We start from the raw sequence: 71,514 nt of genomic DNA on the forward strand, positions 1-71,514 counted from the left end.
CTCTGCCCTCAGCCAGCCAGCAACTCTGCCAGGAGAAGGGGAATGGCCGTAAGAAACTTCCACAGCTTGATAAGTCCAGACACATTTGCCTCTTCACGCTATTTTTAAACATCAGAATTTTGCAACAGGTATTGAGGCCGAGGCCAGTTAGGCCAGCATGAGTCCATAGACGTGCTCTGGATGCCTCTCCCCACTTATTCCCCAAAGTCTTATGAAAGACAACCAGAGAACTAGGGACCAGTAGAATCCTATTGATCTTTTTCTGGCCACAAAGGGTTTCATTTTCAGACCTTGCAGCTCTGCCGGAGTTAGTCAGGGTAGTGATAACCGCTAATATATGGCACGGAACCACACAAAAAGAAAAATGGAAACATATTCTCCCTGCCTTGTCAAGTGGGAAATGGACTACACGCTCAGAACCAGAGTCATGAAGTTTTCTAGGAAATAAGCACCCAGCAAACACTTTGCAAAGAAAGGTTAAATCAAGTAATCATCCAGAGGTAATTCCCAAACTATGTTCTGTAACCTCATTCCTAGAGTTTCTACAGCAGGGGTCGGCAACCTTTCAGGAGTGGTGGGCCGAGTCTTCATTTATTCACTCTAATATAAAGTTTCGCGTGCCAGTAATACATTTTAACGTTTTTAGAAGGTCTCTTTCTATAAGTCTATAATATATAACTAAACTATTGTTGTATGTAAAGTAAATAAGGTTTATAAAATGTTTAAGAAGCTTCATTTAAAATTAAATTAAAACGCAGAGCCCCCCGGACCGGTGGCCAGGACCCGGGAAGTGTGAGTGCCACTGAAAATCAGCTCCCGTGCTGCCTTCGGCACGCGTGCCATAGGTTGCCTACCCCTGTTCTACAGTGAGGTCTTCATTTTTCTACAGTTGTGTTAAAGGTCTAGGTTTCAGCCACTGACAAGTAAGAGAACAAAGTGGGTGATACTCACTGGATCACCTTAACTCTTCTGCACAGTAACTAGGTTAAAATTCAACAGTCAAGAGGCTAGGCTGAGCCAAATTCTCTACAGGTGTAACTCTATTGCAGTCGATATATTCATTCCTGCAGAAGATTTGGCCAATTATGCTCAGACTTTAAGCTCAAGAGAGTTAATGCCAGTTTGCTCACCAAAGCCCAATTCTTCCATTTTAGCCAACACTTAATTCTCCTCGTCTTTCCTGCACCCCCACTCCCTGCTCTCCGCCTATGGCGAACATTTTTGGTGATCCATTGTCAGTTTCTAGAACAATTGCATATTTATGCATAATAGCATTTCTTGGATCCAATGAGATGAAGCGGAAAGCCTTCTTTGAGTAATCACAATAAGGACCCACTCAAAAGGCTCCTACCTATGGGCACCTACATAATGCTACCTAAGACCCCACTGTCCTTGAAGCAGAAGGATATAGCATAGCACACATAATTTGCCTATGCTATCATAGTTACAGCGCTCTCATCTATATTTATCAAGTCCTAACTAAAGCTTCTCTCTGAGCTGATTATCAAACCAGATGGCTATTTTGGTGGAGTTGTGGGTTTTTTGGTTTCTGCAGGTGTAGGTTTTGTAAACCATATCCACCAATGAGAGTTCACGATCTATTAGGGCAGTGATGGAAACACTGTCATCATACTTAGTTAAAATTAAACTGCTCAAAACAGTGGAGAATATCAAATTGTATGAAACATTAGCGGGGTGACCTGGCTGTCCTGAGATCTTTTGTGTCTCTGATTTCTAACACTGGGACCCAGCCCCTTGTCATTTGGCGGATCCCCCAAGAGCCGTGAAGGGCCTCTTTCTGCTGCTTTCTTTTCCTGGGGACGTAGGCAAAGTCCTGTCCTGCACGCCCGTGGAAGAATAGCATGTGTATGTGCAAAAAGTCTTGATTATTGGTTAGTCTACCTGACAGATGAGCAGAATTTGGGAGGACGACATCAGTTTGGACTGATAGAAAATATTTCCAGAGAAAATATTATAAAAAAAAATCTGGACTTCCATTTATTTTTCTATCTATTTTTAATACTACCAGAAAGTGGAGACTGAGGATGACAAATCAGGAGCCTGAATTGATACAAACATTTATTTCACTGTGTCTGCCAAGAAAGCTAAGCAAACTGTGCTTGTCTGTGGTAAATAAAACACACAAAGGGCACTGCATATATCGAGCAAATCAAACATTACATTTTCTCATCACAATTTTTGCTGAATGTTTTATGTAACTGCAAACCAAGTTATTTTTGCCTTATGTGAAGGATGCAGGGACATCACCATGAGATGAATGAATAGGTCAACAATCTATGAATAAACAAACAGTAGTAGTCAGACAGTGGTTTTCGTCACAGGTTTTTTTTTAAGTAATTTGATTCCATAGCTATCTGTAGAATATTGCAATAATTCTTCTGTAAATACAATCAAACATACCGTTTGTCGAGACATACTCCTGCATGAGCAAAAACAAAGATTGTACCAAGTGCAAGTGCTGTATGAAGGAGTCAGATGCATGGGAAGTTTTCAAAACAATTAGATGACATTTTATGCGTTACCTGGGCTGCAGCTTGGTCATCATTCCCTGACAATGTGACGGCTCCATTATCTGTTCAGATTTTATACAGCAACATCAGTGCCCGCAGCACTCCTCTGCATAGCGGACATGTGTCAGACATACTACACCCAGCTACCCACATTTTGCGCAGCTCCCTTTGTGATGTGCTATGCAAATTATTTCATGAGCTAGTTTGCATATTTACAAATAATTTGTATAGAAACAAACGTTAGCTTTAAACAGTAGTGTGGATTTATTGATGGTGAAAGACAACCCTGCCACAGCGCTGGTAAAGGAAGACCCCTGTTGAGCTCCACTGCAGAAGAGAAGCAGAGCAAGATTCCCACACCCTGCCCTGTCAGCATGCTTTAGCCTGGGAATTAATCCACAGCAACAGGCCCTCCAGCTTCAAGCGATCTCCATGGCCCATGTGGTTCTTGGGCTTTCTGGTGAGTCTGACAATTACTAACAAGCAGGCTTTGCACTCTGTATTGTGAAAGCTGGAGCAGAGAGACCCATCAAACTCATGTCATATTACATGCAAACACCTACTGAGCTAGGCTAGATTAATACCAATGATCTACAGATGAAAAGCTCTGCAGACAATGTCCTGAGGCATCCACAAAGTGTCAAGGGCAGTTCCTACACCTACACGCACACACAATTATTGCCAACCACCTCAGTAAAAATCATAAGACAAATCCCTTAAAATCATGTGAATTGCTGAAAAATCATGAGATTTAAAATAATTAGTGTTTTGGGGACTGATCCTGATTTCTAAACTCCACAGAAGTTGAACACATCCCTCCCCCAAGGGCCAGACTGACTGCACGTCTCACAGCAAAAAACCTGAAAAGAAACACAAACAGGAGCACACACCAATGAGAGGGGAAGCACCTTCCCCCACTCTTCCTCCCTATGTGGACATCCCAATTCCCCTCGTGCAGCCCCTGGGCTGTCTCAAGCTTCCTGAGGGAGTTTCCCCAAGTTTTGACCCCATTCCATGGCCAAAGTGCAGCAGAGTGCAACAGCCCCCATGCCAGCATGGCCCAGCATTCCCCTCTAGCCCCTTATCCCGCCAGCAGCCCCACATCCCCCCCGCCCCAGCAAGCCCCATATTCCCTCCCATAGGCCTGAGGCAACTCCCTCATCCCTCAAGCAACCCCCACATTCCCTCCCCCCCGCAGGCCTGAGGCAACCCCCTCATTCCTCCCAGCAAACTCCCCCTCATTCTGCCCCAGCACCCCGCTCTCCTTGGTGGGATGTGGCCCACCCAAAGCGCCTACCTCCCCTGTTCGCCCACAGGGCCTCGGCGAGCAGACACTGTGGTGCAGCAACCTTTAGTGGCCAACGAGGGGAAACCAGCCGGCATGGCCGAGCCGCTGGTCAAAAGCCCCCACCCCCAAATGCTACCGGGAAGTGTTAGTCACAGCTGGTCCCCAGCTCCAGGTAGGGTTGCCAACTTTCTAATCGCACAAAACTGACCACCCTAGCCCCGCCCTTTCCTTGAGGTCCCGCCCCCTGCTCCCAGACATGCTTTCTCCTTTGGTGGCTCGCTCTCCCCCACCCTCACTCACTTTCACTGGGCTGGGTCAAGGGGTTGGGGTGCTAGAGGGGGTGATGGATCTAACTGGGGGGTGCAGGCTCTGGAGTGGGGCCAGAAATGAGGGGTTCAGGGTGTAGGAAGGGGCTCTGGGCTGGGTCAGGGGGTTGGGGTGTGGGAGGGGGTCAGAACTCTGGCTGAGAGTGTGGGCTCTGGGGTGGCCACCCAAACAGCCTTTCCATCTTGGGTAAGCTTCTTCCTCCCGGCCCTTGGCCAAACCCTCTCCAGAGCAGTGTAGTTAAAGGATAACTGATAGCTGTTCAAGAGCGAGGCAATTCAGTGTTACAGGTCCCCGAACAACCATCTCTCTCTCTCTGTATATGGTTACGGCTGCAGAATTTCACTGGTTAAACCACTTTGGAAGCTACAAAACTTTCTCCCATACCAAGAGGCATAGGTGCTGGAACTAGGGGTGCTGGTGCACCCCCTGGCTTGAAGTGGTTTCCACCGGGTTTACAGTTTGGTTCAATGGCTCTCATCAGCACTCCCACGATACAAATTATTCCAGCACCCCTGCCACTGCCCAGTATGACAGTAAAAACACTGTTGCAGTAGTTAAACATGACACGAAATGACATTTTTAAAGGGAATTTTATTACAAAGGGAAGGGCTCAGCTTATCAAGTACAGGCATTGTGTGTACAACCCAATAGTAGACTTTATTTATTTAAAAACATTGCAAGCTTCTGTGTATTCAGAAAGCCGGCCTGTTCAACACAGCCCTTGTGCCAAACCCTCAGAACAAAATGACACAGGAAATAAATGGACCAGCTAAAATCTGCTTTGTAGCATGGCCTTTCACTAGAGTTAATGAATGACACCGATGGCTGGTGTTTAAGCTTTGAATGAAAATAAGGTTGGTTTCAGTAAGATATATGATTTGGTCTATGAAGCTCAGATACCAAACCTGCCTAGCAGATAAGCTCCCAGTTCCAGTCTAACACTTTTAAATGGAAGAAAATCAGCGTTTGCTAGCATATATCCTTGGGATTATCCACAGGGTAATTCTGGAAGTGAGTATACCCTCCCAGATAGTGTGTGTGGGGGGGGTGCTATTGAAGTGTCCCACAATTAAAATGGTGAAGTGAGACTGTGTGTGTCAAATGGAAAACTGCATACAATTCAGCCTTAAAATGACTGGCGCTTTAATTTCTGTAGTTCATAGAACCCTTCTAGTTAAGCCATCACATGGCCAGTTTTGCTGGCCCTTTTCCCGCCAAATTAGCCCTGCAATGATGTGATAAATTTAAGATTTTGAAATAATCAGATTGCTGAAGAAATGAAGACGATGTCAGCGGGACAAAGGGGGCCATTCTCCCCTTGAGCCATGTGCTAACATTAATGGAAATCATGTGCTCAGGCAGCAGACAGTTGGCTGTTGAGGTTGACTGTTCACTGTACAATCAATTAGGACAGTGACCGCTTGGCACAAAGAAAGCTCACATTGATAATTCTCCATGATGAGATGGGAAGTGCAGAAAACAGGCCTGAGTCTTCAGATGGGCCCAGAGTTACTATCCCGCCGCATGCTGTGTTGTGCTTTGTTTGAGACAATGTACCCTGACGTCGTTAGATGTGTCTACCCATTGTGACACTGAGTCTAGTGCTGATTTCCAAATGTAAGCTTGCTCCGGAGAACACAGGGTTAAAAACACACGTTAATTGGGAGGTTTACATTAAAAATGCAATAGTTTCCCCCCAACATAAAAAAGAACCATATAAAAATATTTTTTTAAAAAATCAACAAATGATGTTTTAACAAAAGTGCTTAAGTTCGAACTCGCCCCACACCCTTCCCGTCTTGGCAATGCTGTTAGCAATTGAAATTAAAAGCGTATTTGGCAATGTGACCTGCGTAGTGTATGGGCGCCCACCCTGTGTGTGTATGTATGTCAATATGTGGTAGTGTCGTATGAACTCCCTTTGTACCATTGGCCTATAAAAGGACAGGATGTGGTAGCCATTTCTGGTGCATAATCACATGGACTTAACAAACGCCAAATGCATTTATGGGCAATGCCAAGAAAATGTTTTTGTCGACGGATACAGAGAATTCCACAATTGCCCCCACCCACCTGCTTCCCCTCCAAGAAATCCAGATCCCTGCAGAAGTTTGGCCTAGTTCCTTCCATTGCTGTGTTCATTAAGTGCGCTTGCTGATCAGACCACCCAACATGGGCTACAGAACGCAGCAGAATGAAGAGACGCTCCATAGCCATTCAATAGCGACTGGTGGGAAGTACAATGAAACCTGTATGACGGACATCACCCCAGTGTCTTGAGACAACCTACTTCTGTGATCACCGAAGCCGCCCAATCACTTTTGTCCAAGCTTCAGTTCAAAACCTTGGCTCCGATTCTGATGTCAGAAAAACTGCTCGCCGCCTTAATCTCCAGGATACTGGATTTTTCTTTTCCAGGAGGCTTGAGTAGTTGGTTAAAGCAGGTTTCACTGTATTTAACTAAGTCTGGCCCTAATGCAAGACACCTGGATTGGTGACAAAGGAAGTCCTTACAAGACCTAAGATACGAATGCGGGAACTTGAATACACGTCTCATCAGCAGACAGTGTGTGTGGGGTTAATGCACTGCGAATGAATGGGAGCATATTCCCAACTGGTAGTTCTGTGTTGGACACGTACAAACTAGAGTCATTCAAAGCCCAACAACATCAAATAAAAAAAAAAAAGACACACCCTGAACTACCAAGTCTATGTGGTTAGTTGACTGACTAGGAAGGTGTTCTAGCAGGAAGCCACTAAAGATCAGGCTAATTCTCTACTGGATTCCAAAATGGTGGCTGTGGATCCCGCGGTACGGAATACTGATCCTGGTGCTTAACTTAGACCCCAACGCTTCTTCTTTTTCGTCTGCCAACAAATACTTGTTCACCTAAAAGAGAGAGGGAGACAGAGAGCGAGTGTGTGAAATGCTGTGTATCGAAAAGGCAAAGTGAGTTTTTCATTAGTCACAGGAGATTGGTGGTTCTGGTGACAACTCAGTATTCACCTACCTTTCACTTTCAGACAAATAGTTACCCTTTGTTGTTGGTAAGAATATGCCCTCCAGGTGACATTCACCCCAGTGCAGAGGGCATGTGCAACATTTAAGTCCTTATGGCAGGGTTTAGGTAGTGGTTATTTATGTAGATTTCCATCAGGTTGCTCATCACCATGGTATCTGAGCGCCCAGGGCTGCGTGCAGCCTGTCTGTCTGGGTCTTAGTTTCACCTTTTGTGAACACGCGCATTATCCTACACTACATCTACTGTATGGCGAGAGGTAGTTTTGGCCCATACAGACCTCCCCCCTTGTTCCTGGCCATACCAATCCAGGGGTTAGAATTCAGCAATGGAAAGGCCTTTCATGTCTGTAGGATTCCTTCACGAGTGAGTTACTTTGGAGTGTTAATATAAAGGAATGATGCAAAAAGGTGCTCCCTAAAATTCAGCCATCAGTGGCTGGACCAGGGAAGCTTCTCAGTGCAGCAAAAGGACATGGTGGGGCGGACAAGCTGAAAATGACGGCTCTGTGCCAGCTCTGCATAGCGCCCCTCAGAGGAGGGTTGGGAGCATGTGAGAGGGAGCAGTATGGCCACTGGGACTGTGGTTATGTGCATCCCCTAGTGGCTGCTTATCCCTATATACGGAAGGACTCCGTGTCTGCTGCCTCTGTTATAGCCCAGGGATGGGCTCCCTGACACAGGACAGGAGTGGGTTTTGTTTTATTTGCTCTGCATAGTTTGCCCCCAGCCATTTACTCTGGCTTTGTGTAGGTGAGAGGGGTGGATGCCACCTCTCAGCTTCTCCACCAGGCAGAGAGGTCAAGCGACTCGCCTGAGGGTGCAGAGAAAGTCAGCGCTGGAGCCGGGATTCAAACCCAGGCTCCTGTCCCTTACTCAAGCCACCAGAAGACACTTTGCTCTCTCACTACCCACGAGACGTGCAGAGCTCCCATCTTGCTCTGGGAGGACGTTCATACCTTTCTCTCCTTTCTCCCCCTTCGGGCCCCTGGGTCCTTGGGGTCCTGGAGGCCCCATTGGTCCAGTCTCACCTGGAAGAACAAGAGGAACGTGTTTGCATTTCATCATGATTATTCTGCAGGTCAATCCCCAGTTGCTTGCAGCAAGAAGTGGGCTGGGACGAGAGGGACAAGGGCGAGGATGACACTAGGGATCAGATACTGAAGGTGGCATATGTAATGCTCAACTAGAAGGATGCATGTTTCAGGGAAACCTCGCTTCACAGAGCCTGTGTTGCTAGCTGGTTGCCAGAGGTTACGGGAACTGACTGCAAGGAGGCAGCAGGATTGCAGGTCTTACCTTTGGGCCCTGGGTAGCCCATCTCTCCCTTCGGACCAGGTGGCCCTGGGATGGTACCATATGCTGTAGAGGAAAATGAATAAGAGCATCAGTGGGATGTGCCAGCAAACAGGCCCTTACTCTTATTTCAGTAACACTGAACAGCATTGAAATGAGACTCAGATCAAGGCTTTCTGGAACATTTACCTAGTTTAAATAGTATTGGACGGGCTGTTTGGGGTTTTTTTTTTATGGTTTTGTACGTTCAAGAGACACTGAGCCAGACTCTGAGCTCATTTCCCCTGATGTTGCTCTAGAATAATCCCACTGGCTTCAGCCGAGCTTCTCCGGATCCACACTGATGCCATCGAGAGCAGAGCCTGGGCCACTCTCACATCACTGAGGTGGAAAACTGAGTAGGGAGGTCTTAGCTAAATATACATAGATGCAGCTGGAATCTGCAGAGCTGGTGCAGGCTTGCCCTTAAGGCTGTTGTAAAGGGTTTTACAAAACGTGATGGACAAATGTGGCTGTCCTGATTCAAGGCTGGATTGTTCCTGACCCTGTGCTGGTCAGCAAGGGAGGTAGAGGAGGGAACAAGTCTTCCTGTTAGGGGGGGAGGGATAGCTCAGTGGTTTGAGCATGGGCCTGCTAAACCCAGGCTTGTGAGTTCAATCCTTGAGGGGGACCACTTAGGGATCTGGGGCACAATCATTACTTGGTCCTACTAGTGAAGGTAGGGGGCTGGACTCAACTCAATGACCTTTCAGGATCCCTTCCAGTTCTATGAGATAGGTATATTTCCTCCCTTTGCTTGTGGCACAGGTGACAGAGAATTTTGGTTCCTACTCTTGCAGTATGCAAGGGCCAGGGGATGCTGCCAATTAGAGAAGCACTGGGAACCCCACCCTCGCTGAGCGCACCAGCCAGCAGAGCTGGGCCAGCATGGGGAGAGGGCGAGAACACATGATGCTCTGGGATGACCAAGGAGGGACCAAAGTGTCTCTTACTTCTGAAGAAGTCCACGAGGTCCTCGGTGACGTTGCCATAGTTTGCAAACACCCTGCTGATCCCAGGCGGCCCTGGGGGACCTGGCGGACCTTGTGCAGCGTAAGTGACCATGTCCCGGAGGAGGCCTCGGCCTGGGGAATTAAACGCAGGGTTTAAAATAGCACGACACAAAGGAGAAAACCCCCTTCAGCCAGACGAGCACTGTGCCTAGGATGATTTGAACGGCAGGTTCCTGGCCTGTTAACATATCTCCAGCCCTGCAGGGTGAATTCCATGGAATAACCCTGAGATCCTGTTAGAGACGCTCTCTTCCGACAGGAGAAGATGAATCTTAGAAGGTCAGCGCTGCATGGGATTTCACTGTTGTGGAGCCGGCGCTATTGTTTGTACTAAACGTCTTGGAGGAGTGCCGTTTTATTTTCCCTTCTAAATTGCCAGAGAACGGCCCCTGTGCGGGGGACCAACACAAGAGCCCAGCTACTCTGCGAGCCCTAGTTTGAGGATTTAAGAGGGACTTATGTGGTGCATTGGTTTTGCACTGGCACCTCTGCACAGGGGTCAATTTCACCCCAAGACAGAGGGAGGCAAATCCCCCAGAGCCGTGCATTTCAGTGTCTTATCTGAGCAGGTTATTTTCATTTCCCCGGGCAGGTGAGCGCTGTCCCTTGCCTAGTGCTAGAAATAATGAATATCAATTAATTTTGGCTGATGTTTAATTGGCAGAGAATTCAAACATCAGTCTGCACCCAGTGTTTGTGGCTCTGCAGTCATTTGCTCCCATTGGCCCAGGAGAAGAAGTAGCACCGTCACTGAGTCTGATTTTCTCCTCCAGCACAGCAAACCTCGCCGTGGACTCATGGGTTGGCAGGTTCATCAGGTCAGTGCTTTGCACTGCTGGTGGCAGGGATCAGTAGATCTGGGCCTTGCTCCCAGTGGTGATGGGCTCAGGAGAGAGCTGCATCCAGCAGTGCACAGGGGGGTAGGAAGGGAAAGTGGTGGACGGTGGTAGATGGGCTTTGCAGGCACCGGGGGGAGGGAGCTGAGGTTTCACCATGCAGCGGGAGAAGGCTTCCCACTCACTCTGTATGCTCTCCGACACCCGGAGTGCCAGCTCATTGTAATCCAGTGATCCGGTGAATGACTCGCTGTAGGAGCCGCTCGAACTCATCGATCTCCTCTGTGTTCTTTCTGCTCCCAGGGATCCGCTGTACGATCCGCCTGCACCCACTGAGCCACCGTACGACCCATCGCTGCCCAGGGCGCCACCGTATGACCCATCGCTTCCCATGGCGCCACCGTATGACCCATCGCTGCCACCGTATGATCCTCCTGCACCCTGGGATCCTCCATAGGACCCAGCCATGAGGCCGCTATCTCCTTTTGGCCCGGGTGGGCCCATAGGCCCTGGGGGCCCGGGAGGCCCCGAGATGAACCTTCGAACATCATCACCTGCAAAACACAACAGGCGCTGATGGTGCTAGCAGACAGACACACAGATGCCACACGCCCCCTGCTTCCCAAGGACAGAGTCCATGGGGCATTGGCACTGGTGGCCGACAGCCTGGGAACGCTGGGCAGTGGCGGAGGGTCTGCAACCTGATTTGTCTGCAGAATGCAGCCTGCGGCAACGCACTTCACTTTACATCTGCAAACTGCCCCAGGAGGCTGGCTGGTAGCCTGAGCCCCAGATGGGGAAACTGAGGCACAGAGCCCAAAGATGGAGGCTCCCCAGATTAAAAGACACTTTTTCAAAGGTTGCCCTCAGCGACTTGCCAGCACAGGACAGAAGCAAGGCTGGGTTCAGGGTGTACTTGCTGCTGGCTCAGTCCACTAGACCCATACCCACTTCCATTGCTCGTTAGGAAAATGCCTTCCCCATAAAAAATGACAGTAAAAAACGTATAACAAGTCCACCTTTAAATATAACAGTAGTGAACACTCATCGCCTCGCCAATGCCTTGCATCTCGGGATCACCAGAGGCTGTATTAGGCCCCAGTCTGGTGCAGAATAGATAAGGTGCAAAAGGTGAAATTCAGCCCGGGGCAGAGGTCTGGCGCAGGGACAAGGCACCATTTAAGTCCCACTTCAGCCTTTGGGGGACTTAAATGGTACCTAGTCCTTGCAGTGAATTTCACCCAGAGCGAATCCTACTAGGTCATAGATCAGACTTGCCGACTATAACATTGACCAGAGCCAACAGTAAGCAGAGTGGGTGGGTGGTGAGATTGCCATCGGATACCGAGTCTCCTTACTGGTTAGATATTGGATCAGCTCGCTCCTAAATGTGTCGCTCAGCACGTTGTCAGTGTAGGAGAAGTGGCCAGTTCCTGACAGACCTGGTGGCCCTGGTGGCCCTGGAGGTCCTGGGGGTCCCGGTGGTCCAGAGACGGAAGCGTATCCCACACCTTGGGAGAGTAGGGATGGGGAGAAATAATATTTTTGTGAACGGAAGGTGACCTGGCAATTACACTAGTTTTGGAATCTTGATTGTTTCAAGATTCCAACCCCAAATTCCACCTCTCTTTGTGCCCTGAAACGCAGACGTGGATGAGATTTGCAAGCTGCCTGGGGATTCAGTCCCATTTAATGGGCATGACGCATCCAAATCTCCTGGGCAGCTAACTCGCAGCCTAAATCTCCCTGCCGTCGCTGAATGCCATTTCCTCTGCAGGCCCACACCCTTCCCAGCAGCTGTTGAGAAGAGCAAACTCCTTACTTTGCAGGTAAGAGGTGACATCCTCTAGGCTGAACGTGGAGAAAGAGCTGCCTGGCATTCCGGGGATTCCTGGGGCGCCTGGAATTCCAGGGGGTCCCTGTGGCCCTGGAGGTCCAACAATGCCACTAAATTCAGAGCCTGGAAGTACAATGGAAGAGAAAGAGTCATTGCAAGGCTCCCACCCCATTGCACCCAAAGCGTCGCTCCCCTGGCAGTAACATCTCTGCTGAGGAAAGGGCTTCACTCCCGCACTTCTATTTGCAGTAGGAGTGTGTGGGGAATCCAAGAGAAAGTGCTGTGAATGGCCTGCAGCGGGAACTGCCAGCGCAGACGCACACTGCACTGATGACACTGGGACGACGACTGGGCGCAGAGGCCTGTGCTGTGGTCGGTCCATCCCGGTGCAGAACAAGGGACCAGATTTGTATTTGCTTTGTCCAGTAGCATTAGAGGCTCCACTCGTCACTCCATAGTTTGATGAGGGTTGGGGGCAATCTCTGTCTGTGTTTCCAGTCCTCACATGGAACAGACACCTCCTGAGCTCTCAGACAGAGGTGGGGTTCCGGTCAGAACCCCCTGACCTGCCGTTCTCCACAGCATCAGATGGAGCAAGAGCCCAAAGGAGACACTCATGGGTTTGACTGGGTACAAGCCATACACAGTATATTAGGGATTCCTTGAGTTTGATGGAACTGTGACATTCATTCAGTGCAACAGCATGTCTGTAAGCAGAGTAGAACTGCTCATCAGAGGTTAGAGAGGGTTAACCATGACGACGGGTGATACTGGAAATCCAACAGACTCTCCTATAGATGATGGTTGGATGGGAGGAGTTTAGTAATAACCTCCTCCCCCAGAAAAGTGTGCTTTTCCCTCAGCTGTTGGTTGTAGGAATCTATCAGAGTATATCAGCCTATAAAAGAATATCACTGACTAACTACCTGGCGTGTGGATAACAGGGTCTGACAGCTAGGGCTTACCTTGGAGTAAAGCTATTAGCTCACTGTAAGATGTGCCGGGTAATCCTGGAGAACCTGGGGGCCCCGGGAGCCCAATACTGAGTCCATTATCTAGGAAATTAAAAATATTTAGATGTGAGGATAACAGCGACATTGGCAGGCTAAACATCACATGTGCCACTGAAACATGATCACTATCGCAGTGGGACAAACAGAGCTGGGTGGCTAATTTACAACCAATAATTCCTGTAGGGTGAAATTCACCTCCATGCAGAAGGTCAATCAAAGGCTAAGGCCTATGTACCACTTACGATCCATTCAAATCAGGCCTCAGCTGATGCATAGGTCTTGTGCTGCCCCTCGTCACCAGATGGGAATTTCACCCATTGTGAATCTAGCCTCTTTCTCTGCTCCTGGAATAGCCTCATATTTACTCACCAAGTATCTCTCTAAATCTCTTAGTCTATGGACTGATCGTGCATATTCAACCTGTGTGGGTTAGCTGTGATTGAGCCAATGAATCACATGGTATTACTCCCCTGTTCCCTGATTGGATAAGCACGTCATGCTTTCAGCGCAAATTGGTGGATTTAAAATTTGGTTTCTGCAAATACCGGTAGTTCGCAGCTTTGAAATTTGCTTTGCCAAAATGTTTCTGCCAGTAAAACTTGGCCACACGGGTTGAACTGCTCCTAGAGGGCATTAGCATCCTCTCGGGTGGGGTTTCAACTAAACAACCATTTGCCAACTAGAATGACAAAAAGTAGCTTTTCCCCCTGGAACGGTGTGGTTAATAGGGTCCAATCATTCAGGGCCTGATTGTAAGAGGTGCAGAACAGGGAACTGAACCAGGTGTCCTGAGTCCTAACCTAACCACTGGATCATCCTTCTTTTCTAAGTTTCTCTAAGGAGACCTCTGTGCTGGCCGTCACTATATATACACCAGCAATACATGCCTTGACTTAGGGCCTGATACAAAGCCACTGAAGTCAATGGGTGCCTTGCCATTGACTTCTATGGCTTTTTGAACAGGCCCTTGGAGAGAATAGAGAGAACCACACACTAAAAAGGATCATTACTTGTTATGTAGCTTATAACCCGGCTGGTCAACTCGTCATAGTTCAGTGACAGAGACAAGCCATCTCCTCCGGGTCCAGGCGGGCCTGGAGGCCCCTGAGGTCCAACTAGATACTGACGAACTTCTTCTCCTGAAAGGAAAAAGGAAAATGAGTCTTTTGTGCTGCTGGTTGTCCCCAAAGGGTGGGAAGGAATCAGCTGCTAGCATTCACAGTCTGACAGCAGGGCTGCCTAGCCAGGGGCTTGCACTGAAAGATGGACGCTCAAACCTGCCGGCAGGATGCTCCCACACATCCCAGCCCCCCATGCACATGTCCCTGGTATTGTATTGGGAGGTGAGTAGCTCACAGAGTCTGGACCTCCTTCGAGGTGGGGATCCCCAGGCAGGGCCGCCCGGGGGGGGGAGCAAGTGGGGCAATTTGCCCCGGGCCCCGCAGGAGCCCCGCGAGCCCTGGTCTGGTGGCGGTCCAGGTCTTCGGCCGGCATTTCGGCGGCGGGGGGGCCCTTCAGTGCTGCCGAAGACGTGGCGCGACTGAAGGGCCCCCCGCCGCCGAAATGCCACCGAAGACCCGGACCGCCGCCGGGTGAGTACAAGCGCCGCAGCTCCCCCGCTTTGCCCCAGGCCCCCTGAATCCTCTGGGCGGCCCTGTCCCCAGGAGAAAGACATACCAGCTCTGTTCTCTTTGAGCTGCTGCAGGGATCTGCTCTGCTTGTATTTAGCAGGCTGAGCGATTTCTTCAGAATCCGCCCATACCAAGCTCCTGCCTACAATTCACAATGAGTTCACGTTCTCATTGTATTTCCTTTGCTGTCGGTTTCTAGCAGGGCAATCTCAGCTCAGACGCAGCGCCCGCTCCTGCTTTTCAATTGGATTTTCCAGCTGGCTTGACTCAAGCACAGAGAGGTCAAGTGATTTTCCCCCAGGGAGTCAGTTGCTCAGCCAGGAGTAGCGCTGTCTGCAATCCCTAGCTGTCACCGTGATTTAAACCTCCTGCACATCTCTGCCATGGGATTCCCCTCCGCGCTGAGGCCTGATGTGATTACATGATGAGCGCTCTCATAATAGAGATTATAGCTCTTTACTCTCAGACAGGAGCCAAGACTATCCAGAGTTAAATCATCCCAAACCAAGGGATAGAAACCCTTCATTTTAGGTTAGGAAGAAAAGGGCTAGGAAGAAAATTTCCCTGGGGATAGGTTTCGCCATCGCAGCCTGCTGCAGGGTTTCTTCCTCTGACGCCGCTGGTCTGGTGACAGCGACAGGCCACTGGTCTGACCCAATTCCTATGTTCCTAAGCAAGCCCAGACAGTACCGAGCAGCAATGGACTCTGCAGTCGGGACACTCACTCTGTAGCATGGCCAGGACGTCTTCGTAAGTCAGGTATCTTGAGGAGGAGGATGAAGAACTTGACATCTCCATACTGTAACCGGAGCCTGTGAGAATGGAAATGTTTCATGTCACGTAGGATGAAGACCGACATAAAGAGAGGCAGCTCGAAAGGAAATTGTTTGGTGTGCCAGGCGGTGACAAAGAAACGGACTCACACTGGATCAGGGGGGTGCAGCTTAAAAAGGAACTTAGTGGCTCTGTGGGAAAGACTTTCCACTCATGCGCAGGGTGAGGAATCCAGGGCTGGATCACAGCGTGGTCAGCCGGTAAGTATCATCCATGGGACAACAGAAATGAAACGAATGGCCTGCCACTTGGGAAAACATGAGCCTCGCTCTCTTGACCTAGAACTGATTCTCTATAGACAGCCAGAAGCCCAGGAGCTTCTGTCTCTTTGTAGATCCCTAGTGTTTGAAGGACAAGACAATGGCAGACAGTCTGATCCCAGCAAGCAGACGGCAATACTGTCACGTACGTGCTGCCCATAGCGACAATGGCAGATTACACTCCCATCTGACTCTCCAGGAGTTTAGGGGGTTGAGGGTCTAGCATTCAAACTGAGACTATCTAAAAGGCAAGACCTGGCTAAACCTATTGTAAAAATGAGACGAGACACGGGACTCCATTTTGCCCCCTTCATTCATGTGGAGCCGCACACCATTCTTTGTGTCGCCCCACTGGACTGATTACAGAGTCGGACATTTTATAATCACGTTGGAGCATTGCTCCATAGACACCAGGAGCCGCTCCCGCGCAGGGCTCACCGGCAGGTCACATTCTGATCTCAGTTACGAGAACAGGATTTGGTGTATAGAGCTTAGGTAAACGGGAACGTGGGGCTTACTCCTCATGGAGCTCATAACACGCCTGGCCAGCTCGGCGTAGTCCAAGGATTGTCCGTCAATGGTGGTGATGATTCCTGGTGGCCCGGGAGGTCCTGGTGGGCCCTGAGGTCCAATCAGATAACGCCCGATGGTGTCACCTAATGAGGAAAAAAGGTGACAGCCAAATCAGCAGCGTGAGAACGGGGTGACACGAGGAGAGACTGTATGGCAGGGTCTGAAGGGAGCCTGGTCATGTGGATCCTCCCGGGTTGCGTATTACAGACCATCTGAGGATGATCACACAACACTGCTTCACTCACCGGACTCCCTTCTCCTCGGCCCATGGAAGTGTAACACTCTCTGCCTGCCGGGGAGGGTTTAGGCAGGATCCTTGCAGTAGGGGGGGCCCGTATCAGAGGGGCTAGTGCTCACTGGTGCAGGGTGAAAGCATGGCCCTTGGTGCACCCATGCCGGGTTGGCTGCCACACGTGGGAAAATTATGAAGGGCTCAAGAGTGGAGGAAGGCTGGAAGCCATCCAGGGAGGATGGGAGAGGGTGGGTCTGAGGGAACCCAAACCTTTGGTGGATCTGGGTCCTGGTTAGCTTCCCCCTCCCCTGCCGGCCCATGCTGGAGATGGAGGCACTGAATAATGTCACCTCCGCAATGGCCCATGGATCTTGGGTGGTGGGACTGCCAGGAGCAGCTGAGTGACCAGCCCTTGTCAAAGCCCGACGTCCCTGGTTGCACTTACTCTGCAAGTACTCCGCAACGTACTGCTGAATCTCCTGCAGTGAGCCTCCAGCTGGGCCTGGGGGACCGCGAGGGCCGGGAGGACCTGGTGGACCCTGGCTGTATCTTGAGTTTGAAGATCCGCCTGAAGAAATAAAATAGGCCAATGGCTTTTAGTATCAAGAGAACAGACCAAGGACTGGTAAGGTCAGAGCAGGCACTGATCCCTTCCCCTGGGTGTGGGAAGAGCCATGCTCGTATGGTCAGGGCTGGGAGGGACCCCTAGTAAATCATCTAATCAGGCTGACAGAGGCACACAACACTGGAGCTCCAGGCTTTGCATTGGCTCCCAGGTCTCTTCCAAGTGCGACTCTGGGTATTGGCTGTTATTATATGTAAAACCTTAAATCTATCTGAGCTATTTCTCTGGCTCATCACCACATCATCTGAACATCTCACGGACCTTAATGCATTTCTCCTCACAACACCCCTATATGGCAGGGCAGGCCTCTGATCCCCATTGTACAGAGGGGAAACTGAGGCACAGAGAGCAACTTGTCCAAGGTCATGCAAGAAGCCTGTGGTGGAGCAGTAACTGGACCCCAGGTCTCTCAAGTTCTAGGCTCATGCCCTCACCACTGGACCAGGCTTCCGTTCCAAGCCCTTCCAAAATGCCCTTCTCTGAGCCACCTCTCCCACATCCTGTAACATCCCCATCAGCTGGTAGGATCCTGCTGTCTGTCACCAGCATGAAAATCCTGGGCAGAGCATTTCCTATGATGAGCTCCGAGCTCTGGAATTTGCTCCCTCTTGCAATCTGCCAGCGCCCCGCTGTGGGAACCTTGAATCGGATTTATGGTTGATTTAGGCCACTGGTCGTTTAGTCAGAAGGTGGAGGACGGGAACGGTGGGGAATAATCTGTGTTGTGGTTTAACGTTGGCAATAGATACTGGGCCGAATTCATCCCTGGTGGGACTCTGCCAACGCATCCCCTCTGCGACGGAGCTACAAGGGGCCCATGGCATATAAAGGAACTGGGCCCAAGTCTCCGCTCACACTGGTGTGAATGATGAGTTAAGGGAGTGACACTGGTCTGAGTGAGATCCGAATAAGACGCTTGGATCTCAGTGAGTCAGGCAGTCGAGGCAATGGCGTCCCGAAGGACTGGGCGGTTCCTGCGATGCAGAAAACGGAAAGGTGCGGTTCTGAAATTGTCCATTTTGGGACAGATGCTCAGGAGTGCCGAAGGGGCTTAGGAGCACAAGTGTCATTGACTTTCAGTGGGACCAGCACTCCTAAATCCTTTTGAAATTCTTCCCCATTAATGTCAGCATTTCCTGCTATACAGATAGAGTCTGATCCCCAAGCAGGCTCCCCTTACCTGTTGAAGACCCTCCTGGGATGCCGGGAGCCCCTGGCACGCCTGCATCACCTGGAAACAAGGGAGAGAGCCACAGGTAGCCTGGGTCGGACAGCACGGGATTTACTCACCCCTTGGGTAGTTTATAATGGCTGATGTGCTGCATGTCCCCTTCCAGCCCCTGCACTGATTCAATCTGAGATGGGGTCATCCCACACCCAGAGGCATGATCATGGAGACTGGAGTGAAGGGACAGGGCACAAGCAGCCTTGGCCAACCCTGCAGCGAGGCGAGTAAGGGCCAGCAGCAATGGCAGATCCTGTGCTCAGGGCAGTGCAGTCCTGCTCCCTTGGTGCACCCAAAGAGGGCGGCAGGGCCATGCTTTCACCCTGCACCAGTCCAGGAGGAGCAGGCTGCCTCAGTGAGAGGCCTGGGTGTGAAAGGGCTGCAGGTTCAGGGCATGAGGAGGAAGAAGGGTTTTCTTTTCACAAACCTTTGTCTCCTTTGGGTCCTCGAGGCCCTGCGGGTCCGGGAGGTCCCTGGATGGCGACTCCAGCACCTGCCCAACCAGAATGCCAGGAAAAGGAGTCAGAAGTGCACAGGCAGAAAAGCCTTGGAGGAGATCCTGGCCACACTGAAGTCAATGGGAGTTCTGCCATCGACTTCAGCCGGGCCGGGATTTCACCGCCTGGCTCCAGAGCAATGCAGAGAAGAAAGGCGTGTGCGCAGACTGACCTGAAGCAGAGATTCCTGGGAGGCCAGGCTGACCTGGGTCACCTAGATGAAACACACAGAGAGAGCCAGTCACACATTCCTGCTGTTATAGTATCCCCCCACCTGACAGCAGTGCTGTACGCTGGAATCCTATTTACCTGTGAATCCCCGTGGGCCCGGTGAACCTGTGAACAGGAAAACAGAGGCGCTGTTAGACTGTTCACACCCACAGGCCCTGATCGAGTACGCAGAACACAATCACAGCATCTGATGATCAGGTCTGAACAGGGTATTTTAACCCCGCCAAGGGAGGGAATTTCCCCCCCCCCGCCACAACAGCCAGCTTCCTACAGAGCACGGGTTTATGTTTACCACTCCCACATCCATGCACGCGACTAAGCACATCTGAGCCCCAGGAGACCCTGCAGGGCAGCAAAGCTATGGGGGAGGATGAGCGCCACCTGTGACCATGTCAGTGACAGGCCCTGAAGGAATGGAATCGCTCTGTGGCTAAGGCAGAACAGAGATGGGTCTGGACAAGAACAATGAAACCCAAGCCGCATCGGAGGCCATGCTTTGCAAATGGATCTGGTCCCTTTGATGGCAGAACCGAAGCTCCGGCTCCGAACACCCCTGAATCTTACGGGCACTTGAAATCTAGATCGGAACGTCATGGCTTGTCATTGCCCTGGCTCCTGAACTGGAATCTAGTTAGCTGCCGCAGAGCCAAGGGAGACTCCTATTTATTATTTGTACTCAACAAGGACAAGTGCAGAGTCCTGCACTTAGGACGGAAGAATCCCATGCACTGTTACAGACTAGGGACCGAGTGGCTAGGCAGCAGTTCTGCAGAAAAGGACCTAGGGGTTACAGTGGACGAGAAGATGGATATGAGTCGACAGTGTGCCCTTGTTGCCAAGAAGGCTAATGGCATTTTGGGCTGTATAAGTAGGGGCATTGCCAGCAGATCGAGGGACGTGATCATTTCCCCCTATTAGGCCATAGATGAGACCTCATCTGGAGTACTGTGACCAGTTTTGGGCCCCACACTACAAGAAGGATGTGGAAAAATTGGAAAGAGCCCAGCGGAGGGCAACAAAAATGATTAGGGGTCTGGAGCACATGACTTATGAGGAGAGGCTGAGGGAACTGGGCTTATTTAGTCTGCAGAAGAGAAGAATGAGGGGGGATTTGATATCTGCTTTCAACAACCTGAAGGGGGGTTCCAAAGAGGATGGATCTAGACTGTTCTCAGTGGTGGCAGATGACAGAACAAGGAGTAATGGTCTCAAGTTGCAGTGGGGGAGGTTTAGGTTGGATATTAGGAAAAACTTTTTCACTAGGAGGGTGGTGAAGCACTGGAATGGGTGACCTAGGGACATGGTGGAATCTCCTTCCTTAGAGGTTTTTAAGGTCAGGCTTGACAAAGCCCTGGCTGGGATGATTTAGTTGGGGATTGGTCCTCCTTTGAGCAGGGGGTTGGACTAGATGACCTCCTGAGGTCCCTTCCAACCCTGATATTCTATTCTGTTCTATTCTATTCTGTGGTAGCTCCTTGGAGCACCATCATGGCCCAGAGCCCCATTGTGCTAGGCACTGTACACACACAGAACAAAAGGACAGTTTCTGCCCTACAGATCTTCTGCATTGCTTATCAGTATGAGGGTTTGGCGCTGAGGCACTTTACCAGTGACTTGAAAAGCCAGCTCTTGAGGAAGCCTCTTGATCAGTAGGAGCTGAGAGAATGGACTCACCTTGGTCTCCCTTTGGCCCTGGTGGGCCTGGTGGACCTGGTGGGCCTGCGAAGAATGTTTCTGTAATGAAGAGAAGAGGGTTGTTTAATGTACACAAGCAGACACAGCCATGGAGTGGAGGAGCAGGACATGTCCCCCTGTCTACATCCTCCTGAAGCCAGGGATCGCCGGGGGTTCATTTGAACCGCAGAGGGACAGAGAGGTTTCAGAAGGATCCAACACAAGAATCAAGTGAAAGTTCCTACCTGAGTTGGGCACGAAGGAGCCTGGTGGGCCTGGCGGGCCTGGCGGGCCTGGTAATCCTTCTCCTAAGCCGGGGAGATAGAACAATACTCAGAAGGGAGGGCAAAGGCCAATGAATACAGCAGTCCGCATAGCAGAGTCGCTGGACTGCCAAACCTGGGGCCAGTTCCTTATTTCTCACTGCACCTCTATCCCGCATTAGTCAGTCATGCCCTGCTGTAATACTGGAGGATCACAGCACAATACAAGTATCAGGGGGTAGCCGTGTTAGTCTGTATCTACAAAAACAACAAGGAGTCTGGTGGCAGCTTAAAGACTAACAGATTTATTTGGGCATAAGCTTTCGTGGGTAAAAACCTCACTTCTTCAGATGCATAGCATAGCATCTGTTGTTTTAGCACGGTACAGTTAGGGTGAAACTCCATTTACAGGATGGTGCAGGAAAAATCCCAGAGGGCCTCAGTGCATTCAAATGGCCTTTTCACTCCTCATCCAGTGAAGCTTTACATATAGAGGAGTTTTCATTCCATAAGAAACAGGGCCCATGCTGCTCAGCTCCTGGGGCCGCAGCAATCACCATCTACCTGCTAGTTTTTAAGTGCTGCATCAAGGCTAGACCGCTGGGCAGTTGAGGACTGAAGATGCTACAGCGGCAAAGCAGAGCTGGCACCCTTTCGCCTTTCAGGGTGCAGACATGACTTTCCTGGCCAAAGATTCCCCACCATCCTTCCCCCAGAGGTCAGGGCCACCAGCAGGTCCAGGGTGTGGGGGGATTTTGCTAGACAGTTCCTTTCCCGTTATCGTAAAACTCCCCTTCTAGTGAAGTGTATCTGTATGAACACACGGGGTTAAACCCTGGCCCCGTGGAAGTCAATGGCAAAACTCCCATCCACTTCCATGGGGCCAAGATTTCTCCCACAGAGTTTCAGAATTACTCATCTGGGGGCACGTGACAAATCGACTGTAAGCCGCCCCCCCCATCCATGTATGGGGGGGAACAAGGTTTTACCTGCTGGGCCGCGAGGTCCAGGTGGTCCCTGGATGGAAGTGCCTGACAAAAGAAAAGAATCAGACGCATTCAAGAATATTTGCATAGCAAAATGAACAAGTTGAAAGCATGCTGCAGACTTTATTCCACCCTATGGCCCCTGTGATCTCTCCTATATACTGCACCGTATGTAATACTCTATTATAATATACATACCTGGGGGTCCTGGAGGGCCGGGGAGGCCTGCTCGTCCCAGTAAATCTGACGAAACTGAAAAAAAAAGGAAATATTTTTGCTCTGGAAATATTGTTGCTATGTTGCTCATGAAAGCTATTGGAGTCAGGGGTGGATTAAGGCAAGATCCTTGGTACAAGGCCTCATGGGTCAAAGGGGACCCGGACATACCTATGATTCTGAAAGGACAGGGTAGGGCCTCCCTTGCTAGTCTCTTGGGGACCATGAGAACAGGCAGCAAGAACTGGGGCAGGTGAGGTTGGGATGGACAAGGCCACCAAGGTAGGAAACAGTAAGGAATCTCTCTGGACAGTGAGGACTTGTGAGAAAGACCAGGGAGGCTGAAGATGCTGGGCTAGGATGACGAGACTTTTCAGGAGGAGGAAGAATTTTTAAAGGAGGGCCTGAATTTTTTGGTGAGTGGGGAAGAAGGCCAATTTTTGATGACTCTGGGCCCTGGATAGTCTTAATGAGAGATAGACTTCAGCCTCAAAGCTGAGATGTGAATCCCAAGTTCGCGGGTGTTCCGATCCAGGATTTGGGTTCGGCCCATTATAGAGCTATGGAGCAGTCACAAAGTTCTGTTCCAGATCTGAATTACTCCAAATGTAGTGTTTGTATATGGGGAGTGGATTGGGACCGCTTTTAGTCTTAATCCATCCTTGATCAACATCCCAGACATATTTACAAAAGCTTTTCAGAGCATAGAATAATCCAAGGTATAATAAATAATTGTAATAATAATTGGTTGCAACATGCACAGTGTATTACATAAAACAAATAGATTTTCCCCAGGGGATACTGCTGTTAACTCAATTCTGTTTCTGTCACTTCTGCCTTGAAATTAACATTTCCTCCTCCCAGGGCCGGCTCTAGGCACCAGCGTTCCAAGCATGTGCTTGGGGCAGCACTTTTCAAGGAGCGGCACTTGGTTTTTTTTTTTTGCTTGGGGCAGCAAAAAACCTGGAGCTGGCCCTGCCTCCTCCACATCCATTTATCGTGTCACTTTAGGCTGGTTACTTCTTTGCAGCGGGCTTAGCATTAGTTTTGTTGTGAGCACAGGGCAGCTGCATGGTCTTGTGGCCTAGTGACCAGAGCAGTGCAGTAAGACTCAAAAAGACCTGAGTTACAGTCCTGGCTCTGGCCTGCTAGACCACTGAGCAGACAATGTCAATGCCCTGTGCCTCAGTTCTGTAAAATGGGGAGAATGATACTGCCCTCCTTTGTAACGTGTTCTGAGCTCTACCAGTAACAAGTGCTAGATACTATTATTGTCATCGTCTAGATACCATGAGCCTCAGCTAAACCACATGCCCACTCCGTCTACAACATATTGAGCTAGAGGTATCTCGAGTTGAAGGACGCTCCCCTGGGCTGGTCTCACCCAATAACTCTTCATGCTGCCAATAAAGAACAGAAGCAGCATCTCTTCTTACTTTGAGATAATGAAGTTGCAACTTCTGATTTGATGGTTTCCATAACGGTTTCACCGGTGAGCCCTCTCTCGCCACGTGGACCTTCATCAAGAACAGAGAGAGTGTGGGTTATTTAGCCAATAGAGGACGAGCTCTACCTTTTGGGGGACCTGCAAGGCTGCAAGCTAATGTACCAGCTTCTGATCTCCTCTGACATGGCTTCAGATTTTGCTTTCTGTGACAATAAATTGGGTGACACAGATTCAATCCTTGATGGACATTCATCCAAATCTGCCAATTCCTGCATCATCTGCCATTATTATCAAGCTCAGTTCAGGGTCCATCTCTAACTCCCACCTTTTTACATAGCAGGACCCCTAGATCAGGACCATAGGCCAGATCCTCAAAGATATTTAGGCACTTAACTCCCACTGAAATCAGTTCCAATGGGAGTTAGGCACCTAAATACCTTGGGGGCCCATATAACAGAAAGGCAGCTTTGATTGGAATGTGCTCTACTAGAGCTAACGCCTGGATAAAATAATAATAGATGTATCTATGGCTGTAGCTTTCACACAGAAGATATTTGGGTACTCCCCACCCACTCCTCTATGGGGGTGGGGGAGGAGGGGAGAGACATGAAAATTGGGAATGTCTTAAAAGATTAATTAAAACTATGAACGCAGACGAATGAGCCAAAATGAAAAGATCTGCAGACAAAAGAGGAAGAGATGGTGCAAGAAGCTGAGAAATAAGGAGGGGGACTGAAAGATGTTATGAAAAAGAAAAGAAACGAATGAATGCAGTTCATTCAGAGGCAGGCAGTGTACAGTACCTTGCAGTCCGGGGAGACCAGCTGGCCCAACAGGACCTGGTTTCAAAGGACAAACAAAAAACGACTGCGTTAGATTTCCATGGCTGTATTTAACAGTATCAGGGGACAATCAATAGGCCTTTGAAAAGAGCTGAGAACATCAAATAATACATTTGTCCACGCAAGTAAATTAAATCAGGATACAGGCATGAATTTATCAGCACGCCGGTGGATACAGGACGTTCTGGAGAGGTGGTTTTTAGTTCAATACCTGGCAAATAAAGCACATGCTCCATTTAGACTGGTGAAATAACCAGGCAGGTACGGGGTATAATACAAAGACAATGGGCCTGATCTACTCTGCCTTGTCCCTTCCCTTGCTGAAGTTTAGGAATAACAGCACTGAAGCCAAAGGTGTTACCCCAGTGTAAGAGGCAGACAGGTGCGAGAGGAATCAGCACATCGGAGCTTTGCACTGTGACTCCGTTGTACTGGAGGGCGGTGACTGCATTAGGACGGTTCAGAAGAGGTTGAGGCTGGGGGCTTAGCATGAAGCCTGGGGCTCTTAGTGTTAGGGTCTGGAGCAGGCACCGCTAAAAATCTCGTCAGCTGTTCTTGCGAGATTTCTGCAGTCTTGATGACAACCCCACCCAATTCAGGACTGGAAGATAAGCCCCTTCTGTGTCTGGATCTGAAAACAAAACTATGAGGTATGTGTGTGTGTGTGTGGGGGGGGGGTTCAGATCCAGGGTATTCCCCCCCCCCCCTTTCTTGAAATGCAAAGGGGCTTGGATTTGAGATCCCAGGTTTGACCCATTGCTAGACTGTGTGCATTAGATCAAAATGTAATGGCAGGTTCCAGGCCACAACCTCACTTTCTCCTGTTCTTCCAAAGCCTCCCTCCTACCTGTCCCTCTTGTATCCGTCTCCCACTCCCATCTTCACTCCTTAACACTGCTCCAGAAAGGAAGAGTGTGGACCCCACCCAGCATTGGGAGAGCGGGGGGGGGGACCCTAGCCATGTCCCCAACCTGGCTGACCATACTCCTGTAGGCCCATGAAGCACCCCCATGGATGTTCACTGGGCCCCCACCTACTGCTCAGAAGCAGCATTTTCCAATTCTGCTTTTTGTCCCCTTTCTCACCTGTAAGATGAACCAGCATTTTACCCTGAGATTGTTAAGTTCCTGGCAGGGCAGGGACCTTGTCTTTCTCTGTGGTTCATACAACCCCAAGCACAGTGCTCAGTAAATACACAATGAACAGCGATGCAGGCTGCACCTGTAACGAAGGAGCAGGGTTTCCTTACCTGGGACACCAGGTGGGCCTGGTGGTCCGACGGCTCCTGGTGGCCCTGGAGGGCCAGGGAGAGCAATAGTCGATGAACCCTCTGCAACACAAAAATGAGGCAGTTGGCAAACAGAGAAGAGGAGTAAATCTGCCACAAATATAATTTGTAACGAACGCTCTGACCAGTTTGATTGTCTACATTGCCACAACCGATTTAAATGATGCAAACACAAAAAGACCCTGATCCATTGTAGGCACAAGGTAACCATGAAAATAGAAGGGATAATAGAAATTGGAGAAAATCATCAAAAACTGGGGCTGTTCAAAATCATACCTACCAGCAGTTATAACTCGGCCGGGAGCACCAGGTTCACCTAGATAGAGAGGGACAAAAGAAGAGGGATCAATTAATAGAGCAACAAAACATTTTGAATAAGTTTTTGATGGCATATTGGCTTCTGTTCTCATTCCCCTCAATCTTTTGTTAGAGAAATTATAAGGATAGGAGATAATGGGGGAAGAAAGAGACAGAGAAGAGAGAACTCAGCTAACCCCAAAAGATTCTTTAATCAAATGTCCAAATGCTACATTTGTCAGAATGCATAACGGGCCGAGTTCTGATCCTACATACAAGTGTGCAGCTTGCACTGAAGTCACTGGGGCTTGTGATCCTGTATCTGGGGGCAGAGTTGGGTCCAATAGGTACATTTCAGAGGGAGAGCTACGCTGATGACTTCTCTGGAGAACACCCTGTTTCTACGGGCTTCAGGAGACTTTTGTTAACTCCATTAATCTTTTTTGAAACCACTAGGTGCCACTGTTGATCCAGGCACTGGTCAGGAGACAAGAAAATCCTCACTAATGCAAAGTACCTAGAGAATAAATGAAAGCCTGGTTTGAATCCCAACTTACCTTTAGCCCCTGGTCGACCCGGGTTGCCTGGGAGTCCTGGTACGAAGAAACAATTCAAAATTGTGAATGTAAATATTTTTTTTCCAGATAATTCCCAGAATTGTAATTGTGGGTTAGTGAGAAAAAGCCCCACCCAGTCACTTGATCCAACCATTCATTCTCCTACATTTATAGCAGGTGCTTTTAAAAAGATTTTAAAAATCTGTTGATTGCACCTCCTTTGCTTTATCAGAGGACCCTTGATACCATTGCAAGATGGTGCACTGAGGAGTGTCGCATCGCTGCTGGAAATCCCCAGATTTCTAGTGGTGGCTAACAGGATGGTTCAATCATGCACAAGGACCTGGAATGCCTTCCTAGTAACGCAGGGTGGGATTTTCAGAAGCCTAGTGGGACATGGTGCTGCTAAATAGCTTGTGAAAATCCCATCCGCAGTAACTATCTCAACACCCACTTTGATTCAGAAACCGGTGAGTCACCATATTAGAATCCCTATTTTGACCCGATGAGGGTGAAGATTCCAAGGAGTTCCTGAACTAGCATCCAGCAGAAATATATTTTCTATCATATGGGTGTTGTTTATTTACTCAGGACATCTCAGCCCAGGTGCTTCTCCAAGTCACTTACCCATAGCACTGCCCAAAGTTTTCCCTAGCTCACAGGGTTTTGCTTTACTCAGTGGGACATACTCCCTCCTTGAGATTGCATGGCCTTTTCTAGCGCCTATCATCGCCTCACCAGCTGATTAGCATTAGCTCATTTTCCCAATGTTTTACAAAAAGGAAAGTAAGTGAGCTTAGTTCTGGTGAAAATTTCTAGGCTGACAGCCCTGGAGGTTGAAATCCTTCATTTATTCACAGGACATCTACATTATGAGGAAAGGAAATGCAAAGTTCTTCCCCTTAGCACCCCACCAATGTGACTTAACCCTGTTCTAGAGGTGCAGCCTCTAAAATTCAGACAGTAACCCATACCATGATAATTCACCCCTTGGCTGGAAATACAAACAGTGGGGCTAGCTAGAGACATCTGTGGTGGTAGCTTTGGTGATGGGGACATCTGGTGACACGGAATTAGACTGAAACAATGAACAGATTTCACAAAGACCATTGGGCAGTCACCAAATGATATCAAGGCTTGGTCACTACAAAACTGAAATGGAAGTGGATCCTAGCATTTGGGAGAGGACACCCCAACCTTCTGATGTGTCCTTGTCTTGCCTAGGGTTCCATATGTGGAACGCTGTGCGGCTGAGACAGCTACCAGACTAGTGAGGAGGTAATGTGGATTTAAACTGTACTAAAGAAAAACTGTCTCTCATGAAGGCCCATTCCTCATTACTACAGCACATTTCAAACTGGGCTTTCCTAGCATTTAAGAAAATATCTGTGTTAACCTAAAAAATCTGGTCAGCTGAGCTGCCCTAACTCCATAAACGAGACTTGGTCATGTGTGAATATATGCTGTCAGTCTCATATCTCGGCTATTTTAGTGGTCCTTACACCTGTGTCTCATGTAAGGATAACAGGCTCACAAATGTGAGGCTAATAGGAAAGTCAAGGTGCTACAATATGTTGGTGATAAGTCAGAATATGGCTAAATGACTTACCTGGGGGTCCCTGCGGTCCTGTGAGACCTGGAAAAATAAAGGCAAAAATCCTAAGAGATTCGGAAAAATGTCTTTGGGGAAAAAAATAATTTTGTTTATAATTATGGGCAGCTGTGCAAATCAGCCTCCATATATGTGTGTGTAATCTGCAGATTGCAAAGGGCCCAACATCCACATATCTTCGCATTTCATCACAACGTCCCAGCATAGAACTGGCATAGACCCATGTAGCGTTGGCAAGCAGGCAATCCCTCCAGATGGGATGTGTAACTCAATGGCCTTGTCTAACAATAGTCATTTTTCCCTTTCTGCTTTTACCTGGCAGTCCTGCATCTCCAGTGGGTCCAGGCGGTCCTCGCATTCCTTGCATTCCCATGAGACCTTGTTCCCCTAGGGATGGTTACCAAGACAACATAAACATACTCAGCTTCATGTAGCCCAATAACCATTTACAGTCTAGAGACTGCTGATGTGAAAAGAGCCAACGTTTCCATTGTGGGCCCCACCCACAAGTCAGTGGGCATGCTGGCACATTAAGCAGGCATTTTCATGCCTAAATGCCCAATTTAAGCATACAGAGTTAGCAGCTGGCAGCCAAGTTTGAAGTGCCGTCATGTCCTTATTTCAAATGTGAGCTATAAGGCCACTCCTGTGACGCAGCACGAGTCAGGTGATCTCCAGGAGATCGCATCAGGTGTATCTAGTCACTCGGGCTTTTGCTTGAAATGGGGAGGTGACTGTGCGACCATAAGGAAAATACACACGCATTCTTCAACAAGAAAACTTCAAAAACAGACTCCAACGTGAAGCTGCAGAACTGGAATTAATTTGCAAACTAGATACCATCAGAGTAGGCCTGAATACAGACTGGGAGTGGTTGGGTCATTACAAAACCTAAACTTAAGTTCCCCAATACTAATTTCTCCCTACTGTTACTCACACCTTCTTGTCAACTGTCTGTAATGGGCCACTCTCTTACCACTTCAAAAGTTATTTTTCCTCCCTTGGTATCCTGCTGTTAATTGATTTATCTTGTTAGACTGACCTAACACTTGCTAAAGCACCCCCATCCTTTCATGTATTTATACCTGCTCCTGTATTTTTTACTTCATACATCTGATGAAGTGGGTTCTAGCCCACGAAAGCTTATGACCAAATAAATGTGTTAGTCTCTAAGGTGCCACAAGGACTCCTCGGGTTTTTTTGCTGATACAGACTAACACGGCTACCACTGAAACCTGACACATTTATCTGGTGCTCATGCTACAGAATGCATATGATAGTTCATTCTTAACTTCACTCTAGTGCCTTGGACACACACGGCCCATCTCAGGTGAGGCCAGGATGATGGAGAACTGGGGCACAAGGATATTTAGCCTCCCGTAAACATCTCTCGGTTCAGTGTTAGATGTTTGATGGCACACTCTTGTACTACTATGTTGAGAGGCCAGGGCCCCAAGTCCATCACTCCATTGACTCTGCTACTACGTCAGTCACCATCTCAAGTTGCAGGTAAGTCACAATGTAGTTGATCTTTTGTCTCTGATGAGGGGTAATGGGTGAGAAAAAGGAAAAAATAGTCACCTACCTCTTGGGCCTTGGTGTCCATCGGGGCCAGCTGGACCTACCCAAAGATAAGAGCTCATTAGGGATTGCTGGAATGGTCCCACAGTATACCCTGTATGGTGGATATTCCCTGTGTGGTATAGCTGAACACAAGACTATGGCATTCTATTATATTATGTCTGAATAAGACCTTGACTGGGATCATTGATGGTTCAGTAACTTTCACCAAAAGCTTAAAGGCAAGGACCACTTTTATGCAAATATAATCTAACCAAAGAGATTTGTGGGGAAGACCTGGCAATACATACAGTACAATTCCACTGCACAGTTATCTCCATTCCAGTCCTCACAGAAATGGACTCTCCGCGGGTGGAAACAACACCTATGTGTGTTCTCTAGAAACGTTGCGTCAGTTCTTTGTTATTTACCTACGGATCCTTTAGCTCCTGGCTCCCCTGAAGGACCAGGCAACCCTCTTGAGCCTGGCTCGCCTGCAATCAAATTAAATTAAAGTGAATAAAAATAATGTTGGTGAGGATAGATTTCATGACGCTCAACAACATGTGCAGCTTTGTAAGCTAAAGATAGTATTGACAGGACATTCAGGCCTCGTGATTCATGGTGCCGCGTGATCACCTCTGGGAACTGGGAGGGAGTTTTCCAAAATGTACAAATTAACTGAGTGCATTCCAGGTGAGGGGGAATCTCTCTGAAGTAATAGGTATGGATCCCTACCCAGGGATACCTGATTATATGAATCAAGAATATGATCAGATATGGCAAACCTTATGTTCTAATGAACAAAAATAATGTCAACAATAGCAATATTTTTACATCTTTAAAAATAAGCAGAGCAAGTTTGGATGGGCAGACTATATTCCTGCATGCACATTTTTATAATAATCCACTTCATATTTTAAAGCCAGTATTAATTCCAGGACCCCAGACAAGAAATGTTTATATACTGACCTGTCAGACCACGAGGTCCTTTCTCTCCATGGTCACCTAAAGCAAACACAAGGGGAAATATAACTTCATGTAATTCATAGATTCATAGAGTTATAGATTCCAAGGCCAGAAGGGACCATTGTGATCATCTAGTCTGACCTCCTGTATAATACAGGCCATAGAACTTCCCCAGAATAATTCCTAGAGCAGATCTTTTAGAAAAAATATCAATCTTGATTTAAAAATTGTCAGTGATGGAGAATCCACCCTTGGTAAATTGTTCCAATGGTTAATTACTTTCACCATTCAACATTCATGCCTTATTTCCAGTCTGAATTTGTCTATCTTCAACTTCCAGGCATTGAATCTTGTGATATCTTTCTCTGCTAGACTGAATTGCCCATTGTTAAATATTTTTCTCTCATGTAGATACTTATAGACTGTGATCAAGTCACCCCTTAACCTTCTTTTTGTTCAGATAAAGAGATTGAGCTCTTTGAGTCTATCGCTATGAGGCAGGTTTTCTAATGCTTTAATCAGTCTCGTGGTTCTTCTCTGGACCATGTCCAATTTATCAACATCCTTCATGAATTGTGGGGACGAGAACTGTTTCACTGAAAAATTTTACTATCAAAGAAAAGGGAAACCTGACGACAAAAGCATCAAATAACCAAAGCCAATGAGGTATGTAATTGATCCCAACCTGACATTGGGGGAACCAGGAGAAAATATCCTGAGTAATCTAACAGGAAGAAAGTACTGACAAAAGTAATGTAATTGATTAGCATACCTTTGGGTCCGGGTGCTCCCAAAGCTCCTTTCTCACCTAAAAGATATAAAGGCAATGGCTTAAAGAATAAATATTGTGGGGGGGGGAGGGAAGGTCTTCCTCCATCATTCCTCTCTAGAGACAGAACATGACCCATCTCTTCTTTTGATGCTTCATCTAATCTAATCTAATCCATCAGGCTCCTACCTATCTATGGTATTTCCAGGGTACCTATCACCATCACTGAGTTCATTCTTTTTCCTCCTATCTTTCTCCTATTATCCTCGGGGCCCAGGGTCAGAACCTTTCTCAGGTATGACTCTGATTCACAGCTGGGTGTTCTCTTCTGGGTAGCAGTGGAAAAGCACAACATCTGTTACAGCCACCATAACTCGTCAGTGTAGCAGAAAGTGGGCTCTAAGTCTTACCTTTGGCCCCTGGGAGACCTGCTTCACCTCTAAATCCTTGAAGACCAGGAGAACCTGCAAGAAAAAAGGAAATTGGGGGTTTAATCATGTCCAGTCTACTCCACCGCTGAGCATGTTTTCTAAGGAAGTCAAGCATGCAGAGTGTTGTCACTCTTTTTGGTTCCTGTATGTTATAACAGGAGAATGTGGCACTCACCCGGTGGACCTTGTGGGCCAGGAGAACCTGTCATGCCTGTAAATAAGAAGTGTACAATATTTCAGCTACATTGTAATGGGAAGGAGAACCCATCTCCTTGGGTTTGCCAACAGGTGACTAGATTCCAGAGTGCCCCTAACTATACAAGGTCCTCCAGCCAGTAGATGATCTCACATAATTTTCATCCTATACATCAGAGCGATTTAGTCTTGAACTGGGATTGTTGCGATCTATAGGAAACAGCTTTCCCTGGTGGTCCAAGCCATATCCTCTCCTCCTTGCCCAAGGCAGGAGGAACAGAGTTCCAGCTTGTTTCAGCGGGGAGCTGCTCTTTATGGGCAAAATTGTTCCTCTCAGTTACATGGGTCAGCTCCCATTGGTGTCTGTGGAGTGGCACCTATGTGACAGACAGACAAGGATTCACCCCATTATTTCTAAAGGTTCAAAGGCAGGCAAAAGCCATCTGTAAGCTCAGGTGGGTCGCTGCCACCCGTCAATCATCTACGGCGTCACTTACACCTCCATAAAACAAGCCGTTTTCTAAAGTCTAAAATACTCCTCTTCCCATTAGAACATCTCGTTCTGAAATGGGGTTAGTTTGGGGGTAAGCCAGCTCATTCATCTGCCCACTGCAGTGAGGCACCAATCAAAACAGTGAGACCCACAACCTTCCACGCATCCTCCCACAGCGCCTAATCGGGGCTGTTGCCCATGCAACCTTGCTGCCATTTTCTGTTCACCACTGTATTTACCTTTGAGGCCAACAGACCCTGGTAGCCCAGGCGGTCCTGCAGGTCCCTGATCACCAACAGCACCTAGAGAGTAAAGCATCAGAGCACATCATTAACCAGCCTGCCCATAGGCGCCGACTTCCCCTCTTTCCGGTGAGTGCTCGACCCCCTTCTGCCCCCCGCCCCCACTCTGCCCCTTCCATGAGGCCCTGCCCCTACCCCACCTCTTCCCACCCCTGCCCCGCTCCCATTTCAACCCATTCCCCAAAGTCCCTGCTCCAACTCTGCCCCCTCCCTGCCCCTATTCCAACTCCTTCCCCAAATCCCCGCCCTGGCCCCGTCTCTTCCCTGCCTCCTCCCCTGAGCGCGCCACGTTCCTACTCCTCCCCTTCCCTCCTGGAGCGTGCTAACACTGCCAAGCAGCTGTTTGGTGGCAGCCGGGCGGGAAGTGCTGGGAGGTAGGCGGAGGAGCAGGGACGCGGCATGCTCAGGGGAGGAGGAGGAGGTGGGGCGGAGGGTGAGGGGAGCTTGGCTGCCAGTGGGTGCAGAGCACCCACTAATTTTTCCCCACGGTTGCTCCAGCCCCGGAGCACCCACGGAGTCGGCTCCTATAAGCCTGCCAGCTGCCATCTTCCACCCCCAGAAGGAACGCTAAGATTCAAAGGGATGTGTCCACAGCGTGGGGATCACCTGCACCACACTGAGCTTCTCTTGTCCTCCTGGGCAGCAAGACCAAACAAGCCTGCAGCTTGCTCCTGTGGGATCCACTTGCTATAAACCAGTTGTCTCCATGAACCTAAACTGGGCTCCTTGTTTATAATTCCAGCCATCTCTTTCACCGTCCTACCCCCAGCTCCATGTGCACCCATGAAAATTCTGCTTTGCAGACAGGTATTGCATGTTTACACAGCTACAAAACAAACCACCAGCCACCTCTAGTCTATTTTCTTCTGGGAGTCACCTTGAAAGACTGAGGGTTAGCAGCCAATTTAGTAAGGATCTGATTGTGGTATACGGCTCTGATTCCCCGTCGCTCAGTGTCATGATTAATCAGTAATTAAGACAACTGAGAACGCATTATCCGGAAATGAGCCCATCTCATTGGGCATTATGACACACCAGAGTTTGAATCCTTCTAATGTCCCAGGACTTATCTCACTACACCACCTGGCGTCATTGTCTTCTGTTGTCAGTAAATATTTCAGTGGGGAAAAAAATCGATCAGTCATTTCTGTGCTAAAAGATGAGTAAATCCAATGCAACAGACAGATCTTTGTAATTAATTGCGGAAGCTACAGAAATTAAAAGATTCTTTTTGGTAGGACACACAATCAGAATCATCACCCAGCACCAACCCTTTTGCCTTTTTGCACACACTCAGCAGTTTTCTGGTTTCGTCTATTTATTCAACTCTGTAGTAGCTTTGGGCCAGAGCCTTTCGTTTGACTCTTGCCTCACCATTGGCAGTGTGGATAAGGTAAAAATTAGCTGAGAGCCAAACCTCTTCGGGTTCTGCAAAACCCAACCCTGACTGATGAGCTTCGGCAAAACAAAAGCCGACTGGTTTGGCCATTGTCGAGGTGGCACAAACCCGAAACCTTTCGGCCCTGTTCAAAGTGGAGAGGCAGATAAAAGGAAACCTGGATCTGAACTATCAAAACTAAATCCTGACCGCTGAGACTTTTGCAAAATCAGAACCGAGACCCATCCTCCATGGCCCATCTCTTTATGCACTGGGGACAGGATAGGACAGTCTCCTACCTCTGTCTCCTTTCTCCCCAAATCCAGGTGGTCCAGGTTCCCCACGAGGCCCTGGTGGCCCTTCTCGCCCTCTTTGGCCTGTGGATCCTTCTCTGCCGTGATCACCTATGGAAAGCAAATGGCTTGTAATATAGCTTTATATGTTCCATGCAGTGAAATTCAGTGTCTCCCCTCCACGCCACCCCCCGCAGCAGGACGGCAAGGGCCACGCTGGGGACCTGTGTTTGCACATGCAGGTTGAGGATATGCACATACTGTGTGAGTCGCCCACTATAACTGAGCTGTGATAAGCTCAGAGTAATCTGTAAGGTGGGTCAGTGCTGCTTACCCATGCTGCCTTTCTGTCCTTTCGGTCCCTCTGGTCCTGGGTGCCCAGTCGGACCTGGGATGCCTGTAAGCAAAACACAATGTGGTAAATCTGCAGTTTCCCTGACTATGGACCAAGGGGGGGTGTCTAGGAAATATGAAAATAAGGGATTTGGAAACCCAGGACTGCAGAGTTAGGGTGGCCGGGCTGAAAAAATAGATTGTTTGCTAAGCACTGTATGTGTGCAGGGGTCTCTTTACCAGCATATGGTAGGTAGGGTAGGGTGTGACAATAAATATTCTCTGGCTCTGAGAACATTCCTGTCCAACATGGCTGATACTGAAGGATGCATGATTTTGTCTACAAAATATTTCTAAATATTTAACATGTAGGGGTCTGGAGGCCACATACCAGCCGAGCGTGAGTGCTGCACTGTTATTTGACACAGTGGTGACATTTGCACGACGGAACGCCCACTCGTAATGCACACAGCTTTGCATGCACACACCCTTTGCACACACATTGTCAGGGCATGATCACTCATGCAGGCAGCTGATAGAATTGTCACAGGCAAAACCCAGTTTGCAATTATTGGCCAGAATCTTTCAAATGTGCCCACGGGTCTCAGTGCACCAAAATCGTGCAGGGAAACGTGTGCTCACACACAAGCCAGGACAGGATGAAGCCTCGTGGCAAATAAAGCCTTTGAGCAGTAGGGCAGTGATTCTGCCTGTATTTCAACACCAAGGGTATCATAACTTCAAGCAGTATAAGACATTTGCAATGGCACAAGAGTTAAACTCCATGCAGAGCCAGCCTGGAGGGGTTTGATGTGCAAAATTAATCCTAGCTGACTGCAGTGTCCCTGCGTGGACTGTTCAGCTGAAGCGCCACGGAGGCGGGCGACTTGTTGAGCTCAGCCTACCTGGTACACCAGGAAGTCCTTGATCTCCTGTTAGAACAAAGAAACAGACCATTAATGGGAAAACGGCTCTTTCCTTATGTTCCCACCGTCACCCTTTTGCTAGTTATTACCCTTCTGCCAAAAAACAGCGGGGTAGGTGCCTTGCCTTTGACAAATCAAAGACCCCAACATTCCTCAAAAGCACATTTTGATTAAATCAGATACCATACAATTTCTGTCTTGCTTTTCAAACGGGTGAGTGTATTTTTTGATACAAAGCAATACCTCTGATCCCCTCTACAATGCTCTCTAGACTCGGGTCTTTGCCAGGGGATAGTATTGACAAGCGAACAGCCATGCGGCGGGTATAATAGGCAAGGGGAGGCGTTGCCTCCCCTAACACAGCTGTCCCTGCTGCCCGACACCTGGGCCGTGGTGCCTCCCCTCCTCTTCCCCTCCCTGCTCTAACCCTTTCCCGAGGTTCCCACGGCTCGCTGCTGCTGTCTGGAGTGAATCTTCCTCCTCTCTTCTCCTCCACCCCACCCCCTTCTCCCCTCCGAGGTCCCCGCAGCTGCGTCTCTCCTCACGCCCCCCTCCCCACGGGGCGCAGGCTCTGTGTGTGTGTGTGTGTGTGTGTGTGTGTGTGTGTGTGAGAATGCGAGCGGGGAGTCAGTGGTAGACTGGGGGAGTGAGGAGGAGAGTGGAGGGGATCCCTGAGTACGGCTGTGTCTACACTGCCACTTTCAGCACTAAAAGTGGAGCCACAAAAGTTTTAGCCAGTATAGACACTGCTTTATCGCCGGCAGCCGTGCTCCCGCGCTCGTTCAGGGTGGTTATTTTTTATCGCTGGAAGAGCTCTCCCCCGGCAATAAAGCGTGATTACACTGCCCACGTCACTGCGCTGTAACATGGGCAGTGTCGACATATTACACAGTGGGCTGGTCTACACTGGGGGGGGGTCGATCTAAGATACGCAACTTCAGCTACGTGAAGTCGAAGTATCTTAGATCGATTTACCTCGGGTCCTCACGGCGCGGGATTGACGGCCGCGGCTCCCCCGTCAACTCCGCTACCGCCTCTCGCTCTGGTGGAGTTCCGGAGTCGACGGGGGAGCGCGTTGGGGGATCGATTTATCGCGTCTAGACGAGACACGATAAATCGATCCCCGATAGATCGATTACGACCCGCCGATCCGGTGGGTAGTGAAGACGTACCCAGTGAAAAAGTCTTCCAGAGACTTACTAGCAGAGATCACTGAAACTGTTAAAGGGCCACTGAAGTGGTAATGAAGCCATTTGACAGGCATTTGCCAATGCCCAGGAAGCCTTTGGCCACAGTCAGCCGGCTTTATGTTGTAGGAAAATGTCTTGATTGGGGATAAAAACATTTTCCAAATGACGACCCTTCAATTATTCTCTGTACTCAGCAGAAGTAACTGCTCATCTGGCTCAAGGAGGAGCAGACCTAGCCAGTGAGTTTATTTCTTGATCTAGTCGTTTTATTCAAACCCAGTTGAAGTAAACGAGTCTGGCAGGGAATTCTGGGTAAGGTGATCAAACTACTGTCTTAATGCAGGCTGTCACTGACAAGCACTTTTTCAAAAGGAGAGATTAGGCTTCGGGTTGGCGCAGGTAGCCTGGCTTTTCCTCTCTCTGTCTCTGTACAGCGTACACTGAACTCCCGGCCATGCACAGGAGAATCTATCTGGCAAGTGAGCTACACCTGTTGCCTGTTCAGTTCCTTTGGGGAATGTTATTAGTGCTTTAAGGTGAAAAGGGGAGAGGGTCTCGGGGGGAGGGGGCAACAGCAGGGGGAGGAGGCGAGCGGTGAGCCAGCTGCACAGCAGGTGGTGGTGGAGGTCTCATGGCGGGCGGGGACTGGTCTGGACGGGGGGGAGGGGAGCAGCAGGTGGATGAGTGACAGGCAGGCGGGGGAGGAGAGGAGCAGAGGGGGGATCTCGGGAGGGGGTGAAGAGGTGAGTGGCGAGTCAGCCGTGGGTGGGGGCGGGGCCTGGGGCAGAGCAGAGGTGGAGTGTGGGCGGGGCTGTGGGCGGAAGAGGCAGGACAAGGAGCTCGCCTCCCCCAGGGGAAGTTTCACCCATTGCCCATGAGAACAGCCAACACTGTCATTATCATACTTGACCCAGGGAACCATTTAGAAGGTGAGAAGCAGTCACCACTTCATCAGCCTCTCAACAGGACTAACTTCTTTGAGAGACAAAAGGCCTTCCTTCAGCTAAGTGCTTCTAAATCTAGAGTTCTCACAGCACATTGCCCGGGTATATGAGAAAATGTCTAATTTCAGACTCACCTTTGGGACCTTGCACTCCCATATCACCTGAGAAAGGAGAAAAAAAAATCAAATCAAGAGAGATCCAGGAGGTATTCCCAGTGATTGCTCATTTTGGGACCATCCTTTCTTCCTTGTTACACTCCAAACTCTCAGTGAGACCCCTGGGAGTTTGGGGTCAACATGGAATGCAGGATCAGGCCCTTCCCATTTTAACTAGTTGTGCCAGGCAATTCCCTGGATTCATTGTGCAAATTATTAGAAGAACCTGAGACACAGAACAAAGAAAGGGAAACACAACTCTCCTGTACCTTTCAGACCAGGTTCCCCTCGGAAGAAACCTGCAATGGGAAGTAAAATGGTTGTCAGATTTAATTACACAATTTCAAGTAAAACAATCTCTCTCTTTCTCTCTGAAGACACAAGGCTGCTTTTGACTTGATTTCAAGGCTGGAGGCGGCATAGTCTAGTGGGCAGAGCATGGATTTGGAAAGTAGGAGCTCCCCAGACTGACAGGAGCGACTCCCTTTGAAATCAGCCGCACTCATCTCCTGCAGAGGAAGGAGAATCAGGCTTTCTGAGTGCCAATCCCATTCCTGACTCTCTGACCTTGGGCAAATCACGTAACCTTATTTTCTCCATCTGTAAAATACTGACAGGGGTGTTGTAAGGAATAATCAGTTACTTTTTGTGCAGTGCTTTAAAAACGATAAGCCTTATCAGTGCTGTAAGTATGATTCATAATTACACGGAACATTACTTTACAACCACCTTGATATCTCTCTCTTGGATAAGTAGGCCAGATTTAATCCCTCTGCTACTTCCATTACAGGCAGCATTCTAAGACCTGTACTTGCTTGCAGCATGCTCTCCCATAATAGGAAGGGTTCATAATTTGGCTATAGTGTGCTGCACTTTGAATGCCTCTGCCAACTCAGATATGGAGTCACACGCCTTACCTGGGAAGAAAGACTATTCTGCAAGTCTTTCCACTTATCTGGGACAGTGAACAGGGCACGTTTTCAAAAAATGGCCACCTAAACTGCTCCTGCAAAACTTGCATATGCAACATTTGCATGTTCAGACTATTCATCTGTGCAAGCAAATCTATTTTTGCATGGGCAGTGCATGCATCTCTCCATTTTCCGAATGTAAGTGTAGATTGTGTGAATGCAAATTTTACATGAGCAATTTAGACAGTGAATTTGGAAAATCTGAAACGAGAGAATGATAATGGCTCAAGAGTTTACATTTGTCAGTGCAATCTGACTGCAGGGACAAGGGTGGGGCTGAAATGAGGTAAGATCAGATCTCAGGGCACGTCTTCACTACCCGCCGGATCGGCGGGTAGCAATCGGTCTATCGGGGATCGACTTATCGCGTCTAGTGAAGACGCGATAAAATCGATCCCTGATGGCTCTGCCGTCGACTCCGGAAATCCACCGCGGCAAGAGGCGGTAGCGGAGTCGACGGCGGCGCGGCAGCGGTCGACTTGCTGCCGTCCTCACAGCCAGGTAAGTCGACCTAAAATACGCCACTTCAGCTACGCTATTCACGTAGCTGAAGTTGCGTATCTTAGGTCGACCCCCCGCTGTAGTGTAGACCTAGCCTAAGTTACACCAATGTAAATCTGGAGTAACTCCACTAAAGCCAGTGAAGTTATTCCAGGTTGAGATCAGAATCTGCCTCTTCTTCAATAATATATATGGAATCTGGTAACACCATGTTCTACATGTCTTGCTACCTAATTGCAATCTTAAATCACACAGCAGTGTGGACAGTGCAAATGGCAGATCCACCTTTTTTTCCTGGTGAAGCATCTTTTAGCAATCCAGTCTCATGGAATTTCTTGGACTCTTGCCCTTCTTACCTTGTCCTCTTTCCAAAGCCATTTTGCTCCTCATAAACAGCCAGAGAGCCTCTTGATCTTTATGACTGAAACCTGTAGCATAGTCTGGACCTTTCCCGACATCAGAAACACGGTACTGTTGGTTAATATCCCCATTGTGTGGATTAATTATCAGGTAGTTGGCTTGGGCTTTCTCCAGGTTTTCCACACGAGATTTCAGCTTCTTCATTTCTTCCGCTGAAAGGTTAAATTAAAGTAAAATATTAAAGGGGAAGGAGCAGTGGGTTGATCCCCATAACATTTATTTCTAAAGGCAGAAGCAGGGGAAAGTTCATTGTCAACTAACAGTTGCTACTGAATTTGGCGGGGGATGGGAGGGTAGGGTACGGTTATTCTGTGTATCTTGTAGCAGGGATTTCCACTGGACTGAAAAGACATCTTTTGAACCTGTCGGCCTCTAAGAGGAAGAATTATCTTGTGGTCAGAGCACAGGAGTGGGAGTCAGAGCTAAATTCTTCTCCCAGCTGTGCCATTGATTTCCTGAGTGATCTTGAGCAAGTTACATGCATCCCTTCTCTGGTCTCATCTACACTAGGGAAAAAAGGAGTTTTCCTAACCTAAGTTAAATAACACGAGATAAAATCCTAAAGTGGAAAACACAGTTTGTAGCTTTCACACAAGTTAGTTGGTTGAGGCAAAGCCTAAGGTTTTAATTCATAGTCTTTAATTCAACCTGTTTATACACGTGGAAACGACACACTGCCTTGTCTTCACTAGGATTTTACCTTGCATTAGTTACCTCAAGTTAAGACCCAACTGTTTTCCTAGTGAAGATGCACCCTGTGTGCTTCATTCCTCACATCTGTAAAACAGGAACAATACTGATTTCTATCCCTCGCACGGCTGTTGTGAAGCCTAATCTGCTAATGCTGGACAAGCGGCTTGAGATCCTTGATGGACAGCACCAGAGACGTGCAAGGCTCTCTAATTATCACTTAAAGGCACAGACAAAGAAATGCGCATTTAGTAGCTAAATCCACACAACTGAAAGATATTAGACCCAAGAAAATTTGAAAGCTAAGCTGATCAAACATGGCTGCTTCTGGGGACAGTGTGTACCGTGTTGGTACAGCATGGAAGAGCCGATGGACTCCCAAGTATCCTTCTGCTGCATTTGTGTCCAACGCTGTTCAGTTCTTTATGGGAGGTGACACAGATCACGTCACGGACGGTAATGGGCCCGGGCAGCACAGTTTGGGGCTGGGAGCAGGGCCATGTCTCCAGAAGGGGGGGACCTGGACAGAAGTAAGGGGGCCGAGGCTGGGGCCATAGCTGGGGGCAGGCACGGGGCTGGGAGTGGAACCCTGTGCAAAACCTGGGGGTGCTGCAGCACCCCCCGCACCCCTAGTTCCCGCGCCTATGCTGCCCAGAGGAGAAGTTTCCTAACCCTGGTCACTTAGAGGTTGGCTTTTGCCCTGAAGCAAGAGGGTTTCTATCCCTTACACATTATTTTTATCCTATCTGATATATCTGTTGTTCTCATTATCCTAATCTTTGTCTTAGCTTTTACTTACCCCTGCTAAGCACTCAGTGAAAGTAACTTCACAGGCTAATTATATGCTCTGCAAAAAAGTATTGCATGGGACAGATACTATTACATTTTCTCTACCATCCATTATTTTGTTTCCCTCTGTGTTGTCCCCTCTAAAGGGGGTTTGGATGGAGGGTTTTGCTTTCCTTCATTATCGATCTGGATCTGAACTTCTTCAAAGTTTGGGGGGGATTTAGATTTGGGGTTTGGTTCAGGCCAATCACTAATCACATCTGGAGTTCACCGAACCATCTACTACCTGAAGTATATAGTCCATCCTTTGGCCTGCTCTTGCTGTGATCTCTTACCCAAAGCGATGAGTCCGAAGAGCAATCCAAGGAGGAACAGCCAGGCCAGGAGCAAACCCAAGAGCCATTTCCACCAGCTACAGCAGGAACCACAGGGACACCAAGCTGGGGCTGCCCCTATCCCTCCCCCTCCATGATCGCCTCCAATTTCTAAAGTGGGAAAGGACAACAGCAAGGTTAATAAACAACTTCAATATGAGAATAAGACCTGCAGGGGCAGGCCCATTAAATACAGCGCTACGGAAAAACCTTTCCGCTTCAGTTTGCACACAATGAGTGAAATTCGGACCATCCTGATGTCAATGGCAAAACTCCGCGTGATTTCAACAGGGCTAATGTTTTTTAAACTGCTGGCTTCCAGTTCCCAGGTGCTGGTTGCCCCTACAGTTGTGTGCTTGCACAGCGACGACACAATGAGTTGCAGCCATAGTTCTGCATAGTTGCTCTGCTAACTACTTGATTCACCCCTGCAGTCAAGAAGCGCGTCTACTCAGATTCACACCCACAACTGAATTACGGGTGCAAATTTTGCAGGTGCAGACTGTGCTCATCCTAAAACGGCAACCCTTATGAAAATGGCCTCCCCGCTTCATTGATCACTTACGGATTATTTATATCACAGCTGTGTAATTCTTTTTTCCATTGAAAGTAAACTATGCTTTAATATATCACCTCCTACTAAAGAATCTTCAAAGCGCTACTGACCTGCGTAAGTTGCTTTGTCCTTTGTTGACACGGATTTTAGACCTCCTGTTGTTAAAAAACAAAAGAGATTTTAATTATCTTTCTTTACAATGGCCAGCCACACCCAGGAGAATGTGGACACAGCTAAATTACAATTCTGTTTACCAGTGTGTCTTTAGTACAAGCTGTGTTCCACAATGCTTTATTCTAACCACCTTGATATCCCTCTCTTGGATAAGTTGGGTAGATTTAATCCCTCCATTACAGGCAGCATTCTAAGACCTGTACTTGCTTGCAATATGCTTTCCCATAACAGAATGAAATTATGCAAGGCCACAAGCAGGTAATAGTATAAACTACAGGAAATAGTGGAACAAAATTGGTGCAAATGGCATATTGCAGGTAAGCTGAGCTGAACATGGGTGCAAGCAGGAAAGTGATGTAACGTCACGTGTACTGAACTGGCATTCCTTGAGTCTGAAAAACAAGTGAAATGTACACACCCTGGGGATGAAAGGATGATGTAGCAGAAAAAGCAATTAACCGGAAAGTATAAGTGTAAGTAGGGGTCAGTTTACGCCTGTTAGTAACTTCCTGCTACAGGTACATCTCTTTACCCAAGTGCATATAATTCACACTCATTTTACACACCCAGGATCTGATTCAACACTGTCACTCCAGTAGTGTAACTCCTCTGATACCACTGAATTAAGTCTTATGTGACAAGCCAGCACAAGTCATTAATTAATTATTATTAATTATTATTATTATTATTAAGCATGTCTTTCCAGTAGCACCCCAATGTGCTAGGCGTTTTCCCGGAAGAGAAGGAGTTCCAGTCCTTGCCCCAAGGGCTTAAAATCTAAAGACAGACAAACAGACAGAGGATGGGGGGAAGGGAAAACAACATATAAACAGAGAGGTCAAGCACATGATTGACTTGGTCTTAATAATATGACACAGTTCTTTTTTTTTTAAATAGGTCATACAATATTCCCGATCCCTAGTTTACCACTAGCTTGTAACTAGCTCCACCACTTAGCATCAACATGGAATAGGTCCCTTTCTGGTTTGTGGATCAATGCATTCAACCACCAGGCTAATACACAGTGAGAGAGGAAATTAAGAGGCAGAGGCAAGGGATATGTTCAGATGGGACTGGAAAGGAGATCTGGAGGGCAGGTGCGGTGGAGAGAGCTAGGCAGGCTGTCCCAGATGGTGCAGAAGAGGAGTGAGGAGAACGTGTGCTGGGACCAACAGGCGATCGGTGCCAGAATGACCGTCTCTTACCATTTGTTTCAGATTTCAGGTAGGAGTCTGCAGCGTAAGAGGAAGAGAAGCCCTGCTTTTCTTTCTTCAAGGTGTCTTCTGCAAAGGACGCTGTGTGGAGTCCAAAGAGGAGTCAAATATGTCTTACCAGAAGTCAGACTGGGCCAGATCCTCAGCTTGTGCGAACCGGCATAGCTCCATGGAAGTCAATGGGGCCATGCGGATTTACACCAACTATAGCTCTGTCCCTTGGTCTTTAAGCCCTTGAGTTTTACAAGCAAGCTGGCTAATGGGCATGCCTCGTAAAGTTCTCCATGGAGTTTCATAGGGAGACTGTGAACTTTGTCCCCATGTACCTGGTGTGAGAGGCTGCCCTCAAGAGGATAAGGGATGATATGGCAGCCCAAATGTCTACTCTGCATTCCCGTGGCTTCTAAAGTTATAGAGCCGAAAACTCTAGAGATGGAAAAGCCTCTTTAGGTCATTGAGTCCGTCTCGCTGCTCACGCAGGTTTAGTCCCTGTGGTACCAGGGTTTTGTTCAGTGTCATTTTAAATGTGCCCAAGGGGTAGGGGTTTCACCACTCCCCTGGGCAGACTGTTCCACAGCCAGATAGATTGCAAGAGCAGTTTCCCAGAACCTGCCAGACTCTCACCTTTGGAACTATTTCCCAGTAATTAATATTCATTTCTAAGCTCCCAGCATGCATGCATGTCATGGGAGATGGTGGGAGGAGAACATACTTCCACTGAGCCCCGTGCTGGAAGCGCTGAAGACTTTGCCGCTGTCCTTCGTCATGATCAAGAGCTCCATCTCCTTCTTAGCAGGGACGTTCTCCTTCTCCAGCAGCAGGAACTTGCAGTCTTTACGCAGGATGTCGTCGCTCTGGGAGTTCACAGTGCTGCCAACTGGGGTGTGCGAAGGGTGGGGGAAGAGAAAGAGAGAGAGAGAGAGATTGGTTAGTGGGAAGAAAGGATGGTACAGTAGTTAGGATGCTATCCTAGGACTTGGGAAACCTGGATTCAATTCTCTGCTCTGCCACAGGCTTCCTGTGTGACCTTAGGCAAGTCACTTTGCCTCTCCGTGCCTCAGTTCCCCATGTGGAAAATAGGGATCACAGTGGTGCCCTACCTCATGGCGGTGTTGTGAGGATAACTACATTTAAGACTGTGAGGCACTCCGATATTACAGTAAGGAAGCCATATGAGATAAAATAGAGAATGCACTTTTGCTGAGGAAGCTTGTGGACAAGCCACAGCTGAAATGAAACCGTTTGGTAAAGCCCAGGCTCCTTTGGTGATGGGGATATGGATACCATAAGCACTGAGTTATGGAACAATCAGTCCTTTGGCTAGCAGAAGAGCAGTAGTGTTGAGCAGGTTTTCTGTTTATGCAACTTTATGCTGATTGCTGCTGAGAACTCTATATACGGTTTGGTATAGGCATATAATACATTCACATGCAAATGGAAAGTAGATCCACTGAATTGCTCGGTCTTCTAACAAAATGGCGTACAAAACTAAACTTGCAAATGTACCGGCACAAAGTTCAGATTAAAGATAATGGGCCTGCTTTTACTCTGTTATCCTGGTGTGAATCTGGAGTAGTCATTGAGGCCTACTCTACTGTGAATTTTGCAATATTTTATTGCTTTCTTAAAGCCCCACCTTCTGGAGTCCTGTGATTACATGACAAGCTGGGCTGTAATTAAAAAAAAAGTTTCTAGCACTCATAGTTGGGGAGAAAAGTTTGAAAACATGAACCCTAAAGGCTCAAAAACAAGAAGGCAAAACAAAAGAACCCAGAATTTATTTGTTAAAATCTCATGATTGTTAAACCAATCTCATAAATTTTGAACTCTTGGGGCTAGTAATGCTGCAAAATTATGTACAAAACTAACCTTGCAAATTTTCAGGTTCCATATTAAAGATAATGGGCCTGATTTTGCTTCCAATTACTCTCGTTTAAATCAGGATTAACTCCAGTGAGGCCAACTGAGTTACACCAATATGACCGTGGCATGGGGAAGGTCAGACTCGAGCCTCTGATTTCCTAGTGCTGAACCTGCTGCTCCTTTGTTTTCATTTGTGAACAGCAAGCGTGACATCTAGTGGACACTTTGGTTAGTGATCTGTGTTTATTTCTTCTAAGGCTATTCCATGTGTTACAGTGGCCCAAGAGGGTGAATCCGAGACTATGTCTATACTGTAATCACTGGGTGGGGTTGCAACTGGAGTAGACATACTGGCGTGAGCTTTAGTTTAGCTAGCAGGGTACTGGAGCAGCGAAGCCGCAGCATTGTGAGTTTCAGCATGGGCTAGCACTGTGTGTGATTACCCAGAGTTCCAGGTGGGATCGGCTCGTACAGTCAATGCCGAAGCACACACTGTTGCAGTTACATGCAGCACCTGAGCTAGCTAGATTAAAGTGACTTTGGGTATGTCTACATGGGCTGCAATCTTCTGGGTATGTCCACACCAGCTGCAACCATACCCTCCGATACTTTCAAACCATGATCTGCCCGCATGAGGACAACTGCCCACACAAATCATCAGCTATATACTGTCAGCCCTGGACTTCCATGAGTTGCAGACTCACCAGTTGAAGTGCACACTCCACTACCAGCCATACCAGCGCTCTGGGAAGTGTTTTTCTTCACTCCGTATACTGCAAGACAGAAATCAGCAGAGACTAAAACCACTGACCTTAAACCCTCCTAGCCAGAGGAAGAGCCGCACAATTGCAGATGCTAAAGAAGCAGGCTCAGAGAAGGGGGAAAAAATAGAATGGTTCCCAAAAGGAAAGAGGCCGGGGATCCTGAGCTACCAACCCAAACGCACCTTGGACTTGATCCTGCAACTTTGCCCATGTGAAAAGTTCTTTTGAAAGTGTATGGGACAACTTGCTCAGGTAAGAGCTTCCCCAGTGACTAAGGGCATGCAGGAGTGGGTTCATTGTTTGCCTTGGGTGCTGACAGTTGGACCTCACATTTGCAGGGCTGAAGGGAACACCCCATCCCATCCCATATGACACACCAGAAAAACTGCCAGAGGGAACTGGTGTTCATATTTCTTTAATAGGATCAATTAGAATTGAACACATTTTCTTCTCGATTCGAATCCCAATTACATTTCCTGTAAGGCACTGATTCCACTCTTTGCACTGTCCCGTCTTTTAGACTGTGCATCCTGGGAAAGGCCCCTGATGTGAATTATTTGATCATTAAGGAGTGACTGGGACATGGGAAGCGCTATTGCATAACAAAGCCACGCAGATCAGTTACCCAGCCTCTCCGCTCTATGGTTAAAATGTCACTGACCTGTGGAGGCTGTGGTTGCACTGTGAGTCATGGCTGCAGAGCTTGGAGCCAGGTTGTTCTGAACACCAAACACTGCAAAGAAAAATGCCCTGAGGTGAATAACAAGAGGTCGGCATTGCAACTGGCATTTGGACAAACAAAAACTAGGACCAATGAAAATAATAGTAATTACAGTGATTCCTGCTTGCAAAGGTAGGGTAGCAGGCCTGAGATGACCCCCCCCCCCCCCGCGCGGACTCTAAATGAACTCAGCTGTCCAGCTGAATGTTTCATACACATTTGTGTTCATTACTTTCAATAGGAATTTTGCACACCTGTCACTTTCCCTTCCACGACTCCCCCACCACATCACCCTGTTCTGGAAGCCGTGGTCAGCTTAGGCTAAATAAAGGTGGCCATTTTGGAACATTAGACTTAAACAGACTTGAAGAGACCTGCCGTTGTCTCTGTGCTGTGTATGCCTTTCTGGAGGGGCTGAATTGTAAAAAAAAGGGTTCAATTCACTGACCGGTCTAGCCTGGCTAAGGGTGAGCCGAGGGGCAATGAGATAGCCACACCGAGTATGTGAAAGGTGTAGACACCATGAAGGGGAGAAATGTTTAGGGTTATGTAGGAGGGTCTAGCCAGGAGTAATGGGATGGGATTGAGCAAAGGGAACCGTACTGGGCTGAACATCAGGAAACAACAAGGTCTGACAGACACTCATTTTTACTTCCTAGGGAAGCAGTGGAAGTTCAAATTATTTGAAATGAAACATTTGAGATTTTCCTATAGGACACAATCCTGGATTTGTCTCACAAGGATAGACAAGTTGGCCTAACAGATGCTTTCCAAATAAATGACATTTCTCCCGAGACCCCAAATATTCCATCGCTACTTTCTAATGCCAATGACACAGGGCAAAGGCTGAAGTAACGCCACTTCAGCCAAGAGAGTTACTCCAGGTGGACATGCTGACTGATGTAACTGTGATCAGGACTCGGCACAAAGAACGCACCGAGGGGGAATCTAGGTGTCTTTCTGTTATACATTTCAGCTGATGTGCTGAGCTCCATGAAACGAAGAAGGGAAGAAGAGAGAAGTCTGACCTGTTGAGGAACTGCTCAGCCCTGTGTTCAGAGTGGGAGAGCCGGGAGCCAGGTTATTTGGGACGCCAAACACTGCAAGAGGAGGAAAAAGACGATTTGGCACAGCAGAGAAATGAGATCCCAGCGCATCCAGGCAGATGGCTCAGCCCCCAAAGCCTGAGAGTGAATGGGTCACTAGGAAATTTCATTCCTTCATGAAAAACAGATTCTGCTAGGAAACGTACAATAAACGCACTGGGGGGAATCTAAAATCATGGCACAAAACACTCTGTTTTACTCTATTTTAAAAAGGGAGAAGGTTTCGATCTCAAAAAAGTTACAGTGACTGGACACGGTTAGGATGCCAAGTCCTTTAAACCTTAGAGGATCCATCACCGTTCCATTTGCAGCTAGAAAACAGCGGCATTGAGGACGACACTTCCTGACATTCAGAAATGGGCCTGAGACACAACATTCAGTCCCAGCATTCACTGACTGAAGTGGGAGTTCTGGATGTGCAAGGAATACAGGATTACACCCAATAGTCCTAATGTGGAATCCAAACCCTGTCATAACTCAAACACCCTCCATATTCCAATCCAATGTTGTCTTGTCTAAGAGGCTTGATCGTGAGCTCATTGAAGTCAATGGTAAAGCTCAGCGGCACAGGATCAGGCACTGTGGACGTTTGATCTTCATGAATAAGGGATTCAAAGCATAATCAACGCAGAAGTAATTCCGGGGCATAGGGAGGCAGAAATCTATGGAGAACAATCAAGTGCATTTGCTCCCACCTCCACTATCCCTCCCCCGCCCTCAACATCCCCTCGTCCCATGCACAAAACACCAGCAGCAGGACAAAGAGGGTCCCACGGTCTGTGCCCTGTCAGCACAAGTGGCCAAGGGGGTGGGGCGGTTACTGTACCTGATCCTGTTGAATGGGACATGGTGTTGACCAGGGAAGAACCCTGGGCCATGTTGTTGTGGTAACTGCCAAGGGAAGACCCTGCAGGCAGGGTGGAGGACCACATGTATGGCGGGAGGGCGGCATTCAGTATGGTTGTGTCGTATGTCCCCGACACTGGAAAGGAAACAGTAATGGGTTTGAGTGAGAGTGGTAACAGAAATCAGACCACCTACTCAGAGGCAGAGGACACACAAAGCCAGGTTTCAATCTCAGTTTCTGATCAGGTCCTGATCTCCAGTGCAAATCTGGAGTCACTCCCTCAGTTTCAATGGAGTGACTCCAGATTCACACCCGTGTAACTGAGATCAGCACCTGGCCCGCTATAGCCAAGCCAGTTTTGAACCCATCGGACAAGTACAGAGATTGCCTGAATTTGTGTCACTTCACTGTAACCACTTGCAAAGCACCTCAAGGGTTTAATCACAGGCACATATGATGATGCCAGAATACAAACTAAACACATTTCAGTCCACATCCTGGTGAGGAAATCAACATTGGATATGGATCCCCGGATTCTTCCATGACACCTCCACACATGGGCAACTATTGTATCGTTAATGAATGACTAGGAAAGACACCAGGTGAGTCAGCTCCTCACTAGGGTATTTGAACCTCTGCACCCAGATAAATATGAGCGTTGAGCCATTATCTGTTCTGTTAAACACTGGTAGAGTTCAGTGGTGTTACGCCAGGGGTGAATTTGACCCATGATGCCTAAAGCACTATAGCAGGGATGGGTACGTGAATGAAAGATGACGTATTGGACGATTTTCGTTCCTTGCATAGCTCCATTGACCAATGAACATGTGGGGTTGGTGAGGCGCAGACTATTGGGCCAAATGTAGGGCATTCTACAGGGTGCCCTGTGGTAACTTCCATCTTGCTGCTTAGACCAAGACAGAGAATGGATTGCTTGGGGCTTTAGTCTCCATCAGCCTCAACTCTGAATTAAAGATGATGGCAGCTGGAATCTGCTCTGTTTTATGAAAATTAAGGGGGCCCTGGCAATTATGGCCCTGCTCTGGGCAGTATCTGGGCACCCCTGTGTGTAACGCCCCTTTTTGCATTGTTATTACACTCTGGAAAAGACAGCAAACATTTTTAACTTGAATTGGTCCTGACATTGTTCTTTAGTTTTATAAGAATTGGCTGGAATTTCTATGTCACAAACCACATGCTTTAAATGAATCATTCCCCGCTCCCTGCACAGCCGGCATTGCTAACACCCCTCCGCAAAGCACCTGACTGGGAGCTCTCAGTCACCATCTTCGTTTCCACTACAGCTTTCTTGGGGATGGGGAGAGTGCTGGATGACGATCGTGTGGGGCTGACGCTGGCCGATCGACTCCCCTTCAGCAAACGCTTCACATCATCCAGTTCCGTCCCTGGCAGAGAAAACAGATGTCCAGACTAAGCCCAAAGCCACCACCCAATATAGCCTGCAACCAGAGATGCTCTTAATACTTGAACATGTGTAAGAGAAGTGGTGTCTGGCAGGAAACGGGGCCATTTCCCAAAGCTCCTTAGAACTCTGCATTTGGCAAATGGCTGTCCCATCTCCAGCACTTCCCCCTGAAAGTGGATTAGGTGGGATAAAACACCAGAGGATATACAGCAGGGCAAAATCCTAAACTGGCTGGGGGGGGGTAGCGGAATCCTCAGTAGGACTTTCCCATCTCTTTCTACGAAATCATAGTCTGATTGTCTCGTGAGAGGACTAGTTTCTGGGACTAGTGCTGCCCCCGATTCCTGGAAGGAGGTACTGATATCTCTGGAACTCCAGCTGGGATATCACTGAACACTGGTGACTCTCTAGGCTGTGCAAGGCGCTGAACCTGTTTATGAAGTGCTCTTTTGTTGTTAATGCACAAATTCCTGTCTAATCTAATGCACTTTTCAGCAGGGTATAGAGGCACCCACAAGAGTGCACGCTCACTCTAGTAATGGCACAGCACTATAACCAAGACCAAAGAACTCTTGTAAAGCCCCTCACTTTCATAGGGAGGCAACTGAAGTCAGCAGTGAGGACCTAGGGTCCTTCATCATTGACCTCAATAGGAGGTTTGCCAGTCACTTCAATGGGAACAGGATTGGGGCCTTAGTGAGGAGAGGAGCAATTGGCAAAATGATTCTACCCAGGAGCGACTCATTCAGGCTAAATAAAACCGCCCTGGCAAAATACAGGTCTAGGCCACAGCAAACTTCCTCGCTCTTCACACTTCAAATTAAAATTACTTGCAGAGAGTGAAGGGAGGCGGTTTCTCATCACCGCACGCACATTTTATGACACCCCATGTGCCACCCTGAGTGCTCAGCCCCAGAGAAGCCACTGGCACAGTTAGAGCAGAAATATCCTCAAGGCCAAAATGGTCAGTATCAGAGTTGGCTCTTGAGGGCTATCCCTTAGGAGGGGAAAACCAGGCCCCCATGTTCACTCTAAAACAACAGCAGGGACACTTACATCTGGTTGAGGGAGAAGCGCTCTGGAGTCGTACTCGGATTTCGCTCTCTGCACAAGAAAAGAAGGTCATGAATACGGAGCGAGCTGAACTGGTGCCATGAGCAGGCTGCAAAAGCTAATTCCCCACTTCTCACTGTCCATATACATTATTATGTGTTTGGTTTGGGCAGCTTGCACAGCTTGATGGATTGGTTTTATCGATTTGAATTTTTAGAAGTGGCTTTTGACTTTTGGGCCAGATTCTGATCCTTTCACTCCCACTGAGAAGTATTGCCCTTTAAGTTTTCACAATGTTTTGTTTGACACTCTTGGTACCATATAAATACATTAATAAATCATCATAATGCACTGATTTTTGTTATATTGCATAGCATCTTATGTACCTCATTAGGGAGGTGTGACATTAATATAAGGGCCAATCTTGCAGCCCTTAGTCACATGAATAGTCTCATTGACATCTATTCGTTAATTACTTTTATTATATTATCCTAATGTGAGAACAAACAGAGTCACAAAGGACTTCTGAATTTTAAAGATTACTAGTTGCATTGGGCCTCTAGTCGTTCCAGCTGTCACTCAGACAAAACTCCCATTTTCTTCACTTGGACATTTACCTGTGTAAGGACTGGTCTGTTACTATTTGACGACTTCTCTATTGGCTCATTTCGTGTAGACTTTCCCATACAATTTTTTATTCGGTTTTGCTTGATCCAAAAGTGGTTTGAAATACAATAGCCAGGTTGCAAAAGATAGTTTTATTACCGGGTTTTACTCTCCAGCATGAGAGAATACAGGGTTAAACGGATTGGGCTGAAACAAACTTTAAATCTGGTTGTCCGGGAGCCAACTGGCCAGCCCGAGTGCCTGACACATGTTCCTCCAGATGAAAGCTAACAGTGCATGTACTAGAAAGAAACACTTCTTTTGGCAGTTGCATGGAGAAGATGATAGATTGGGGCTATTTTTTGAAGCAATATGAAAAGCTGGAGCATGATCTTCCTGTGTCTGCTTTATTATGTGTGGGAAGATTCCCCAGAGATCTCAGGTTTTTAGAATGCTGGGAGAGACTGCAAAGATCTCATGGAGAAGTAATTGGCAATTGCTAAGCTCTCCTGGAGGAGCCGTAACAATGCCCTTTGATTTATAGCCACAGCTTATAAGAATGTGGATAAAATGATTTGTACTGTTGCTTTCTCACCAGCTGGGAATATAAATTAAGCTCTTCGGTATCAATTATATCCAACTTTTCCCCAAACGGCTGATTAATTAGCGAAAGAAAAAGAGGGAAATTCTATTTAACAGCTTAAGCAAATCAAGTTTTTACAAGAAGGTGTCTAAACGGACCACACTGCTTCAGTGATTTCCTAGTCATCCCGTCCACTAGGGCATACCTCTTAGGGGAATGTAGTTACTGTCTCATATAACGGATCTCAGTGGAAGGAAGATGAAGGGGGTTATTGTTATTTCCATATTCATATACTTTGGAGTTGCTCAGCTATTATAGTGATGGGATCATATATAGATAGATAGATAGATTTATTAAAGGTGATGTATACATAAGACAGAGAGAGGCAGGAGGAGGAACAAGGGGTCACCAAAAAGCACATTCCAACTCACCTCGGCTTTGACTCCGCCCTCTGGTGTTGGACGATGCTGTGAAAACCAATCAGAGAAAAGCAATTTTAGACTCTATCAACTGTAACACATTTGAAAAGTAATGCAAGGGATGAAGCTTCTTATGTGAGTTGTACAGTTGCTCTGTTTAGCTGGGGCATGGCATGGAGACACTGATCCCCAAATTTTTTGGCTGCCATCACTTAGGTCGCTGCGTGTTTAACTGAAAATATACAGTTCTTAGTACTTCTGGATCATCTAATAATTCCCTCAGCACATCCACGGTTGGCGAATGCCCCTAATGACCTATCAAGAAACTTGATGGTAAATCAGAAGCCGATTTGGAGAAGAACCAGGGGATGTGTGCATATAACAATATCTCACTGAATAATAATAATGCCTGGATTGCACTGATGGGTGCTAATACTCAGTTACGGGGCAGGAAACTCAATGAGATCGCCCCTTAAAGTGAAGATCACCAGCACAAAGTTGGGGATAGCAGATTTACAATAGAGCATCTATAGAAATGGTCTTTAAAGACAAACACTGATCAAATTCTGCTCTCAATTACAGTAACATAAATTTGGAGTAACTCCACTCATGTCATACAGGCGTATGTGTCTGTACTGTCTGCATGAGAACCCCCGAGCAGAGGAGAAGTTGTGGGCATAATAAGACATTGCAAAACCCCTTCCCAATGGGCAGACTTTCCAGAGTCGTCCTTCCCCACGATTCGTCATGCGCATGGCATTATTTTTATTGATTCATGTATTCCAGTAATGTGTCCTGCCAGAAGCCATAGAGCAGCCAACATGCATGCCCTTGGCCTGACATTCACAGTGACAGTAATATAAGAACATACCGAACTCTTTTCTAGGGAATTCAGGAGAAGAATTTGCGCTGGAGCTCCCTGCAGAAGAAGAAAAGATTCCAAGTTAAAGCTTTGCCAAATATTTATGCCCCAAGGTCATTAAGAGATTGTTTAATATATCATGTCCGTATCTACCAAGTCTTAAGTATTGGCAGCGACGGGGTAACAAAGATTTTCATTTAAAAAGAACTACTGAGTTTTATACCGATGAGCTGCCGTCATCCTCCAACCACAATAAGCTATGAACATTATTTGGATGAACATAATTATAAATAGGACTTTGTGGGTAATTTTCATTAAAGTGCATCCTTGTGGTCTATTCCATAATTGTCCCATATTGGGATTTATGCTCCAGGGAACAATCCTGCATTAGCAGGTTGGAACTGACAAGACAACCTAGCAGGGCACCTCTAATTCCCCATCTCTATGACAGATTCTATGATACCTTCATATGTTGCATTGCGGGTGACGTAGGTTTTTCTTTCAAAGGTTGAGCCGGGTGATTTGGGGAGAGTAGAGCAGGGAGACGGGGTTTGCCTGTAGCCGGAGGAGGAGGATGAATTCATTCGACCACTTCCACCTATAGGTAAAACAAAAGCCCCCCAGAAAGCAAAGATAATGCCTCATACATGTAAAGTGGTGCCCTATACTCTTCTGTGTTGGCATGGATGGACCTCACACTGCGTTGCAGAGGTAGGTTAGGGCTAGTGATGGGCTAGAGGCACAAAGTTTGGATCTGGCTCTGTTGAGCTTCTCCAAAGTTCAGGGGATGCTTATATCTGTGGTTTTAGTTCAGCTCCTTGTAGAGGGACACACCCTGCTACCTTTGAAGCCAGTGGGAGTTTTGCGACCGACATCAATAGGAGCAGGTTTGTGCCCAGGTTTGAGGAACCAGCCACATCCCCAAAGATGGGAGATCTTGGGATCTGGCTAGGGTTGTGGGTTGGTTTGGGTTCAGGCCCACCTGTAAATTTAAGGGTCAGTGTGACACAGACCACAAAAATTGTGGGTCACTTCAGTTGATCTCAACAAGTAGGGGATGCTGCTGGAACAGAAGCTCCATGAGGTAGGGGGCTATGAAAATGGAAAACATCCATAAATCCAAGAGACGGTGTGTATATTTGTGGGACTGCTCCCCTGACAGCATGAGGGTCCGTGTCCTTACTCTGCCGTTGCTCAGTTACTCTGCTTCCTGGAGAACTAGCGTAGGGGTGAACGTGAGTCATGAACAAAGAGCCTGGAACTTGGATGCTGTTAAATCCAGGCTTAGGAGAGGGCTCCTTTCCTACTCACATCGGAGCTGCAGCAGAAGGGAGACAGGCCTGCATCTCTTTCGCTGCTCTGTGGTGTGGGGAAGGACCTGACCCCTGGGTGAAGTCTAACATTGGCATTCGAGTCAGAACCCAGAATAGAGTGTCAGCTGTGATTGAGCATGATATATTCATGGGGATCAGTGGGGGTGACAGAGGACGTCATCTTTCCATTAGCGCAAAGAGAATGTGTCCTAGGGATCTCAATAGAGAATGAGCAAGGGCCAGGACAGCGGTACTCACTTTCCCCTCTACTCCTCCCCATCCCTCCACATACTGCACAGTTGCCTTTAGAAAATGTGATTGTGGCACATAAAGCAAATCTCCATATAATTGGTGCCCGACCTTTCGAAGTGCTCGAGCAGTTCAAAAGATGGAATCTGCCTTTCATGGGAAATTTTGAGGTGACTTTCTGTTTTGAATCGGAACAAAAAGTCGAAACGCTGGAAATGTTTGCCAGACAAAAAATTCCCCAAAGGTTAGAACTGAAACATCAGAAAGGACAATGCAGCGTTTGCAAACGAAACAAAACTCCAACATGTGGAAATGACACTTCTCTTGATCCTTCTGAGAGGAAAATTGAAAAATTTCATGGAAAACAACATTTTTCCCATGGAAAATGTCAATTTTGACAAAGCCGCATTTTCTGATGGGAAATTTTTGTGTGTAAAAAAACCGTGACCAATCCTACAAGGTGCCGCACCCGTCCTATTGACTCCAGTGGGAACAGAAAGTTCTCAGCACCTTGCAGGGAAGGGGCTCTTGCACAGAAAGTGCTCTCACCACTTCCCCATGAATGTTTTCTGTGTTTTCCCTTGGCTTGGACCCGGTACCTGCCCCTTTTGCCCCACCCGAATGAAGCTGCCTTTGCTTTCTGTTCATTTACTCTCCATTTCATCACTACCTACTTGAAGTCACGTAGCTGCTGCCATGGGTGAAAGTCCTCTTTTCCATTCCACTCCCTCCGCCGTGGGCTGTTTTGTGCCCAGTGCCGCTCCCTCCTTCTGTGAGAGACAAGCACACAATGAGACTTTCTGCGACCAGAAGAGATGAGGCCAAGAGCAAAAGAAGCAGCAGGATGAGGCACCAGACACCCACAGCTGTGTTACGCTCCGTTACAGAGCCAGGACTGTGAATGAGGAGGTGTCTTTGGAACCATGTATAGTAGTTGGAAGGAGTTATCAGTGTTGGGGAAGCCAGCCAGCCTGAACCTCTTCTCTTTCTCCGGGCTCTGACATTCCAGCTGCCACGGCAAGGAAAGTGCTCAGATCATCCTCACTTTCCATCCTGGTTGCAGCAAGTCTCTCATCAAGCAATTGCACGCTGGTGCCAAGAGCACACAAGATTCACCCAGGATGGGAAAGGGAGGTATAACTGACCCTTTATGTGCCCCGAGGGGATTCATCTTGAGGGAAGGCAGGTTTTGCTGCTGCTGCTGCGCTCCCTAAGGCCATGTCTAGATGTACAGCACTGCAGCACTGCAGCTGTGCCGAGACAGCGCATGTTTTGAAGAAGGTCTATGCCAACAGGAGAGAGCTCTCCCGTCGGCATAGAAACCCCATCTCTGCGAGCGGCAGAAGATGTCGGTAGGAGAAGCTCACCTGCCGACATAGCACTGTGCACACGAGCGCTGATGTCAGTATAACTGATGTCGCTCAGAGGGGTGGAAGATTCACAGCCCTGAGCGACATAAGTTTTGCTGACATAGGCTGTAGTGTAGACATTTTTCTGCTGGCGGAAGAGAAACTGGGGGAGATACAGGAGCCCTGCCCGTGGCAGCTGCTGTGGAGATGAGCTAAATCAGCGCACCCCATCGCCACTCTGTCTTTGTCCCATCCCCAGCCAGTGGCACCCTTTTTTGGTTTTCTTTTTTGGGTGTCCTTAGTTTCCTATGGGCCTAACATTTCTCAGCCTCATCCCTGGGAGCCACTCCTTCTCTGGAACCCCGCACCCTGGTGTAATCCCTGGATAGATCTGGTCTAGGAGCCTTCACAGACCATCCCTTGCTCCTTTCTTTCCCACTCAAATGGGCCCCCAAACCCTGTCTATTCTAATGATCAAGAAGCGCTTTTTCTGGGAGGCGGGGGGTTCTCAGACCTGCACAGTGATTCTCTGAGGCTGATGCACTGATACATGAGGGCTTGTGAAAACCGCACCAACACACATAAATTGCACGCATGTGCACATACACACACCGCTGAGGATGGACAGCACAATGTAAAATGTCTACTTACTTGGTGGTAAGGACGTCAGTCTTGTGGTTACTGACTCTGTAATAACTGGGGAAAGAAAAAGGTGAGGTTATGGCCCTGAAATCTAGCCAAGCGAGGTGCAAGTTTTATTTCATGTCTATGGAATAATGGGACTCGAATAAAGAAAAATCTTTTAAGACGATAGAGCCAAACAGCTTTCCGGCCAGCTTTGTGGTAGCACACACTCTGTTTGTAGGCTTTGCTCTGGTGCTTGTCATTGTAGTAGCTGAGTTCCTCACAGACATGAATCAACTTGGCCTCACAACAACCCCTTGTGAAAAAGGGAAGGATTAGTATGTTAATTTTACAGATATGGCACTGAGGCAGCTAAGCCTCAGGTCACACAAAATGTCTGTGGCAGACTCAGCACTCGGGTCTCCAGAGTTCCATGCTAGTGCCTTAACCACAAGGCTATCTCTGTGGTGAACTATAAAGGGCCCTTTAAATGCTCTTGTAATGCCGGCAGACCCCGGTCGTCGTCGTCGTCCGGTATCAAACCTGGGACCTTTGGAGCTTAACGTATGAGCCTCTACTGCATGGGCTAAAAGACACTTTTCGCTTAACCAAGGCTGTAGCAGACTCATCAATCTCTAGCTGGTCTCACTGCCACTAGAGGGGGACAGAGTGCCACACCAAGCACGCATGGGTTACATACTTCCCCTAGTTGAGGAAGTGCATCCCAAGCTTCAGAGACTTCCCAGTTGATACCCTGGACAAGCCCTCACTTGTAATGCTGCTAGTCCCCGGTCGTTGTCGGCTGGGATCAAACCTGGGATCTCTGGAGCTTAACATACTAGCCTCTATTGTAGGGGCAGTCAACTATTTTTTTTCAAGGTCCAAAATTTCTTGGTCAAGGTATAGTCAAGGTCAAGACTCCAGAGAAAATAATGAAAAAATAATAACAATAATGATAATAATAAGTAAATAAAAAGCTTTCTGGATCCGTTCAAAAGCATCTGGAGGCCCAGATTTGGCTGCGATCCGTCTGTTGACTACCCCATCTCTACTGCATAAGCTAAAAGACACATCTCTTTTAGCCAAGGTTGTAGCAGACTTCTAAATCTCTAGCTGGTCTAGCTGCCACTAGAGGGGGAGAGAGCACCACACCAAGCAGGCATGGGTTACACTCCAGAATGTTCGATGTGGTCTCTGTTACTAGAGAAATTCATGCTGTTCCATATTGTGGGAAGAATCAGGCTTTGAGACCTGAGATAGCTGCATAATTCAATTCTGGATCCAGGTTCGGATTCTAACCCCCTCTAAAGTTCAGGGTGTTCGGATCTGGGTTTTCTGGTTGGGGCCCATCTCTGACGATGAGATTTTGTTTTAAAAGCTTTTCTTACGTCTTTCGGAGACTTCTGCTCCATCCCGTTTGGTTTTCTTCGTTACTGAGTCCATACCATCACCTCCTGAGGGGAAAGCACAGAGACCTCATTGAAAGGGACACTGTTTCGTAGTCATTCAATATCAGCACTAGGACATGCTGTAAGTAGAAGCCCGGTCATGCTATCAGCTGGCTGAGAGCCCCAAAAGTATCCAAGCAGGTAATGAAGCAGCGATGAATGGTTTGCTCAGACACTCAAAGGACCTTAGTGCAGAGTACCCTATCTAGTTGTTGGAAGGGTTGTAGCTTCGGGCTCTTTCCTTTTTCAGATCTCTGTTTCTTTTGTCATTAACTATGCCACTTAGTGCTCAAGGACTTGCTGGGAGACTTTAGTTGCTGCAAAAAGAACACGAGTACTTGTGGCACCTTAGAGACTAACAAATTTATTAGAGCATAAGCTTTCGTGGGCTACAACCCACTTCTTCTGCTACTCTGAAACCTGTCATTTAGTTGCTGCGTTCACTCACCCTCTCTACCGGCTTACATCTTTGCCAGCTGAAAATTTTGCAGCCCATCATATTTAAAAGCCAGCATAATTCATTTTTTTCTCTTTGTTTTCTCACTTGTCACTCAACGTCTCCCGGGAAAGGGGAACATCTGGAGATATTAGATTTTTGTTAACTGCGCTATGGACCATGTACAATGTGGATCCACGCTGTTTAATATAGATCCACCCTGTACAGTTCATCCTATGTACAATGTAGATCCATCCATATGACCCTACAGAAATCCAGCCTCTGTCCATCACATGCATGGCTCTATGGATATACAGTGTAGGTCCAGTAATGTAGCCCATGCAGGACCCTATATAGAAGCACAGGGTATGTCCATATAAGCTATATCTATCCAGAGCCAGGCAGCATTGCAAGTATGTCCACCAAACTGATGCCCATACAGCGCTGTGGCTCTCTAGATGTGCCTTTGTGGTCCCTATGAATGCATCCCAAGTGTCTTGGCGTCCAGTGGAAATTAATGGCATGAATTATTAAAGAGGGAGTTTAGTGGTATTTACAATTGCATGGCCTAAGGGTGAAAGAGTGGGGTTATTTTCTTCCTGCTCTATAGACAGTCTTTCAGTGTGTGAAGTGCCAGGGACATCTAATGGCTGGTCACTTTAGCCACAGAGAGATCATCACAGTCAGAGGGCATTCCAACTGGACCCCACGCTTTCCCCCCGTTTAACAGTGCCACATGAGTATTACTGGCTTGCTTGGCATCATCCTCCCTCTGAAACAGTAGGAGCCTACGGTGTTCCCGCAAGCTCACGGCTGACTCCAAGAGCCATCCTGGGTAGTTCACACACAATAAGCCCTGACGTTCCAGGAGGACGCAGGGAAGGCACACTGAGAAGGATAGAATGATAAAGCCAACAACAGAGATGCGAGTGAACTGGCTTGAAACATAGGGAGAGTTTAGATCTGGATCAAATCCAAATCTCATGACTTTATAACTTTAGCGTATCTCTATAATTGCTTATCTCCAGCCCTGTCTCTGAGGTAAGCTTAAATCAGGGGTTCTCAAACTGGGGGTCAGGACCCCTCAGGGGGTCGCGAGGTTATTACATGGGGGGTCGCGAGCTGTCACCCTCCACCCCAAACCCCGCTTTGCCTCCAGCATTTATAATGGTGTTAAATATATAAAAAAGTGTTTTTAATTTATGAGGGGGGTCGCACTCAGAGGCTTGCTATGTGAAAGGGGTCACCAGTACAAAAGTTTGAGAGCCACCTGCTTAAATCAAAACACAAGATCCAAACCCCAGCCCCACATATCTGCTCTGAGCAGGGTTAGATACACAATGTTAAAAGCACAGGCAGCTGCAGAAGTTTTGTCTACCCTACTGATTCCACCCTTGTTACCACTGGAACTCATTGCCAAATAGCTTAAGTGCAGAGACAGCTGTAGTCATTATTGAAATACCACCCCGACTTAATGCCTTGTATCCTTCTCTAGCCAAAAATATCATCCCAGGTTTCTGTATGCCCAGGTTTCATAACACACCGGTACAACCAAGAATACTGCAGCTGGTAGGAAAACAAACACCAGCCGGGAGAAAAATCCCCCTGTGAGAAAGAACAATGCAGTCATTCAGTCCCAGTCTTACTCAGAAGAGATTCCGCCATGTCTGAGGAGCAGTCTCAAACGCTAGAAATGAAATTTTAATCTGTGAAAAGCACGGGAGTCAAATCTGCAGGTGAACTCTCCCCACTGCTGCCAGGGACTCCATCTTATCTGATGACGTGGATGTGTAGAAAGCACCATATTTAAGGGCTGATTCTGCACAAGATTCGGGCAAAATTCTACACCACGTTCACAGGTGTTTGGTTTGAGCGAGAGCTCAGGATGAGGCCCTCAAGCACGGATGTGGTTCGCTTTACAGTTTATGGGTTTGATTCTTCAGTGCCTTGCACATGGTGTCTTTACTTCCACTTTTGAAAAGAGAGGGTGAAACCCCACCACCCTGACAGGAGAGCATGTTACCCTCACTTTGCACATATGTAAATGATGCCACCGTGCGAAAGGCAGTGGAGAATCAGACACAATACCTGAAGGGAGAACGTGCTGTAATGTCACTGACAAATTTCACCTTTCCCATTTGATATGGCTTGTCTTTAAATAACTCCTGCTAGGTACAAAACTGCCTAGGAAAACAGACAGGATGGGTTTAGAAAGGAAAATATCGATCAATCACTCTGATTAGAAACAGGGTAGTTATTCCTCTACCCTACACATTATGTAATTGTTCGGAACAGATTTTAGGAAGGCCTTACACTGCTCAATTTAAGTGATAGCATGTTCATGGAGAATGTGCCCTCTTTCAATCATCAGTTAACCTGGGCCAGATTTTTAAAGCTGTTTAGGCACATACCTCCCATTGAAATCCCCTTGTCTTCTTCTTTGTTCCTACAAATAAACCCAAACAAACCATTGGCCTGATCCTGTCAACTGCAGTGGGCACACAACCCTTAGCAATTTCAGTGGGAGTCACATGGGGCCAGTACCTTGCAGCATCAGGCCTCTTGTGTATCGTGTCTAGAGAAAGCTCAGGGGGATTTTGGTTTCTGCAAGCCCCTATAACTTTAGTTTCAGTTTAGGGTTTGGTGAAATAATTTTCCTCTATCGTCTAATTTAAACTATTTTCTCTCCAATGGAAATTTAATTTTGAAACAAGATATTTTTCACATGAAATGGAAACTTGTGCTACCAAATAAATAAAGATTCAGGCTGAGATTTCCAGCTGCCTGAGGGAATTGGAAATCACCTACGTGGCTATGAAAGGCTCAGCTTCTGGTTCTAGCTCTAGCAGGGGTAGGGTGGAGGGGAATTAAAGGCAGTACACATTTTCCCAGAAAGAAATGGATCTGGAACCTCAAACGTTTGGCATTCTGTTCTAGAACCCAGGACATTCATTTTAGCACGTGCATACCTGTACTGACGTGAGCCGTCCCGTTGACCCCACACTCAAGTCCTTGCACAACAACTATATCCACTCCACACAGTGGCCCGCCACCACTCCCACCGAAATCATCAGGAGTTGTGACTTCAATGGGCTGACTCACATAAGTAAAATTACTCCCCCTTCTTAAGTTTAGCAGGATTGGGGCCGACATTTGGGGAAAAAAGCACCACTGACTTTTGGAGACTGTTGTCCCTGGCTTTGCAACACTTTAGCCTTTTCCACCACCCGCAAGCTGCCCCAGCGTTTAACGCTGGCAGAAACCAACATAAACACTGGGTAAGTTAGTCACCCCTCCTCTCAAGAATTGGGAACATTCTGCTTTAACACTGCACAGGTAAAATAAGGAGAACACATTAAAATATATCCTTGCAGATAACCAATAAATCCCTAATGCCAGCCTTGACTGCCGGTGCATTTTGCTCCATATACCAGGTTTATCCCCCACACAGTGGCACTAACACAATTACCAGCCCTCTCTCCAGCACAGCTACACAACTTGACCTTCAGTCGCTGCCAGCGCTGACTTACTGCACCAACTCCTCCTGCCTGGATTCACATAAATATAGCTATGGGCGATGTATGAGACAAAATGGAATAGCTCTGTTAAATCAGAGAAACCATCTGCAATTATCTCTGAGCTGCAAGAAGAGACTTGTGAAACATCATAGTTCTTACGCAATGGCCCTAAGGATGCTTTGGCTTACGATGGGGCCTGAACTGGCCCCTGGCAGCCCCAGGGATCTGGCAAGTGAAGAAGAGACATGGGACTGGGAGCCAGGAGACCTCAGTTCTCTCACTGGCTCTGTCATTGACTCACAGTATGAGCCCCATGCAAGTCATTTCACCTCCGGGCATCTGTAAAAATGGGGATGTTGATAGTTGCCCACCTTTGTAAAACGCATTGACATCAATGTATGTGTCCCATCATGTGAGCAGCTGAGTGCTCTCTGAGAGGCAAACCCTCAGCTCAATTTGATTTCAGTGGGAACTGAGGGTGGTCAACACCTTGCAGGATCAGACCCTAAGGGTATGTCTACACGGCAAAGAAAAACCCACGGCACTGAATCGCAGTCAATTGACCCAGGCTCAGGCTGCGGGGGTAAAAGTAACAGTGTAGACCGGGGTCGGCAACCTTTCAGAAGTGGTGTGCCGAGTCTTCATTTATTCACTCTAATTTAAGGTTTCACGTGCCAGTCATACATTTTAACGTTTTTAGAAGGTCTCTTTCTATAAGTCTATAATATATAACTAAACTATTGTTGTATGTAAAGTAAATAAGGTTTTTAAAATGTTTAAGAAGATTCATTGAAAATTAAATTAAAATGCAGAGCCCCCCAGACCGGTGGCCAGGACCCGGGCAGTGTGAGTGCCACTGAAAATCAGCTCGTGTGCCGCCTTTGGCACGCGTGCCATAGGTTGCCTACCCCAGTGTAGACATTCCTGCTCAGGATGGAGCCACGCTCCGAAACCCAGGGATGGGGGAGGGTTTCAGAGCCTGGGCTCTAGGCTAAGCAGGAACATCTACACTGCTATTTCCAGCCCCACAGCCTGAGTCCCGGGAGGCCAACTCAATTGACCTGGGCTCTGAGACTCGGTGCCATGGGTTTTTCTTTGCAGTGTAGACATACTCTTAGTGTGCAAACTATTATTATAATGGTAGAGCCATACTGGGTGTTCATGCAAATATATTGCAGATAATCACTCTCTCTCTCACACACTTTCTCTCTGCTATTTTATATACAGTTTTATAAGCTATTTAACTGGTCTTTGTATGTGATGTGCACTCATCAACATAGGAAAAGTTCCATGGCAGCTGGCCCTTTATGCTTACTTTACAGTTCAAATGATAAAGCACCTAGGTATGTTCAGCCAATCTCAGGTGCCTTAATTAGACGGATAGTCCAATCCCTCTGCTTATTTTAGGAACTAGATATTACTTGCAAGCAACATTAACAATGATTGTCCCATACTTCTTGTCAACAGGGGAACATCTTAAATTATTTTATATTTATGTAAGCATATTGTAATGGAAACAATTTAAAATAGCCATGGATGTTGCATATTCTGTTAATTCCTACACTGATCATTTCTGTTCTCACATCAGATATTATTGCATTCTCACGTCAGGTGGATGGAACCCATCTCATAGACTCATAGACTTTAAGGTCAGAAGGGACCATTATGATCTTCTAGTCTGACCTCCTGCACAACGCAGGCCACAGAATCTCACCCACCCACTCCTGTAACAAACCCCTGTCCTATGTCTGAACTATTGAAGTCCTCAACTTGTGGTTTAAAGACTTCAAGGTGCAGAGAATCCTCCAGCAAGTGACCCGTGCCCCACGCTGCAGAGGAAGGCGAAAAACCCCCAGGGCCTCTGCCAATCTGCCCTGGAGGAAAACTCCTTCCCGACCCCAAATATGGCGATCAGCTAAACCCTGAGCCTGTGGGCAAGACTTAACAGCCAGACACCCAGGAAAGAATTCTCTGTAGTAACTCAGATCTCACCCTGTCTAGTGTCCCATCACAAGCCACTGGGCATATTTACCGCTAATAGTCAAAGATCAATTAATTGCCAGAATAGGCTATCCCGTCATACCATCCCCTCCATAAACTTATCAAGCTTAGTCTTGAAGCCAGATATGTCTTTTGCCTCCACTGCTCCCCTTGGAAGGCTATTCCAGAACTTCACTCCTCTGATGGTTAGAAACCTTCGTCTAATTTCAAGTCTAAACTTCCTGATGGCCAGTTTATATCCATTTGTTCTTGTGTCCACATTGGTACAGAACTTAAATAATTCCTCTCCCTCCCTGGTATTTATTCCTCTGATATATTTATAGAGAGCAATCATATCTCCCCTCAGCCTTCTTTTGGTTAGGCTAAACAAGCCAAGCTCTTTGAGTCTCCTTTCATAAGACAGGTTTTCCATTCCTCGGATCATCCTAGTAGCCCTTCTCTGTACCTGTTCCAGTTTGAATTCATCCTTCTTAAACATGGGAGACCAGAACTGCACAGGGCCGCCCAGAGGATTCAGGGGGCATGGGGCAAAGCGGGGGACCTTGTATTCACTGGGCGGCGCTCCGAGTCTGCGGCGGCGGCATTTCAGCGGCGGGGGGCCCTTCAGTCGCTCCGCGTCTTCAGCAGCACTGAAGGGCCTCCCGCCGCCAAAATGCCACCGCCGCTGCAGACTCGGAGCGCCGCCAAGTGAGGAAAGGGATTCTCAGCCAGGGCTCGCGGGGCCCCCGCGGGGCCCGGGGCAAATTGCCCCACTTGCCCCCCCCCCCGGGCGGCCCTGGAACTGCACACAATATTCCAGATGAGGTCTCACCAGTGCCTTGTATAACGGTACTAACACCTCCTTATCTCTACTGGAAATACCTCGCCTGATGCATCCCAAGACCGCATTAGCTTTTTTCACAGCCATATCACATTGGCGGCTCATAGTCATCCAGTGATCAACCAATACTCCAAGGTCCTTCTCCTCCTCTGTTACTTCCAAGTGATGCGTCCCCAGTTTATAACAAAAATTCTAGTTATTAATCCCTAGATGCATGACCTTGCACTTTTCACTACTAAATTTCATCCTATTATTATTACGATACTTTTAGCCCCACCTGTACTTCTTCTGCAATAATACACTCTCATCGAATGGTGAGATTAATGTTTAATGGAGCCGAAAACCTCTGATCCTATTTTATGTGAAGAATTCCACAGAACTCACTGATTGTGATAAAACAGGCTGTGTAAACAACTAAGGATTTAATTTAGAAACAAATGCCACTCCTTCCCTGATGTCTAACATGCTTCAAGGTGTTTCCTTACTTGCGAGTCAAACCTTTGCAGGTTTCACTGTCCTTGGATTACTATCAGAACAAAACAGCAATATGCTTACCTTGACCCAACAGTCTAGGAATCTGACTATCCTATTCCGCTTTAAAAGCCATTCAATTTCAGTTGATTGTCAAGTCATTTTTTATCTCAATGGTTCCAGGATCTGAGGCAGTATTTGTGTGTGGTCTGCAAACAGCTGGCTAGTCTAAGTGGGAAAAGTATCATGAACTCTTGCCTTAGCTAATGGCATCCATTCGTATGGAAGCATAATCCACTGCATAGTGTGTATTATACTTCCCCGTCTGTGCCTGATTCACAGATAATGTGAGTATGTTGCTCAGACTTTGGTGAATAAAATAAATATACCAGCCTATATTCTATGATATCACTCAATTAAGTGAAATGCAGGTCAAATTCTGCTCTCAATCATACCAGCATGAAGCTAGAATAACTCTATTGACTTCAGCGAAGTTATTCTGCATTTACAGAAGTGCAAGATCAGAATCAGACCCTATGTGTGTTCTGTTTGCTTGTTGTATAGATTAATTTAAATGTTGATAATAATGGTGAATCAGGGGAGGTGCATGACCATGATTTAGATATGTTGTAAGCAGGGCTGGCTCCAGGCACCAGCCGACCAAGCACGTGCTTGGGGCGGCACCTTGGAAGGGGCGGCCAATCTTGGGGTGGCGGGGGGTGCTCGGGTTTTTTGGTTTTTTTGCTTCGGTGGGGCGGCGCTTGAGGTTTTTTGTTTGTTTTTGTTTCAGCGGGGAGGCACTGTGGGGGGGAGCGGGGGCTTCGGCGGCGCGGTGCTCAGGGTTTGGGCGGCCCGGCGCGGCGCTTGGGTGGTGTGGCGCTCGGGGGGAGTGTTTGGGCGGCGCGGCGCTCGGGGTTTGGGTGGCCCGGCGCGGTGCGGCGCTTGGAGGGGTGGGGTTCGGTGGCCCGGTGTGGCGCTGGGGGGGGCAGGGGTTTCGGAGGCGCAGCGCTGGGGGGGTGTTACGGTGGGGCAGCGCTCTTTTTTTTTGCCTGGGGCAGCCAAAAAGTTAGAGCCGGCCCTGGTTGTAAGGGTCAGATTCTTCACTAACATCCAGCAGCAGCCTTGTTGAAGTCAATGTGTGTTGTTTCTGATGGCAAGATTTGGGGCACTGCCTGGATTTTCTTTGCAGTGCATAATATGCTACTTTCAATAATATGTCCATCTACTTGCATTGCTCAAAGAAAAACAGATCCAAATTCAAAGCAAGAACATTTGGTTCTGCACAAGTCACTCATTCCTATTGTAAAGAGGGAGTTAAAAATTCCTGTGCAATAATACTTTGCCCTCTCCAGCAGTGTATCTCAAAGTGAGTAATTGCTATAATCACCATTTTATAGATGGAGAAACTGAGGCCCAGAAAGGCGAAGTGACTTGCCACTGAGCATCAGTGTCAGAGACAGGAATAGGACACAGGACTCCTGACTCACAGTACCAGACTCTAATCACTAGATCATGCTGTGCAAAGGATTAAAAGTGATTGGTAAACAAACATTTGCTGATTTTCACTGAACTAACTTTAAAAAGTGCGATATAATTCTTGGCCTCGTAATCTTAAATGCAAACAAATGTGTCCAAAAGTTCATGCTAAATGACTCACTACTGATAAATAACTCTGCTTTTCTGGAACTGTTTTATTTAAAGCAAAGTTGGAGCCTCCCAGCACAAAACACCACTTTAAAGCAGCACCTGCTGCTGTCTGAACTGCAGATCAATGCACCTGGTGCCCTAGTATACCCCGAACCAGATTCTACATCCAGCACTAGAGCATATAGCCTATCGTCAATCCTCTGATATATTTCAAGTATGTTCATTTTTTAAAGCAATCACAAAGCTCCTTGCATTTTGCCGTGTAGATAATCTTTCTTCCAGATCCTAACACAGACCAGCAATCTATGCACCATCCTATTTGGATAATGTTTTCACAATTAGTATTCAAAGAAAAATACCTATGTCTTGGTTTATATTTCCCACTTCTCAGCACATTAACCATTTTCACTTAGCATCCATTTAAAAAGCAACCCTCTCTTGCAAATTAAAAAACCAAAGTGACCCAGAACATAAAGATTTGATAGTCTTTTTACATTGTATGTCCCATAGTAGAATGTACATTTCCTATATTTTACTTGAGAATACACGTTTTTCCCCTTTAGGAATACAGGCTTCCCCCTAGGAAAAAAAAAAGGACACTTTATTTCTTCTTTATGTTACTTACCTACAGTTCTTCAATTAAAGACTGGAAATCCCTCTTTCTCCTCAACCGTTTCCTTTCTATCAAAATTGGCCACCTACTCTTTATACCACATCCCTACAAAGGTGTGTTGAGTCTGAGTGATCCTCCAGGAATGTTCACTTCTTCTTGTAGTTAATGTATTCTATCCCGCTCCCCCTTGTCCTTTCCCATTTCTTTGCTCCCAAACAAGTCCTGACAAAGGTGTGTCGTGGTTTCCTGCCTTGCTCCACCCTTCTAATTATTTGACACTCAGCAAAAAAAAAAAAGTCTGCCTCCAGGAATCAAACTTTATTGACGGCAAGGAAGCATCTACCTAACTGCTTAGATAGATTAACCATTTACAGACATGGGGAACAAAGGCTGATGTCAGAGGAAATGTCCTATTATGGCTTTGCTTTCTCAGGCTACGTCTTCACTACCCGCCGATCCGGCGGGTAGCAATCGGTTTATCGGGGATCGACTTACCGCGTCTCGTGAGGACGCGGTAAAATCGATCCCTGATCGCTCTGCCGTCGACTCCGGAAATCCACCTCGACAAGAGGCGGCAGCGGAGTCGGCGGCAGCGCGGCAGCGGTCGGCTTTCCCCCGTCCTCACCACCAGGTAAGCCGACCTAAAATACGCAACTTCAGCTACGGTATTCACGTAGCTGAAGTTGCGTATCTTAGGTCGGAACACCGCTGTAGTGTAGACCTAGCCTCAGACATGATCTACACCTTTTAGGTGTGAATTTCATCTGCATTAGCTTTTTGTTACAGAAGGTTTGTAGACTTCTAGTTGGCATCTCTGCAAGGGTAACTGAGGCTGAATGTTAGGCAACTTGTGTGCAATGGGCCAGATCCACAGCTAGTGGATAAGTGGCAGAGCTCCACTGAAGTCATTGGCCCCGTACTGTGTTTAAGCCGCCATCAATATTTATGCAGTATTCAGGAGGCAGTTCTGATAAGATGCACCAAAATGCATGAGGACAAACATCTCCGCCAGATTCCACTTATGCAACCCAACTGAGTAGGGGATTGGCACCAGTGTAATGGAGAGGAGATTGGGGTCCATTATCTTTGGTTCCTTACATTAAGTTTTCTGCAGTGCGTAGGATAGTGGTTGGGACACAGTGCTTCCTGGCCACCCCAAAAGCAAGCTCATCTGCCTTCTGGCTGCAGAGAGCTGGGTGGAAATCTTTTTGGAGCTCATCACGACAGCTCCCAGAATGGTCACTGCAGAGCATTACAAAGCACTCACCCTACCCCATGAGGAGCAGGGCCAGTGCACAGGCCTGATAAACTGCATACAGTAATTAAATTAATTTAGGCCATAGGGCCTGATCCCTTGGGTCTGGCCAAACCACTCTTAGCACAGGACCTGATGGGGGAAGGTACCTTACAGCCAGCCGGTTCATTGCTCACTTTTATTGTCGAGCTGACATTGACCCTGTTTCTTCGAACTTCTCGTTCAGTGTCAGCCTCCAGCACAAGTTACAGCAGTGTGCGCTAACCAAGCTCTGCTGCCCAGGGCAAGTGGGCACAGCATACCGCTGGTTATTTCAGCGTTATGACTCCAAGGGCTTCCCCAGCCCCACTGAGTCACTGGAGCTGCACAAAGGAGCGGCACTGGAGTGGAAGGTCTGGGCCTTTGTTTTAAAATTGTTCCAGTACTGGAATACCCCTCCCCCCCCCCGCCGCCCATAATCTTTATTTTCTACTTTTCATAAAAGAAATAAATTAAATGAGCAGTGATCAAAATCTTGCTAAACTAAGAAAACAAAAGTACATATTTTGGATCATCTGCTGAGGCCAATGACTAAGAAAACGGATAAGTGCTTCTTGGCAACAGACTGTTTGTGGAGCTGAATTGATGACTCATTTGGCCAATTTCTTATTGAACTTCCAAAGTGGGGGGAGGGGGAGATAACATAGATTCCTTAAAAGGAAACAGAAAAAAAAAAATCACATGTTGGAAACCGCTGAGTCAGGACTTAAAAGGGAAGATTTGTGGGGGATTGAGTGGCTTAGGTGGTGGGTAAAATTGTTGTCATCTGAGGGCTGTTTGATGGCCCCGGTGAAATAAATTGATGGTCTCAGTCCAGCTCCTAGTGGACAGGCAGGGGTCCATTCATATCACTCATCACAAGGTCACACTAGACACAAGGCCCTGATTTACGGAGGGGCTGAGTATTCACATCTCCAGCTAAAGTAAATGGGAACTACAGGTAATCAGCACTGCTGAAAATCAGGGCTTAACTGCCCCCCCAGTTTGACCGCCTCAGCAGACAGCCCATGGACTAAATGGGTCCTGGAGTCTGAACTCAACTATCACCCTATACAGGTGGTCCCTTCGGGATAAGGAAAAGAGACATTTGTATTGGAGTGGGGGAGCAACTTGCATTCTGTAACTGAGATCTGTTCACAATGTGATTATTACAATGTGGGACACTTCTGAAGTTTGCTTCCTGGAATGTGCTCCGTGTTAGCTCTTTCTGGGTGCCATAATTGATGGAGCTGCACAAACATAAACCAAAAAGATTGGAATGACTGAGGTCTAATAATGCCCACCCCTTGCCCTTGTAATAGCAGGAAATTGGGTGTACCTGTTTCTAACAGGTATCTCTCACTCATTGGTCCATAGTACAGCAAA

The 71,514-nt window shown here is 47.6% G+C and overlaps 1 protein-coding gene across 1 annotated transcript; it reads right to left on the reverse strand.

The window, feature by feature from the left end:
- Positions 1-6,976: 6,976 nt before the first annotated feature.
- On the reverse strand, positions 6,977-59,344 carry COL17A1 (collagen type XVII alpha 1 chain). The gene is made up of 56 exons (XM_026651121.1): positions 59,290-59,344; positions 57,929-57,973; positions 56,603-56,698; positions 54,830-54,964; positions 54,376-54,423; positions 53,517-53,552; positions 51,900-51,947; positions 50,680-50,823; positions 49,397-49,552; positions 48,493-48,564; positions 47,405-47,476; positions 46,684-46,752; positions 44,829-44,993; positions 44,108-44,197; positions 42,839-42,883; positions 42,134-42,283; positions 40,256-40,471; positions 38,697-38,726; positions 38,407-38,433; positions 36,118-36,144; positions 35,214-35,276; positions 34,886-34,990; positions 33,146-33,208; positions 32,394-32,420; positions 32,198-32,251; positions 31,791-31,826; positions 31,022-31,057; positions 30,481-30,543; positions 30,075-30,110; positions 28,805-28,876; positions 28,487-28,513; positions 26,878-26,913; positions 26,304-26,339; positions 25,985-26,065; positions 24,697-24,732; positions 23,883-23,963; positions 22,429-22,482; positions 22,234-22,275; positions 21,227-21,289; positions 20,982-21,041; positions 19,386-19,412; positions 19,249-19,290; positions 19,007-19,072; positions 18,535-18,585; positions 17,175-17,297; positions 16,443-16,580; positions 15,556-15,642; positions 14,210-14,338; positions 13,152-13,241; positions 12,172-12,309; positions 11,708-11,860; positions 10,535-10,903; positions 9,454-9,585; positions 8,465-8,527; positions 8,125-8,196; positions 6,977-7,036 (listed from the first exon to the last, which is right to left on the reverse strand). Exons 1-56 carry the CDS (start codon positions 59,342-59,344, stop codon positions 6,987-6,989), a joined length of 4,527 nt encoding a protein of 1,508 aa, XP_026506906.1. The 3' UTR covers positions 6,977-6,986.
- Positions 59,345-71,514: the final 12,170 nt, after the last annotated feature.

The sequence above is a fragment of the Terrapene carolina genome, unplaced genomic scaffold, assembly GCF_002925995.2.
Source record: "Terrapene carolina triunguis isolate 2854851 unplaced genomic scaffold, T_m_triunguis-2.0 Scaffold95, whole genome shotgun sequence".
NCBI classification, from domain to species: domain Eukaryota; kingdom Metazoa; phylum Chordata; order Testudines; family Emydidae; genus Terrapene; species Terrapene triunguis.

What these genes read in the sequence shown, in the direction of transcription:
- COL17A1 (XM_026651121.1), bottom strand. Translation starts at nt 59,344, where the DNA reads ATGGACTCAGTAACGAAGAAAACCAAACGGGATGGAGCAGAAGTCTCC. An exon ending in CCCAGGAGGGTCTTCAACAG is followed by an intron (nt 17,298 to 18,534) that starts GTAAGGGGAGCC and finishes TTATTTCTTCAG; the next exon opens with GCGGATCTTCAAACTCAAGA. An exon ending in CCTCGTGGACTTCTTCAGAA is followed by an intron (nt 8,528 to 9,453) that starts GTAAGAGACACT and finishes TTTCCTCTACAG; the next exon opens with CATATGGTACCATCCCAGGG.